General features: G+C 54.5%; 2 protein-coding genes and 1 pseudogene across 5 annotated transcripts in view; 2 read left to right on the top strand and 1 right to left on the bottom strand.

The window, feature by feature from the left end:
- The first annotated feature begins 9,650 nt into the window (after window positions 1-9,650).
- On the top strand, window positions 9,651-9,770 carry LOC115642940 (annotated as a pseudogene).
- A 209-nt stretch (window positions 9,771-9,979) lies between these two features.
- LOC115642921 (gastrula zinc finger protein XlCGF57.1-like) lies at window positions 9,980-30,256 on the top strand. 3 transcript variants are annotated; one of them, XM_030546596.1, is made up of 5 exons: window positions 9,980-10,062; window positions 11,679-12,725; window positions 20,450-20,576; window positions 22,649-22,783; window positions 24,708-30,256. In XM_030546596.1, exons 2-5 carry the CDS (start codon window positions 12,714-12,716, stop codon window positions 26,504-26,506), a joined length of 2,073 nt encoding a protein of 690 aa, XP_030402456.1. In that variant the 5' UTR covers window positions 9,980-10,062; window positions 11,679-12,713; the 3' UTR covers window positions 26,507-30,256. The 3 variants fall into 3 exon arrangements, with proteins under 3 accessions (XP_030402456.1, XP_030402455.1, XP_030402457.1); XM_030546595.1 differs by lacking the exon at window positions 11,679-12,725 and having other exon boundaries at window positions 9,991-10,062; XM_030546597.1 differs by lacking the exons at window positions 11,679-12,725; window positions 22,649-22,783 and having other exon boundaries at window positions 9,991-10,062.
- Window positions 30,257-58,725: 28,469 nt separating this feature from the next.
- The window catches only part of LOC115642926 (gastrula zinc finger protein XlCGF57.1-like), a 15,242-nt gene continuing 4,083 nt past the window's right edge, over window positions 58,726-69,884 (bottom strand). The window contains exons 2-4 of one of the 2 annotated variants that reach the window (XM_030546612.1): window positions 67,109-67,235; window positions 60,390-60,500; window positions 58,726-60,271 (exon numbers count right to left, since the gene is read on the bottom strand). In XM_030546612.1, coding sequence (XP_030402472.1) covers window positions 58,887-60,271; window positions 60,390-60,500; window positions 67,109-67,235 — 1,623 coding nt within the window. In that variant the 3' untranslated portion in view covers window positions 58,726-58,886. The remainder of the gene's footprint in view (window positions 60,272-60,389; window positions 60,501-67,108; window positions 67,236-69,884) is intronic. The other variant, XM_030546613.1, reaches the window with a different exon arrangement.

Below are 69,884 nucleotides of genomic sequence, written 5' to 3'. Positions count from 1 at the left end.
TGCCTCAGGGAATCACACTTGACAGATAAGTGCCCCATTTGCAAGGCTTTTAAGCCGAGAACAAAAAGGTGCGGGACTTTCACTTGCCCCTCCACCTTGGGCGCGGAGCGATGTTCAAGCGGCGGGCAGAAGCGCCTCCTCGGCACCGGACCCCGCCGGTACCACCAAGGCCTTTCGGCACCGACCGTCGCCGGCACCGATGTCAACTCGGCACCGCTCCCTTCTTCCGAGGTCGAGAGAGTCTACGATTCCTGCTGGTGCCTGGCGGCTCCCCGGCACGCGCCGTGGTTGAGCCCCCTGCTCCCGCTACTTCCGTGCCACCTGCATCGCAGCCAGAGAGCTCGCCTCAGTTGCGTTATCCGGCACCGTCACCTGCAGAGGCACCGATGACTTCGGCTCCGTCGATTCCAGTCCCCCAGGACCAGGGAATCCGCTGCCTGGCAGCTCCCCGGCTCGCGCCGTGGTAGAGCTTACTGCTCCTGCTGCTTCTGTGCCAGCTGCACCACAGCTAGACAGCTCGTCTAAGATGGCTCGCCCGGCACCGACGACGTCGGCACCGTCGATCCCGGTCCCACGAGGGCCGTAGAATCCGGTGCCTGACGGCTCCCCGGCACGCGCCGTGGTTGAGCGTATTGCTCCTGCTGCTTCCGTGCCAGCGGCACCGCAGCCAGAGAGCTCGTCTACTCGGATCGCCCAGCGCTGACACCTGCTACGACACCGATGACGTCGTCACCGTCGATCCCGGTCCCATAAGGGCCGTAGAATCTGGTGCCTGACGGCTCCCCGGCACGCGCCGTGGTTGAGCGTATTGCTCCTGCTGCTTCCGTGCCAGCGGCACCGCAGCCAGAGAGCTCGTCTAGTCGGATCGCCCGGCGCTGACACCTGCTACGGCACCGATGACGTCGTCACCGTCGATCCCGGTCCCACAAGGGCCGTAGAATCCGGTGCCTGACGGCTCCCCGGCACGCGCCGTGGTTGAGCGTATTGCTCCTGCTGCTTCCGTGCCAGCGGCACCGCAGCCAGAGGGCTCGTCTACGTCGGATCGCCCGGCACCGACACCTGCTGCGGCACCGATGGCGTCGGCACCGTCGATCCCGGTCCCACACGGGCCGTAGAATCCGGTGCCTGACGGCTCCCCGGCACGCGCCGTGGTTGAGCGTATTGCTCCTGCTGCTTCCGTGCCAGCGGCACCGCAGCCAGAGGGCTCGTCTACGTCGGATCGCCCGGCACCGACACCTGCTGCGGCACCGATGGCGTCGGCACCGTCGATCCCGGTCCCACACGGGCCGTAGAATCCGGTGCCTGACGGCTCCCCGGCACGCGCCGTGGTTGAGCGTATTGCTCCTGCTGCTTCCGTGCCAACGGCACCGCAGCCAGAGAGCTCGTCTACGTCGGATCGCCCGGCACCGACACCTGCTGCGGCACCGATGACGTCGGCACCGTCGATCCCGGTCCCGCAAGGGCCGTAGTATCCGGTGCCTGACGGCTCCCCGGCACGCGCCGTGGTCGAGCTAATGCTCCTGCTGCTTCCGTGCCAACGGCACCGCGGTCAGAGAGCTAGTCTAAGTCGGATCGCCCGGCACCGACACCTGCTGCGGCACCGATGACGTCGGCACCGTCGATCCCGGTCCCGCAAAGGCCGTAGAATCCGGTGCCTGACGGCTCCCAGGCACGCGCCGTGGTTGAGCTCCTGTTCCGGCTGCTTCTATCGGCACCGTCGATTCCAGTCCCACAAGGGCTATTAAATCCGGTGCCCGACGGCTCCCCGGCACGCGCCGTGGTTGAGCGTATTACTCCCGCTGCTTCAGTGCTGACGGCACCGCAGCCAGACAGCTTATCTAACTCGGTTCGCCCGGCACCGGCACCTACCGAAGCTCTGATGACCTCGGTACCGTGGATCCCGGCCCCACGAGGGCCGTCGAATCCGGTGCCTGACAGCTCCCCAGTACGCACTGTGGTTGAGCCTGCTGTTCCCTGCACGCCGGAGATGTTACCAACGGCGAGGGCTCTCAGTGCCATGACAGAGTCAGTGCTGCCTGACCCGGGCACCGCCGGTACGGGTAATACAGTCTCTTCAAGGGACTGTCCCCTGTCAGTACAGCAGAGCGGCACCGTCCATGATCACGGTCCCGCAGACACTCCAAGTCCTGTCGGCACGCCGGACACCACTGGCAGTCCCGGTACTGTTTTCCTCGGTACTGGTCACACTTGCTGCACCGGTCGGTATCCCGTTCGCCGACCCGCTATCGGCACCGTTCCGACATCTGGCGCCGGGGCAGGTACCTTGACTCCTGTAGCTCTTCTCCGAGCCTCGAGATCTCGGTCGACCTCCCGACACCGTTCTGGTTGCGGGTCTGGATCTCGTTCCAGGTACCGATACGCCTCCCGATGCCGGTCCCCGGTGCCGAGTTGGGCAAGGTCCGAGTGAGTCAGAGACTCGGCCCGTGCCTTCTTTTCGTACCTCCATGGCCATCCGGACACGCATCCGTGTCATCCCATATGCGCAGATTTTATGCTCAGGACCACGATCCTGATATCATGGCCAGCGGGCGCCAGCCCCGAAGCAGAAAGAGCCTTGGCGAATGCAAGGTGTACTCTGCAGGGGCCCTGCGCCTCTGGGTAGCAAAGCAACAAGCCTTGCTTAGCTGCGATAATTATAGCACCTGGGTGGAGGAGTTTCTCCCTCGAACCTCCCACCTAGAGTTCGCTGCCGTCTTGGAGGACGGGGGAAAGAATTTACCCTTTGTTGGTAAAGGCATCTTCGCGGCAGAGACAGCCCCAGACTGCGAAGCCTGCTGGACAATAGGGTCCTAATGCGTCTCAGCGTGTATACGCTTGCGACCAAACGCAGGCCTTTATGGCCCCAGCCGCCATACTCTTTGCCTAGCCAGAGGCAGAACTCTGGAAAACGGCAAGGCCAAGGTGGTCGCAGACAAACGTCAGGCCCCCTAAAAAGCCAAAGTCGAGGTCCCTCGCAATTACCACTGGGACCAAAGACGGACCTTCCAAGGTTCGCCGGAGGGCGGTGTACCAGTCGCAGGACGGGATCCTGATCCCGCTTTCTCCTGGCATGGCCCCAGTTACTTTTAGATCGCTGGGTCCTGCGCACGATGGAGCATAGGTACCACCTTTAAATTGCTCCAGCCCTGTCCCCCTTCAGCGGACGAAAGGGGCGAGGGGTTTTACTCCCGTTATGCCCTAGTTCCCCACTCGAACACAGGTCTCAGACCTCCCTGGTCCTGCATGGACTCAACCGGTTTGGGATAAGGTTGAAGTTCTGCATGGTATCCCTGGGAACCATTATTCCATCCTTGCCTCCTGGGGGCTACTATGCCGCCCTGGATAGGAAGGACGCGTACTTTCGCAATGCCATCTTCCCTCCGCACGGGAGATGCCTCCGCTTTATAGCCAGCGGTGAATACTCCCGGTTTACGGCCATAGTCGCCGCCTACCGTAGCTATGTCGGATATGCGTTTTTCCGTATTGGGACGATTCGCTTATCCGAGGAGACTCTGACACACAACCCACTCAGCCGTGGGCATCGTCACGGTCTTATTCACAGATCAAGGCCTGATGATTACTATAGAGCAATCCACTCCGGTTCCCACGCAGAGGTTGGGCTTCCTAGGGGCTATCTTGGTCTCCTACCTAGCCGGAGCCTGCTTATCGCAACTGCGGTTTTAGGCGATGACATCAATCATCTGAGGTCTGAAGGCTTTCCCAACGACCTCAGCTCGTTCTTGTCTCAGTCTCCTGGGTCCATGGTTGCCCGCAAGTTTGTAACCAAACACGCCAAGCTCCGCCTCCGTCCTCTCCAAGTCCGGCCCACCTCGGCGTACCGCTTGGACAGGGAGCCAATGGTCATGGTAGTCACCGTTCCCTCGAACGCCTTAGGCTCCCTAGAGTGGTGGCTAACCCCCTCCTTGGTGTGGACAGGATGCGGTTTCATCCGCCCCAGCCCTCACTGCCCCTGACGGCGGACGCATCATCTCTCTGCTCGAGTGCTCATGGTCACCTCCGAGCTTAAGGCCTTCGGTCTTCTAGGGAGCTGGCATTCCTCATTAATGCCCCAAAAATCAGAGTAGTCCGCCTGGCACGCCAGGGGTTCCAGCGGCGGCTGCGAGGCCGTTGTATCTCGGTGTTTACAGCCAACACAATGGCCAGGTGCTTCATAAGCATTCAGGGGGGACATAGTCCTCCCCCCTTTTTTGTCAGGAGGCCATCCATTTCCGGGTCTTTTGCATGGCCCGCTCGATGGAGCTGGCGACGTCCTTTCTCCCAGGCGTTCGGAACGTCTTATCTCTTTGACTCAGCAGGTCTTTCCTGTCTTACGAGTCATCACTCTGCCCCATGTGAGGCGTCCCGCTTTCCGGAAGTGGAAATGGTTCCTCACACAGACCTGTTCGCTCACCGCGAGTGCAGGAAATGCCAGGTGTTCTGCTCCTTCCAAGGTCTCTCCTCGGAATCGATCTTGGACGCATTCCTGATACCGTGGAACGGCCAACTGCATTATGCCTGCCCGCTGTTCCCACTGGTTCGTTACGTCCTGCTCAAATTCCGCAGGGGCGGAGCGTGCGTCATCATGATCACTCCAGAGTGGTCCAGGCAGCACTGACATACCACGTTGCTCGGCCTGTCAGCCCAGACCTCATCACTCAGGGCAATGACAGGCTTCGTCACTCGGACCTGCAGCCTCTTCGCCTCACGGTGGCTCCTGCGTACCTGAGTTGGGGTGACAGGCAGCCTTCCACCTGGTCAACGTACCGAGCCAGGTGGAAGCGTTTCCTTTACAGCTGCAGTACACTCGATCTTGCTCCTGCTGAGGTCTCGATCCCCTCTATTTGGCCTGCCTCTGGCCTTCAGCGGCAGGATCTGGCGGTATCATCGCTGAGGATACTCTCAGCAGCCGTCCCTACCTTCCAGCAGGCTAAGATGGACGTTCAGTGTCCCACGCTCTATGGGTTCGAGGTCCCTCAAGGGCTTGGAGCGCTTGCACCCTCGGGTGCGCCGCCCAGCCCCGCCCTGGGGCCTCAACCTAGTCTTGGCCAGACGGGTCTCTGAGATCAGAGCTCTTACGAAGGTTCCACAAAGACAAGGTGCAGTTGTGACCGCACCCGGCTTTCCTCCCTAAGGTGTTTTGGCCTTTCATGTTACCCACAGCTCAACGCAATGGGCATAACCGTTGCACTCCTTGGACATCTGTGGAGTGCTCGCATTATGTTGTGCTAACAGAATCATTTCCTAAGGTGCCCCAGCTCTGCCCCGGTTGCGGGCCAAAGGGAGGGCTTGCTTGTTTTCCTCTCAGAGGATCTCATCTTAGGTGATGGCGGACATCCCCACTTGTTCTGATTTGGCTCATATTTCCCCAAGCCACATCACCGTGCATTCTACCAGGGCTCAGGCTTCATCTGCCGCCTTGCTGGCTCGTGTTTCTACCCACGAGACCTGTCGCGAAGCTCCATTGGTCCTCGGTCCTTACCTTTGCTTCGCAGTATGCCCTGGTTCAGCAGTCAAGAGAGGCTGTAGCCTCTGGCTCGGCAGTTTTATTCTGCCACATTTCACTCCGACCCCACCGCCTTTGTAAGGCTTGGGATTCACCTAACTGGAATGGATATGAGCAATCACTCGAAGAAGAAAAGACGGTTACTCACCTTTGTAACTGTTGTTCTTCGAGATGTGTTGCTCATATCCATTCCGCACCCGCCCTCCTTCCCCACTGTCGGAGTAGCCGGCAAGAAGGAACTGAGGAGCGGGTGGGCCGGCAGGAGTATATATGGAGCGCCATGGTGGCGCCACTCTAGGGGGCGACCTGCCGGCCCACTGAGTTGCTAGGGTAAAAGTTTTCTGACGAATGTGCACGCGCGGCGCGTACACCTAACTGGAATGGATATGAGCAACACATCTCGAAGAACAACAGTTACAAAGGTGAGTAACCGTCTTTTATTAAAGCGAGAAGAACAGATTTAAAATTGTTATTCTAAAATACAGGTTAATAAAAACATTTCTAGTCCTCTGCATAGAATGCTTAAATTATCCCAAAATAGCAAGTTTGGTTTAAAAAGTCATAAAAGGCACATCATGCACAACGTGATACTTGGTGAAATCTCAGTGTAGAACACACCACCAATTGGGGATTGTGCCCTGCTTCGTAACCGTCTGCCCTGAGGTTGGCACTCAGTCACAAGCTCCTCCGACGGCTCGAGCCCGCTCATGGGTCAGTAACCGGTTGGCAGATGGGATCGAAAGAGCAGGAATAACTAGTCAGTTTTTACACTGGAAAAGGGTAAAGAGCAGGCGTCCAAAGTATGAGACGAGACTACAGACGTTCGGGCTGGTCAGTTTAGACAAGAGATGACTAAGGAGGGATACGATACAGCACCGGTTCTCCACCAGGCATCTGCCAAAAGAACCCTGGGCTTGACCTACCTCCGCTCACCTCCGCAGGCCACCAAGCCACCAGCCTGGTTTGCGGGGGGGGAAGGGGAACTGTCATGGGGTGTGGGGGAGTCCAGCCCTGCACCCCTCTTCCTGGGACCCACAGTGACTCGCAGGCAGCCAGTAAAACAGAAGGTTTATTGGACAACAGGAATGCAGGTTACAGCAGAGCTTGTAGGCACAACCAGGACCCCTCAATCAAGTCCTTCTTGGGATTCAGGGTGCTAGGATCCCCATCACCCAGCCCAAAACCGAAACTGAACTAACTCCCTCCAGCCGGCCCCTTCCTTTGTCCAGCTTCCCGGGCCAAGGTGCTAACCCCCTACACCCTGCCTGGCTCAGGTTACAGGCTTAAAGATCCTGTCCCTCACCTAAAGTCCTCCCCGGCTCTCCCATCCCCCACACAGACAGCCCCTACTCCATCACATCGCTCCCCCCTTCGAGACTGACCTGAGCGGGGTCACTCTGCCCAGTGACCTGGGGAATTTCAGGGCCCCCTCTCCGGGACAACGTGTCCCCTATCAGGTTGGCACTTCCCTTCACATGGACCACGTCCATGTCATAGTCCTGCAGGAGCAGGCTCCACCTCAGGAGCTTGGCGTTGGCTCCTTTCATCTGGTGCAGCCAGGTCAGGGGAGAGTGGTCGGTGTACACGGTGAAGTGTCGCCCAAAGAGATATGGCTCTAGCTTCTTAAGGGCCCACACCATGGCCAGGCATTCCTTCTCGATGGCCGCGTAGCTTTGCTCCTGGGGTAGCAACTTCTTACTCAGGTACACGATGGGGTGTCTCTCCCCCTTTTCCTCCTCCTGCATTAACACCGTCCCCAGTCCCGTGTCAGAGGCATCGGTGAACACCATAAAGGGCCTGTCAAAATCTGGGTTTGCCAGAACTGGGGCACTAACCAGAGCCTCCTTCAGCACCCGGAGAGCCTGCTGGCACTGCTCAGTCCAGACCACCTTGTCTGGCTTCCCCTTCTTGCACAGTTCAGTGATGGGGCCGGCTATGGCGCTAAAGTGGGGCACGAACCTTCGATAGTACCCCGCCATCCCAATAAAGGCCTGGACCTGCTTTTTGGTTTGGGGAGCATGCCAGTCTCTGATCACCTCCACCTTGGCTGGTTCCGGCTTTAGGCAGCCGCTCCCCACCCGATGGGGAAAATTACAGCAACATGGAGTTTGCAGTCACATGGGCCAGTTCCTGCATACTTTGCTAAGTCACAAGGCGTATCTGCCTCCTCTCAATGGGTCAGTTGTGTAGCTGATGGTCCTTAATGGGCCATCAAGCAGGCTAGGAAGAGCTAACACCCACTTGTGTAGGGTGTTTCCCAGAATTGCAGCACCAATTTGAAATGCAGACAGTATAGAGCCAATAATTATAACTTCAACTACATAATGATACAGACATACAGACAGCATAATCATAACCAGCAACCCATAACCTGGTCTTAGAGACCTTATATGACCCCCTTTACATAAGATTTGGTGCCACTACAGGACCTTGGTTGCAACCATGTTCTATATGGTCCAAGTTTATATCAATAACGTCACACAGCCCCAAACCGAAACTGAACTAAATTCCTCCAGCCGGCATGAATAATACCGTTCCTTTTGTCCGGCTTCCCGGGGAAAGATGCTCACCCCTCCCCCGCACCTGGCTCAGGTTACAAGCTAGGTCCTGTCCCTCACCTAAATCCTCCCCGGCTCTCCCATCCCCCCCACAGACAGTCCCTACTGCATCACAGGGACACAACAAAAAATGGCAGTATCCCTGCAGAAGAGCGATCGCTCCCCAGCCACTGAGTCCATGAGCAGGCAGTAGCTTGCCAAGGAGACACACCCCTGCCCTGCCCTGCTACATTAGCGGGATGGGAGGGAGCAGGTGACCCCGGGTGCCCCCCTGCTTCACCTCTGGTTGGGGATCCACAGGGCTGGGTATTTAATTTTAGGGGCCCTGGTACAGAAAGGTGAGAAGCACTACGAGAGAGGTCTGTGAACCCATGAATGACGTGGCTAAAGAGAAGAGGGAAGTGTTATTTACCCTTTCCCACATGCAGTAAAGGTGTGTGTGTGGTGGAACGAATGTGCAGAACTCCCTGCCGTGGTATGGTGTGAGGTGACGGGATCACTGGCCTCCACAGAGAATGAGCGAAGTGAACAGAGACTAGGTTCCTCAAGAGATATTAGTGAAGCGGGTCAGTGATGCAAGTCCATGCTTGAGGCAGGCCCCAAACCTCTGACTACGCAGAGACCAGGAGTGGAAGACGAGGGTGGATCCCTCCAGATTGTCCTGTTCTGGGCACTCCACCGGGCTAGACGGACCATGGGTCTGACCCACTCTGGCCTTCTCACAGGAAATCATGGCGGTGAAAGAATCAGTCGCTAATGAGCTCTCCTGCCTAAGGTCACCCAGAATAACTGGCTAGGCCAGCGTGAGTAAAATCCTTCCTGTGCCATTAACTAGTAACACAGGAACCACGGGGCTGAGTTATTCTAATGCCTTCGTTTGGGAATGACTCAGCCATAAAAAGTGAAACTTGAAAATCTGTCGGAAATGTATTTTCTGCGTTACACAAGCCTGACCTTAGCCAGCCAACCACCAACACCAAAAGCAGATGAACGCAAACAGCGAGGGGAATACAGAACAGCCCCTTGCTGGGAAAAGGCGGCCCGAGCACCTCTCGCGCTGCGCCGATGGGAACCGTGCTCTTCAGAGCCCCGCTGCCCCTCTCGCCGCAGCAGCTCTGGATGCCAGGACATTCCAATAGCAAAGTGCAGCCCCGATTCTGCCCGTCTCACAGCCTCGCGGACGTGCAGCTCGGGAGGAACCGAACAGACTAACACAGCTACCACTCCAGCGTCTGCAGCGCCATTGGAACAGGCGCCAGCTTTGCCCGTCCGCCCGCCGGACCGGGCACCTGGTGGGGCTGGCAGAGCCTGGGCTGGCCAAGCAGGGGGAGGGGCTGGGCTGGAGGGGCGGAGCCACGTGAGCACGTATGCAGATATCTGTGCGAGCAGAGCATTGTGGGACAGGAGCAGGCTGCCCAGCAGGGTCCCAATTCGGCCCCCGGGGCTCGGCGTGGAGAAGGGCGAGGCCCCGGGAACACGCGGGGCAGCTCGCGGCAGTGGGGGCCGGTGTGGGCGGGGCGGGGCGGGCCCCACCGTGGGTTGGGAGTGGGGGGCGAGCAAGGCAGGCAGCGGCTGGGGCTGAACCATTCATGCTCGCCTGGCAGGGGTAATACCATGAGCATGAAGGTGGTTTTCCCAGGAAGAGGCTCATCCATTGTCCTGGGGGTGGGCACCTCACCTGCGGGGGGGGCTGCGTGCGCGCTCCCCCGGCTACTGGTCAAAGACAGAGGTGTCTGTGTTTCCCCCCCCTGAGGTGAGCTCTCCCGCAGCCCGCCCTGCGCGCTCCGGGGCTCTGGTAACGCGGCTCTCTCGGCCCAGCCCCTGGGGCGGGGGAAGGGCAGCGGCTTCAGGGAGGAGACTGCGCATGCTCGGTGCGGGCGCATGCTCAGTGCGCGCCCCCAGCAGCCCCGTTTCCTGGCCCGACCCAGCCGCTCGCCCCGCGGAGCCCCCCGAGCAGCCGGGCCGGCGGGGCCGAAGATGCCCGGCGGGGGCTCGGCTCAGGTAGGCGGCTCGCGGGCGGGGGCGAGCGGCACAAAGACCCCCCGCCCCGCCCCTCGAACCCCCTCTCAGCCCAGCCCCCCTCCCTCAGGTGTCCCCCCCCTCTCTGCCCGGCCCGCCCCCCCGGCCCAGGCCCCCCCCGGCCCCGGCCCCTCTCTGCCCAGCCCCCCTCCCCCGGGTGTCCCCCCCCTCTCTGCCCGGCCCCCCCTGGCCCCGCCCCCCGAGCCCCCTCTCTGCCCAGCCCCCCTCCCTCAGGTGTCCCCCCCTCTCTGCCCAGCCCCCCCCCGGCCCAGCCCCCCTCCCCCGGGTGTCCCCCCCCTCTGCCAAGCCCCCCGGCCCCGCCCCCTCTCTGCCCGGCCCCCCCTGGCCCCGCCCCCCCGAACCCCCTCTCTGCCCAGCCCCCCCCGGCCCAGCCCCCCTCCCCCGGGTGTCCCCCCCTCTCTGCCAAGCCCCCCCGGCCCCGCCCCCTCTCTGCTCGGCCCCCCCTGGCCCCGCCCCCCCGAACCCCCTCTCTGCCCATCTCCCCTCCCCCGGGTGTCCCCCCCCGCCCGGCCCGCCCCCCCGGCCCAGCTCCGCCTGGCCCCCCCGGCCCCGCCCCCCCGAACCCCCTCTCTGCCCAGCCCCCCTCCCTCAGGTGTCCCCCCCAGCCCAGCTCCGCCCGGGCTCCCCCAGCCCCCCAAACCCCCTCTCTGCCCATCCCCCCTCCCCCGGGTGTCCCCCCCCCCCCTCCGCCCAGCCCAGCTGGACCCAACTCCGAGTTGGCCCGTGCACCCCCCGGCCCCGCCCCCCCGAATCCCCTCTCTGCCCGGCCCACCTGGCCGCACACGGGGCTCCGTGCTCTGCTGTTCCCCCGCCCCACTCGCCCGCCGAGCAGCACCGCGGGCTGACCCAGGGCCCCCCGGTTCCAAGCACCTGCCCCGGTGCGGCCCCGGGCAGTGGGGGGTGGTTGCTGCCAGAGCCGAGCAGCTCCCCCTGGGGCCAGCCTGGGCTTCAGCTTCCCGGAAACCCGTGTAAACGGGCCCCAGCAGAGCTGCTCCGGCGCCGAAAGCCCCACTCCGAATCCACCGGAAAGTGGGGCCGGGCAGCGACCTTCTCCTGGCCTGGCCGGGGCCCGCTGTGGAGGAGGGGGCGGCTCTTCCCCAGGAAGCTGCTCCTCCTGCCTGGCCCGCGCCTCCGAAGGCTGGCACTGCCCTCTCATTGGCACGGCCTGCCCGGTCTGGGGCACCCCTGGAAATGCCCACGTGTCTGAAGCAAGGAACCAGCGTGCACAAGCTTTGGGGCCTGGGCCTGGCGGGAGCGGAGAGCCTTCCCCATGCGCGGAAGTGGCTAGCGCTGGTCCCCTGGCAGGATGGACTCAGCAGCCAGCCCTTTGCGTGTTACTAAAGCGCAGGAACCAGGGGGGTTCAGCTTCCTCTGCAGCACGGGGCACGGGTCACTTGCAGTTTAACTAGTGTACATGGAGGAGTCTCTGTCACCTGAAGTCTTTAAATCATGATTTGACAATGTCAGTAACTCAGCCAGAGGGGAGGGGCCTGTTACGGGAGTGGGTGGGGGAGGTTCTGTGGCTGTGACATGCAGGAGGGCAGAGAGATGATCACAATTGTCCCTTCTGGCCTTAGGGTCCTGGGGATGTTTTTCCATGGGAGAGAGATCGTGGGAAATCCTAGTGGATGATTCCTGCTCAGTGCTCCAGGGGAAAATGACTCCATCTCCGAGACCTTTCCCGTGCGTCCTGGGTCATGTCCTCTGCCTAAGCGCCTACGCCCTCTTTGATACCACTGCTTATTGGCATCCAGCTAACTATCCCTTCTTCTCTTGGACCGTGGCCTGGGGGGAGATTTGAATAAGATTTTCCCTCTTTGGAGAGGGAAAAAGAAGACTTTTTAACGTGTCACAAGTGTGACCACCAGAGTCACTCGTCACTCCTGAAAATCTGCATCATCGGGAATTGGGCCCATTTCTGCAGCATTGGGTGGCTGGAGGTTTGCGCTGTGAGCAGAAAGCTACGCTCTGGATTGACGCTAAGCTGCCCTGGTTAGAGCAGTGCCCAGCGGGCTCCCTGGTGCTGCTTTGGACTCTCTGACCGGTGGCTGATTGCATATGATATACTGGTCACCGGTTAAAAACACAGGCTTCATAACAGCCAGCACTGGCCTTGTGACAGCCGGAAGAGTTTTGGTTACCCAATGCATGGGTCTTAGAGCCACCCAGCAATAAGATTCCTCTGGGCAAAGATGTGACGTGGGGCGGACAATGCACCGGTGTGTGGAGGGCCAGCACTGTGGTGCACAGCCCCAGCTGTGAACTTGGCCTCTGCTGAGTTCATTTGATGTTATGCACTGATTTACCTGGACAGCAAAGCGAAATTCAGGTTAAAGACCAAAACAGTCAGGAAACGAATTCTATTTGTATTGCTAGGAGCCTGTTACCCAAGCCCCCAGGCACCAGTGGGTACATTTACAAGCATATCACTTCCTAGGAAGGCGCAAGCTGCTCTCCTCTTCCTTCTGAGGTGGTTATTTCTGAGAACAGCAGTGCTGGAAGCAGCTAACTAGTGTGTTGGGAGAAGGCTGGCAGAGGGAGACAAGGCTTGCAGCACGCCCTGAGGCTTGGAAGACTCGCTGAGCCCAATTTCTGTTGGCTGTGCAAGAGTTATGCAAGGCAAAGTAAGAATTCAGGTTCTCATAGCAACCTCCGCTCACCCACACGGCAGGGATATGTGCAGATTTGGATCGCTGGTTACGCTGCCGAGTGCTTCCTTCATCTATGCTGCATGTGCATTGTGGGTGAGCGCGCCCTTCCGTGCGGAACTGGCGTGTTCCTTCTGCAACATGCCGACCAGCTCCTCGGCTGGTGGGGATGGATATGAACGTCACTGATGTCCAAGGGGCTAGTGCTGGCTTGTGTCAGCTAAGGAGCTGGCCCTCAGTATGTTTTGGGGGAGCTCCAAACCATAGATCTTATCCACACCAGGCCCTTCTGCGCACGCCATCTCTCTGCCTCTGGTGCCTCTCCACCCGCGGGAGTGCAAGCCTAGAACGGCCATTGGTGTTTTCATTGCCTTGCTCTCTAGACCTCCAACTCTGCTCAGATCAGGACATGATGGTTAAAATGCCAGGGCCAGCTGTCAGCCTGTCCACACCAGCCCTCCCATCATTGCTGTGGGTGAAGCTGCATCTGGGATAGTGACGTTGAGAAACTTTTGGAAATAGGCTTCGGTTAGACACAGCCCTGGATGGTAGTGATGGGAGTTCGAGCCTCTGGCCCAGTGCAGGTTTATCGGGCTTCCAGCCTTGGGTACTCTAAAGCCACATTTTAACGTTATTTTGACCCAACGGTATTATAACGTGGTTACTTCTTAACTGTGTGGACAGAAAAAACAAACAGCTCTCCTCCCCCGTAAACCCCCCCACTTTAACCATATAAGGGAGCCGTAGTTTAACCTCATCCATGTTGAAGATAAAACATGGTTCCTCAGATGATTGTAACGTGTGTTTTCTTATCCCTCTCATGACAATCCAGCTGCTATTTCTGTAGCTTAGACAAAGCCCCACATTTGTGCCTGATTTCAACACTTCCAATCTTGCTCCCTATTCCTAGTTTAAAGACACTCCTGTAACCTCTGGGTAACCCACCCGAGCCCATTTGCCCAGAAACAAGCGCCAGGCTTCTTAGGAGTACCCTGCCCTCAGTGCCTGGGGGAGCCTGCCTGGCTCAGCTGAAGGCAATTGGGAGCTTGGGCACCTCAAGCTTCTTCTGTGTCCAGAGGTGCCCCAGTCCCTGCGGAGCATAAGCCCCTGGGGCTCTTTGCACTCCCTTGTGCTGGTGTGTTGAGCTTTCTGGAGGTTTTGCACCTCAGGAGCCTTTGGGTGAAGCACATTTTACTTCTCTGCCCTGCCCAGGCACCTGGCTTTAAAAACAAACACATTTCTGCTCGTTTTCGTTCACCGGCATGATGACTGGGTTAAACCAAAATGTCAGTGCTTTTACCGGTGCTGTGGAACCTCAGAGTTACCAGCACCAGAGTTACGAACTGACCTGTCAACCACACACCTCATTTGGCACTGCCAGTGTGCAATCAGGCAACAGCAGAGACCCCCCCTCCCCTCCTAAAAAAGAGAAGCAAATACAGTATAATACTATGTTAAACGTAAACTACTAGAATAAAATAAAGGGAAAGCCGCATTTTTTTTTCTGCCCCGTAAAATTTCAAAGCTGCATTAAGTCAATGTTCAGTAGTAAACTTTTGAAAGAACCACCCTAACGTTTTGGTCAGAGTTGCGAACATTTCAGAGTTATAAACAACCTGCATTCCCGAGGGGTCCGTAACTCTGAGGTTCTACTGTACTGATTGGCTCCTAGCATGAGCACCCAGCTGGGGAAACGAAGCTGAATTCTCTCCAATGTGTCAGCAAAATAATTTGTAAAGACCAACTGGTTTGTGTTGTTTATAGGGACTGGTTAAAGCCTCTGTCAGAAGTCCCTCACTGGAAACTGCTAAGGGCACTGCAGGAAGTCCTGGAGCAAGGGTGTGACACTGCGGTTCTGGCGGGACCCAACTGAGAGTGCCAATTCAGGACTAATTGCTCAAACAGGGCAGTTACAGCCATAGGCTGGGGTTTTTCCACCTCTAAGGCAAACCAAACCAGCCAGACAAAAAGGACTTCGGTTTCACCCCACTGGCTAATCACAAGCAGGGCCGGTGCTACCATTTAGGCAGCCTAGGCAATCGCCTAGGGCACCGGAATAATTGGTGGGCGCCATTTTGCCGGAGGGGGCAGCAGGCGGCTCCGATGGAACTGCCGCAGGGGTGCCTGCGGAGGGTCCGTTGGTCTGCGACTCCGGTGGAGCTGCCGCAGTCGTGCCTGCGGACGGTCAGTTCCTCGCTCGGCTCCGGTGGACCTCCTGCAGGCATGACTGCGGCAGCTCCACCGGAGCCGCGGGACCAGCATGCGGGGCGGTGAAATTGCTGTCTGCCTTGGGTGCTAAAACCCCTAGCGCCGGTCCTGATCACAAGTCACACAAGCAATTTCCTTAGACACTCCAGTCTCCCAGTATCACCACCAGTGCCACCCGTCCTGGGGATGAACGGTTGTGAAAACCAACACCCCAGTAAAAGATCCCAAAGGACCAAGCCCCAGACCCAGGTCAATATACACATCAGATCTTACCCACAAATCACGCTGTTGCCAATCCTTTAGAATCTAAAATCTAAAGGTTTATTCATAAAGGGAAAAAGATAGAGATGAGAGCTAGAATTGGTTAAATGGAATCAATTACATACAGTGATGGCAAAGTTCTTAGTTCAGGCTTATAGCAGTGATGGAGTAAACTGCAGGTTCAAATCAAGTCTCTGGAACATACCCAGCGGGGATGGATCATTCAGTCCTTTGTTCAGAGCTTCAGTTTGTAGCAAAGTCCCTCCAGAGGAAAGAAGCAGGATTGAAGACCAGATGGAGATGAGGCAATAGCCTTTTATAGACTTTTCCAGGTGTAAGAACCTCTTTGTCCTTACTGTGGAAAATTACAGCAAAATGGAGTCTGGAGTCACATGGGCAAGTCCCTGCATACTTTGCTGAGTTACAAGGTGCATCTGCCTTCTCTCCATGGGTTAATTCTGTAGCTGATGGTCCTTAATGGGCCATCAAGCAGGCTAGTCAGAACTAACACCAGCTTGTCTGGAACGTTTCCCAGAAGCGAGTTTAAAATTTAAAATACAGACAGTATAGAGCCATTACTCATAACTTCAATTACAAAGTGATACATACGTATACACACCATAATTTTAACCAGCCACCCATAATCTGGTCTTAGACACCTTATGTGACCCTCTTTGCACAAGATTTGGCGCCAGATTATATCAATAGCGTCACGAAGGGGTACGGTTCTGTTGTGGATCAGTGACTCGCTACGAGATGGGACTAGGCAGTCGATTTTCAGCATGGCCATGGGGGCACGGTGCATGCCGCAGTGTTCTAACCTAGGGCTGGCTTTTAGTGTGGTCATTCGTTAACTGGAAAATGGGTGAGCAGCCAGGTGGAAAAAACCACAGCGGACATACAGAATTGGTCAAGATTAGCGGAGACTGTGAGGAACTAGCAGGGGTGCCGTTTGGGCGGGCAGGGGATGGTTCTAGCCCCCCCACCCCCGATTTTTGTAGGGGAGGCCCACTTATCCTAGCCCCAGACAGTGCTCTTAACTGCAACAGCTTGGGTGTGATATGTGATGAGTTCGGAAGCTGGGAGCAGCACAGCCTTTGGGGCAGGGAGTTTATTTATAAGCAGAGGCAAGGTGATTAAGATAACAAAGGGCTTGTCATTACAGTAAATTAAGTATCGGGATGATCCTGAAAGCATTGCCAGGCACTTCAGTTGAAAGATAGGAAACAAAGGGTAGGAATAAATGGTCCATTTTCAGCATGGAGAGAAGTAAATAGTGGTGTCCCCTGAGGGGCTTGTACTGATCTTGGCCCAGGGCTGTTCAACACAGTCATAAATGATCTGGGAAAAGGGGTAAACAGTGAGGTGGCAAAATTTTCAGATGATACAAAACTACTCAAGATAGTTAAGTCCCAGGCAGACTGCGAAGAGCTGCCAAAGGATCTCACAAACTGGGTGACTGGGCAACAAAGTGGCAGAGGAAATTCAGTGTTGATAAATGCAAAGTAATGCACTTGGCAAAATATAATCTCAGCTATACATACAAAATGATGGGGTCTAAATTAGCTGAACCTGTCAATAAAGAGATCTTGGAGTCATTGTGGCTAGTTCTCTGCAAACATCCACTCAATGTGCAGCAGCAATTAAAAAAGCAAACAAAATATTGGGAATCTTTAGGAAGGGGCTAGATAATAAGAGAAAAATATCAGATTGTCTCTATATAAATCCACAGTACGCCCACACCTTGAATCCTGCGTGCAGATGTGGTCACGCCATCTCAAAAAAGACATATTGGAAAAGGTACAGAGAAGGGCAGCAGAAATGCTTAAGGGTATAGAACGCCTTCTGTATAAGGAGAGATTAAAAGACAGAGACTTTTCAGCTTGGAAAAGAGATGACTAATGGGGGATATGACAGAGGTCTATAAAATCATGACTGGTGTGGAGAAATTGCATAAGGAAATGTTATTTACTCCTCATAACACAAGAACTAGGGGTCCCCCAATGAAATTAAGAGGCAGCAGATTTAAAACAAACAAAAAAAGTGTTTCTTCACAGTCAGCTCTTTGCCAGGGGATGTTGTGAAGGCCAAAATTATAACAGGGTTCGAAAAAGAACTAGATAAATTCATGGAGGATAGGTCCATCAGTGGCTATTAGCCAGGATGGGCAGGGATGGTGTCCCTAGCCTCTGTTTGCCAGAAGCTGGGAATGAGCGACAGGGGATGGATCACGTGATGATTCCCTGTTCTGTTCATTCCCTCTGGGGCACCTGGCATTGGCCACTGTCAGAAGACAGGACACTGGGCTAGATGGACCTTTGGTCTGACCCAATCTGGCCGTTCTGATGTTCTTATATAGAATCCTGATGTATCTGCTCCCTGCTGTAACCCACAAACCCCGCTCTCCTCCCAGAGCTGGGATAGAACCCAGGAGTCCTGACAGGGTCTCTCTCTTTCCGGAGTTAGTAATAAAGTAAGAATAGACATTAAATTGTTAAACCTAACCAGCGTCCCTTAAGTGACTTGCCACAATATGTCAGAACATAGACTCATAGACTCTAGGACTGGAAGGGACCTCGAGAGGTCATCGAGTCCAGTCCCCTGCCCTCATGGCAGGACCAAATACTGTCTAGACCATCCCCGATAGACATTTATCTAACCTACTCTTAAATATCTCCAGCGATGGAGATTCCACAACTTCCCTAGGCAACAACATGTTGTTGGTAGAGTTGAGTGGGTCTAATATATATATATATTTTTAAAGGAATTAGATACAGGGCTCGTATCAGCTAATTGCTAAATTACCTGCCAAAAAGCTACAGTTTTCAAGTGCCTATGTAGCCCAGGAATCATGGTTAAAGTGCCCCCCCACCAAAATCTGAAATGGCGCCCTTGGGACCTAGAAAGACCTAGCCAAGATAGGTGAATGGGCAGCCCCATGGCAGATGAAATTCACTGCTAACAAATGCAGAGCAAGGCCCATTGGAAAGATCCATTTGAGCTATTTATTCACATGTCAGGATTCTGGGTCAATTGTCACCACTCAGCAAAGAGCTGGGTGTTATTGCAGCAGAGCAATGGCAATCTCTGCTCCACGGACGGCCCAGAAAAGTGTGCACAGAGTTCGTAATGATCCAGCAGATACCACACTGTGTAGCCTGAGTTAGGGTGTACTGATCATATTCATTGGGATAATATGTGAATGTAATTTATTAATTTAATTTTATTTGGTTTTAATAATAACAATAATAATTATTATCATCAATATTTATTAGTGTGGGTTTTTGGCTCGCCAGTCTGTTTGATCAGAAGATAAAAGCTCTTGTCCTGAATCAGGCTCCCCAGAATTTACAAAGGCCCCTCGGGGGTATGACAGGAAGCTCACACTGAGACAGATGTAGCCGTAAAGACTTTTATTAAAATCAGTAATTGTAAGTAAATGGTAAAATACCCAGAGTTACAAAGCTACAACTGCATTGCTGCTATTCAACAGAGACAGATGAGAATATAGTATTATATGCAACAAAGCTTTGGTTAATATACTCACCTCCTTCCTTGACAACCTGGTGGTTAGAGACACAGGACCAGCCTCGCAGTTCAGGTTTCTCAATTCCTGAGTGAGGGATGCAGTGCTTAGAAAGAGCTACGAGCTATTAAAGCTGACTGGGGTTTACTTGATAAACTTAAACTTAAATCAAAACCTAATAAACAAACTAAGAATAGAACTTTGGGAAACTGAGCTTAGCCTAGTCCCCTTGAAACTTCAAGTTTAAGAAGAACAAATATGGCCTCCTAATAGCAGCAGTCTTCTAGCTAGAGAAAGTGGAGGAAGTAAGTGAGAACAGAGTAAAGTGAGAACTGGAGATACTCTATTGAGGTGGGTCACCTCTTTTATAGGGAAAATGCCGTAAATCCTTCCTCTTATGCCCAAATGTCTTTCCTCACCCACAGAAATGTTAGGGTGCACTTACCCCATAGGCTAATATGCACATATGTATTGATGACAGGTATGTACACACATCAGTCTCTTGTGTACGTGTTAAGTCTGCAGGTACAACATTGACCCCCCCTCCCGCCATTCTCCATTGTCTATTGGTCTAGATAAAAGGTCATGGACATAGGGGTGGATACTAATCTATTTAGGTAACAAGATAAAGGTCAACTTTGCTTTCTGAGTAAAAGATCTCAATATCGATATGCTAACTTTGCCTTAGCTTAACATACCGGATATGGCCTGTAGGTCTCTTGCATTACAGCCAAACACACTTTAATGTAAATCTATAAACCTATTACAATAAACCAAATACTTAAACTATAAGAAAAGATATCTATCTATCTATCTATCTGTCTATCTCCATATACCCCCTTTATCTATCTATTTATTTCCATACACCCCCTTTATCTATCTATCTGTCTATCCACACAAGCAGGTTAGTCTTATAGGCTACAACGGACGTCATGTGTCGGGGTGTGCCCTGCCCGGAATAGTGTGTCAGTTCAGATCAGCCTGTCCCATCAGTTCAGAAGCACATACAGAGGGAGGTCAGGGACTGGTGGCAAATTAGAGGCCAGGAGGGATTTGTGAGTGAGGCGACATTGAGACTGTTTAATTTAGAGAGGAGATGAATGAGGACAGGATAGGGGTAGAAGAACTGACAGGCACAGGGAAGGTAAATTTACTGCTCCTGTTTATCCTCTTGGCCAGTGCAAGAGCAAGGGAACATGTAGTGACATTGAAAGGCAGCAGAAGTTGAAAATTGACCAAGGTGCCACAATGCAAAATTAGCATGCGGAACTCATTGCCACATGGCAATACTGAGTCCAGGAGCTTTACAGAATCCAGAAAAAGATTAAACACTTATTTTTAATGGGAACATCCAATGTTACATTAGACAGGATAATTAAATGTAATTGTGGAAACTATAAATTCTGCCTCAGGGCCTGAACCAATCAGTAGCTGATAGCAATCACAGACAGTTCCCCTAGAAGCAGCGTATTCATGATCTATGACATGGTTCCTTGTACTTCCGTTGAAGCAACTGGTACTGCAGCTGTTGGAGAGAGGGTGTCGGATGAGGGATCTAGTATGGCAACTCCTAAGTTCTTTCAGCAGTGAGTGGATTATCGCTGTAACTCGAAAACGCGCCGTCCCTGGGCCAGGGTCAGGGCTGTAAGGGGCAAGATGCTGCTGACACAGAAGATGCTAACGTGGTGACAATTTGTGATTTCAGGCCCCAGTGACGTTTGAGGATGTCGCAGTCTATTTCTCGCCAGAGGAGTGGAAGGAGCTAGTGGAATGGCAGAAAGAACTGTACTGGGACGTGATGAAGGAGAATTATGAGCTTATCACCTCACTAGGTAAAGAGACATGTTTGTCTACTGGGAACCATGCAGCGCATGAAAAGCCAGGTCCCCAGACAGTTACGTGGGATTCTCCCTGCATGGAGTGTGTGAGGAGTGTATCTCTGACAATTCTCAGCTCTGGGGGAATGAACAGGCAGGGAAGCGCCTGCTAGCAAGGCCCTGCAGTCATATTTTTCAGTGTTGTTCATTTCCTAGACAAAATACCCCAGGCTGCTGTTAAGCTGGTGCATGCCTGGATAACTTTAGGGGGATAAACCGCTACAGGGTGTTGTAAACCACACCCAGAGTCCTGAATCCAGGAAATTCAAAGCTAAGTTAATGCTCAAATCTAAAGCAGTTAAAGTAAGAAACATACAGTGAAGGCTCAGAACACCTTAACTCTGCCCTCCAGTGTGGTCATGCAGTGGCTGCAGTGTTATGAGTAAAGGCACTTCGGTACTTGTGGTTCTGGAAGAGAAACTGGTTTTAAAAGACACATTAGATGTCGTTCCCTCCTTCCCCCATGGTGTCATGCCACGTGACACAGTGATGGTCAGAACCCCAATCGCTCCATTTTCCTTTCCTTTGGAAGAAAAGGTTATCGGTATCAGAAAGCGGGTGGCAGAACTGGACGCTGAGGCCAGTTGATAGCAACGGTAATGATCAGGCTGTAACTGAGGGCGGGCAGAGAGCAGCCAGCCGGCACACTGACCAGAACGCTCCACTTCCCCGTGCGGATTCACCCTCAGCAAGTTTGCAGATGACACTAAACTGGGAGGAGTGGTAGATATGCTGGAGGGTAGGGATAGGATACAGAGGGACCTAGACAAATTAGAGGATTGGGCCAAAAGAAACCTGATGAGGTTCAACAAGGACAAGTGCAGAGTCCTGCACTTAGGACGGAAGAATCCCAGGCACTGCTACAGACTAGAGACCGAGTGGCTAGGCAGCAGTTCTGCAGAAAAGGACCTGAGGGTTACAGTGGACGAGAAGCTGGATATGAGTCGACAATGTGCCCTTGTTGCCAAGAAGGCTAATGGCATTTTGGGCTGTATAAGTAGGGGCATTGCCCGCAGATTGAGGGACGTGATCGTTTCCCTCTATTTGACATTGGTGAGGCCTCATCTGGAGTACTGTGTCCAGTTTTGGGCCCCACACTACAAGAAGGATGTGGAAAAATTGGAAAGAGTCCAGCGGAGCCAACAAAAATGATTAGGGGTCTGGAGCACATGACTTATGAGGCGAGGCTGAGGGAACTGAGATTGTTTAGTCTGCAGAGGAGAAGAATGAGGTGGGATTTGATAGCTGCGTTCAACTACCTGAAAGGGGGTTCCAAAGCAGATGGAGCTTGTCTGTTCTCAGTGGTAGCAGATGACAGAACAAGGAGTAATGGTCTCAAGTTGCAGTGGGGGAGGTCTAGGTTGGATATTAGGAAACACTATTTCACTAGGAGGGTGATGAAGCACTGGAATGGGTTCCCTAGGGAGGTGGTGGAATCTCCTTCCTTAGAGGTTTTTAAGGCCCGGCTTGACAGATCTTTGGCTGGGATGATTTAGCTGAGGTTGGTCCTGCTTTGAGCAGGGGGTTGGACTGGGTACCTGCTGAGGTCCCTTCCGACCCTCATATTCTCAGGGTCGCATCAGAGGGGTGTAGGAGTTTGGAGGGAGGGGTTCTGTGGCGTTCGGGTGCTCAGAGAGCGGGAGTTCCTACCTAGGATGCTGGGTAAAGGGAAGAGAATGGGAAATGGGGGGAGAGGGAGCTGGCAGACAGGTGATTAGGGAAGAGCTGGAGTTAGGGTGCCGAGGGGAAGAAGCAAATTCCCTGAGTAAGTGCTGCTCCTCTGAGTCTGTTGCTCCTGCTCACACGAAGACCGAGCTGAGCCACAGGCAGGGGCCGAGCTGGGCCGGACGTTGAATGCAAGGGAAGGCGGTCAGGAATTCCTGCTGGAAGGCAGAGCGGACAGCCGGAGCTGGGGAAGAGTACCAGGGTTCAAGATGCTAGAGCTGTTGGAGCAGATGATTTAAGCAACACTTGGGACCGCAGCCAGTTTGAGATCGGTCACCACATTCCCTGAACCCTGTTGGCAGGACCCATTTCCCCCCGAGCCCGTCTGAACCTCACGGCGCTACCCAGATGCCACGAGAGCGGTGCAGGCAGCTGTGTGTGTATAGGGACCATAACTTCTCCTGGCACAAGGACGGGGTGTGCCACGAAATCGAAAGGTACTTGCGAAGGGCTGCACTCAGCCCAAGTGCGCCTCCTTGAGGCTGGGGCTGGGAGTTAGCTTTTGCCCCATATGGGCCCCCCACGTCCGCCCCCACTTTCTCATTGCGACTCACAGTGCTCCCTCTTTGTGACTTGCCCCTGCAGCCTGGTCAGTGCACAGTCCCCCATCCCAGGTAGCAAAGTCTGACCGGATGAGCAGCCTCAGAACATCCCCCAACCCATCGCTAGGTCCTGGGCCACTCCATAGTGGCAGGTCAGGGAACCGCAGGTGGACTGCAGCCTAGGGACCCTCTGACAAACTATCCAGTATTGCTCAGTCTCAGTCTCTGTTCCCTACCCCCTGCCCCATCTCCTGGTCTGTCTCTGGGTTCACCAGGAGAGCATCCTCCGCTCCCCATGGCAGATTCACCTCTCTCGGCCCAAGCCCAGGGCTGGCTCCCCCCTGGACTTCCTCCTTAGCCTCCAGTAAATGGGCTTTACAGCCCTAGCCCAGCTCCTCCCCAGCTGGGTCTGCCAAGCCCTGACTCCCCTCCAGCTGCAGCAGGTACGATTCATTGGTTCTTTCTGGCCACATTAACCTGCTCAGGGCTTGGGTGGGTGAACGTTCCCTCCCAGTCCCTCAGGCAGTGAATAATGCCACAGGCTCTCCCAGAGGCCACAGAGCCGAGCCAGATTCGAAATGTGACTGGGCACCTGACAGATGGGCATAGCCCCAGGTATGTTAGGTAGGAGTGGAAACAGAAGGGATATAAAACCCTTTGCGGCACATAAGCCAACCCCTAGGGTGTTAGGAACAATCTTTCCCTATGGGCAGCATATTGTAATGGTCCTGGCCCCTTCCCCTGGAGCCTTGTGATTAGTCACGGGCCAAGAGGAGAGGGGCTGGATACATGACGGTCTGATGCAGCCTGGCAACTCCCGTGTGCTTTAACGTTTCCAGAGCCAGTTTCAGAGCTGGCGGAATTCAGCAGAAGCCGAAAGAGCTTTATCCCCAGCTTGTGACCTGGCGGCTGGGTGCAGGCGTGCCCAAGGGGAAGGGGAGGTAGCCGGGCAGTGAGGCAGGCAGGGAATGGGAGCTGAGTGACTAGCCGGGGACGGAGCCAGCAGGAGGATCAGTGATCAAGTTGCTCCCCCTTAAAGACTCTGGTCTCAGCAGAGGGGAGGTGAAGTTTCCCTAGGACAGTACCAGCAGCATGGAAGCCCCGGGGTTAATTTTAAGGTCATGGGGCTACCAATGAGTACATAGAGTGATTTCCCAGAAACTCGGGGGTGGGGGCGACCAGCAGCTTTTCCTCCTGTGCGTCCCCTGCTGAGGAAGCCCGGCTGCAGTGAGGCCCATCCAGCCATGCTCTGACAGTGGCTAGGCAGATGCTGAGCTAAGACTGCTGCTTATTGTGTGCCCACGTGCTCAATGTCTCACCCGCTCCCTCCCTTTAGCCCCATTTGTTTGTCTCACCCCCTCCCTCCCTTTAGCCCCATTTGTTTGTCTCCCCCAGCTGTTGTGTCCAGAGCTGTCTGGGGCAGGGACTGTCTGACGTCTCTTATTCAGTGCCTGGCAAAATGGGGCCCTGGTCCTTGACTGCATCCCTAAGTTCTGCTGCTACACAGACTGTAACACTCCCAGTGGTGACACAAGAGCACGAGTACCAACCTCAGTGCAGCCTGTTAAAAACCAGGGCACAAACCCAGCCAGACTCCAGCTTTGGCCCCAGCTGAGACGTGTGCCCAAGCAGGGACCCGGCCTGTCCACATCACACACATAAAATATAACGATAATTCCAAGATTCCAGCTCTGTTTCTCCCAGGGAGGTTTGACAGCCCCTGGGAGTTTGCAATTAATAGAAACTTTTGTTTACACGAGATTCGTGTCTTTTGCCACCATCACATGGAATAACATCTGATCTGTTGTTTTCTCTCTAGTAAATGATGAGATTGTGAATGAAAGTATGGAGGAGAAGAACCAGGAGGAAGATGCTGAAAACCTGCTTCCAGTCAAGACCTTTTCATTAAAACCTGAAGAGAAAGTTTCCCAAAGTTCAGTGAAGGTAAAAAACTGTCTGAGTCAGAGCAAACTCCAGACAATGCAGAGAAACTCTGCAGGGAACACGCAAGGGATAGCCACAAACAGCACGGCTCAGCAGAAAGCCCAAGTGACAGAGAGACCAGACGCCCTTCAGGAATGCAAGCGAAGCTGTGTGGAGAAGACAGATCTCCTGATACGACAGAGGAACCACAAGAGAGAGAGGCCATTTCCCTGCAGCGAGTGTGGGAAATGCTTCTCTCAGAAAGGGGACCTGAAAATCCACCTGAGAATCCACACGGGGGAGCGGCCGTATACGTGCAGTGAGTGTGGGAAAAGCTTCACCCAGAGGGGATACCTGAAGATCCACCTGAGGCTCCACACAGGAGAGAAGCCCTTTCCATGCACTGAATGTGGGAAACGGTTCCCATCGAAGGGGGATCTCAGAATGCACCAGAAGAAGCACACGGGGGAGCGGCCCTTTCTGTGCAGTGAATGTGGGAAGAGCTTCACTCGCAAGGTGGACCTCAAAGTCCACCAGAGGAAGCACACGGGGGAGAGGCCCTTTGCTTGCACTGAGTGTGGGAAGAGTTTTACTTCCAAGGGCTATCTCAAGATACACCTGGGACAGCACAAGGGGAAGAGGCCGTTCACATGTCTGGAGTGCGGGAAAAGCTTCATTTCCAAGGGCTCCCTCAAGGCACACCAGAGAATCCACACGGGCGAGACGCCCTTCACGTGCACCGAGTGTGCCAAGAGCTTCACCACCAAAGGCTATCTCAAGATACACCAGCGGCTACACACGGGGGAGACCCCGTATCCCTGCAGCGAGTGCGGGAAGCGCTTCACCACCAAGGGCTATCTGAAGATACACCAGAAAATCCACACGGACGGGACACCCTTCATCTGCAGTGACTGCGGGAAGAGCTTTGCCACCATGCGATATCTCAAGATGCACCAGAGGAGCCACACGGGGGAGACCACATTCTCCTGCATGGAGTGTGGAGAGAGCTTTGCCCAGAAGGGTTACCTCCGCATCCACCAGCGGATGCACACAGGGGAGGGCCTGTTCACCTGCTCTGACTGTGGGAAAAGCTTCACTGCCAAGTACCTGCGGATCCACCAGCGAATGCACACAGGGGAGCGGCCCTTCACTTGCACGGAGTGTGGGAAAAGCTTCACCGCAGAGGGGTCTCTGAAAATCCACCTCAAGATCCACAGCCGGGTGCTGCTGAGTATATGCACCGACTGCGGGAAAAGCTTCTCCTCCATGCGCTATCTCAAGGTGCACCAGAAAACCCATTCCCAACAGCCAGTGACGCTACCCAGCAAACCTGGGGATGATTTCCCACAGAAGGCGCTTGCCACTGTCCCTCAGAAAGCCCACAGAGAAATGATCTCATTTACCTGCAGGGACTGCGGGAAAAGCTTCTGCCAGAAGTCTAATTTAATAACGCACCAGAAAGCCCACGCGCAGGAGAGACAGGTTCTCTCACACAGGCCCAGCACCGGCCCTGCTGCCACTCCACCGACATCCGTGAAGTCGCACCCAGTGAATTTGGCTCAGGAAGTTTTAAGAGCAGGGAAAGATCATCTCGACCCAAATCCCTATTCCCTGGTCATGGATTTAAAGCCCAGCTTTCAGTTTGCTCTGCAGACCTGTCCACTTTCCCCAGGAGTAAATCTAGGTGTCTCCTGAGCTCACGTGGCATCCCGCTCCTGCTGACAATGTATCCCGTGTGGTTATTGTTACCTTTTGCATGATGTAGCTCTGCCCAGGTTCCTCCATTTACTCCCAATTCCTAACCCTCCCCTATTGCACCCTTCTAAGGTAGCTGGATGGTACCCGGTCCTGCAGTGCCCCAGGTGGGGACTCACAAGAGCCTTACATGCTACCACATCCTTTGGTTTTCCTCCTCTTCTATCCATGCAGCATAGCATCTGGTCTGGGTTTTTTGTTGCAGCTTCGCATTGAGGGGGTGATTTCAATGATTTTATCACAATAAATCCCACTCGCGTGCTGGGCATCTAGGGATACTGAGCATAGATCCCCTCGCTTGCTTGCTCACACACTAATTTCATTGCACTGCATTTCCGATCAGTCAGTACAGTCACCTACAAGATCCAAATCCTTTACCACCCAGTGCCCAGATCCATATCATCTCCTCTGACTCTTTAGCATCACGTACAAACCCTGAGCTCTGGGGCTGTGTTCATCCCATGTGTAACTTCCTCGGAGGTACACCGGGGTGAATTGGGACTTTTCCTTTTCAGAAGCCTCCATAGGATGGCAAAGGCCGCAGAATCGACCCCGAGCTGCGCCACTCATCATCCAGTCTGTTGCTCCCCGTTGATTCCTGTTCTGGGAGTGCCAAGTGTTAAAGTTCACTGAAAACCCACGTTAATGTAACAGATGAGCAAACCGCAGAGGCCAGGAACCATCGACTTGTGCTCAGTGGAGAAAGGGCAGAACTTGGCAGCAAGCCCAGGCCAGAAAGAACAAAGGTTGGTTCTGGTCGTGGTGGAAGAGCGGCGTGTGAGAAGATTCACCTTCAAGGCCAAGGGAGAAATTGCACACGCAGCCGTCAGATATATGGGGAGGGAGAAAAGCCAAAGTCACTGAAATGGCACTGGGGAGCCCGTGACATTCATCCAGTTAGGTCCCCCTTTATTCTACAGCAGGGAACTTGTAAGGGACCAAAGAGAGGTGGTAAACAGCAGAAGAGCTGCTGGCAAGGGGTCCAGGCTAAGTCCCTGGAGAAGGTGGAAGAGACTACAAGGATCATAATAATTACAGCTGGAAAAGAGATGTGAGCTCATCAAAGTGTACATGTGCCTGAGACCTGCCCCAGCCAGCTTCCTTCATTCCTGCATCTGTGTTTTAGGAGGCTCTGCTTCCCCGAACACTGGGCTGGACGCGTTCCTTGGGGACACTGGGCGACTGGCTGAGAAGGAGGCGTTCTGCCCCTTTCTCAGGTTTATTCCCACAGCAGCAGACGTTGTGCCAGGCTCCCCTGGAAATTTGCAGTTAACAACTCTGGGCCTTATCCCTATGGGACAGGTCAAGCGATAGCATCTTGTAGGGCCCTGTAGTGATACAGCGTCTGGGGATGGGGCTGGCTTTCACTCCTCCTCACAGCCAGGCCTCTCCTTTGTCAGCTCCGCATGGCATGTCCTGGGGCCTGAAGCTGGTGTTCAGAAGGTTGGGTGTTCTGGCTGGTGGTCAGTGTCTCTGTTCCCGATATGGAAATTCTCTTTGACACGAAGCTTGTGACTTCTCACACTTCCCGGCGAATACCTCCCAGGAGTTTTTAACCCCTGTCCCACAGGTTCCAGGGCTTGGAGAGTAGGTTCTCTCTACTTCACCGCTGCACAAGAATCGTTCGGAGTGTCCTTGATATCTCCCAGTTGTCCTGCACACACCTAGGGAGCTGCCTTTGCTTAGAGCGTCTATGGATGTTTATGGCTTAAGACAGCTCACGTGCTCAGGTGATCTTGGCAGGGCTGGGAGCGGGGAACTCCAGGGTTCTAACGGGCTCGGCTCCTGATTCCTTGCGTAGCCTTGAGTCACTCCCCTCCCTGTGCTCTGGTTTCCCTTTTGTAAAAGACAGGTGGGGCCAGCTCTCCGGCCACAACATGGAGCTAGTTTCTCGGGATCACAGCCCTGCATGCTGAGCGTCAGTCTGAGGGGATGCAGAGATGATCTCACTGGGGAAAATGGGTCACTCATGGTCCCCCGACCTCGAGGATTCAAGGCGTGACGTGTACTGGCTCCAAGGACTGGAAGCCAGCACTTTCACCTCTGACACTGGCTCAGTATGTGACCATGGAAATGTCACATTACCTACTCTGTGCCTCAGTTTCCCTGTCTGGAACTAGGGTTGTGAGGACTAATGTTGGTATTTTGCTTTGAGATGCACTGCTGAACGGCACTAGAGACAGGGTGAATATTATCCTTACTAAGTAATCTCTGCGGGAGAGGTTTGTTTCACTGCTCTCAGCTCCTATGGGAACTTTCTACATGTGTTTTCCTAATGTGCCAGTTACCAAGGGATCTGGGCACTAAACCCACAAATTAATAAAACATTAGGAGCCTCCTGCCTTCCCCTCAATTGAACTAGTAACACAACAGGTGGCAGAATGAGTTCCTTGGAGCGGCTGGGACTTGCTGGAAAGGAAATACGGCCAGTCTCTCTTCCTCCTCCTTGGTAGCTTGGGGAGTCGGACACCCCAGGACTGGGAACAGATTCACCTGACACCCTGCCTGGTTCCATAGATTTGCACTGAGCTGCTCTGCAATAAGAGATAAGGGGTAGGAATAGCAGGCAGGGGGAGAACGACACCATGAGTCAGATACTCAGCTGCAGTGAATCGGTGTAGGGCTCCTGAATACAATGGCGCTGTGCCAGTTCCCACCGAGAATCCAGCCCCACGCTTCTGAACTCAGGAGAGCCTCACATGGAGTCCTGTGACGGACACCCTGCCTCCCCTACCAGCCCTGGCTTGAGTGTACACTGCCACTAATGTATGGCGGAAGGGCCAAGGCAAATAAGACTCTGCTACCCCATTGACTGCAGTTAGGTTGGACAGATGTAACCGGCCAACATGTGGTTGGCTCTGTGCACATAAATACCATTGATCAGCTAGACAGGGCAAGCCTGGACTCCGAAAACCAGTCTAGGAACCTGCTGCATATTTCCATGCACGTTGGATGAGGCTGGGAGCAGGGAGGACGGCATAGGACAAAAAGGGGGGTTAATGGATTACAGATTGTTGTAATAAGCCCTAACTGAGTCATCCTTCTCAAAGGAAACCTGCACAACGCTCTCAAAAGATGAGCCTGGGAGTTTAAATCTCTAACTCTGCTATGAGCTGAACAGAGACACTGGAGCTGTGGCTTATTACAACCATCTGTAACCCACTAACCCCTGCTTTTTGTCCTGTGACCGTGCTTATGCTGAACAATCCGTCCCAGCTAGCATTTAGCTGTGACGCTCCCAGTACGGGGCCCAGAGCTGCAGAAGAGCTCTGGGCAGGTCTACACTTCAAACACTGCATCCGTGCTGCTGCGGAAGACCTCCCCAAGAGGCAGGAGAAACTCTCATGCTGACATAGTGCTGTCTACATGGGGGCGTTAGGTATGGAGTTTTCACACCCCAAGTGACATGATTATACTGATATAGGTCTGCAGTATAGACCAGACCTCTGTGCAGCTTGAAAGCTTGTCTCTCACCAGCAGAAGTTGGTCCAGTACCAGATATACTTCCCCACCTACACTAGAGGGTGAAATTCACCCTGTGCAGAGCACCAGCACAAGGCCTGTGTCCCACATCAGCTTCTATGCTGCTCTCTGCCCAGGAGGGGAATTTCACCTTTTTATGTATATATTTCTTATTATTGAAGACATACCTATCTCCTAGAACTGGAAGGGACCTCAAAAGGTCATCAAGTCCAGCCCCCTGCCTTCACACCCAGGACTACTGATTTTTGCCCCAGATCCCTAAGTGGTTCCCTCAAGGATTGAACTCACAACCCTAGGTTTAGCAGGCCAATGCTCAAACCTCTGAGCTCTCCCTCCCATCTCTGCTGAGTGTTAGACCCAAAGGACAGAGGATGCCAGGAGCTAGATCAATGAGGTTGAAAGGACCAGATGTAGGCATTAAAGAACAGCCTGTGAGTGCTGTGGGGAGCCTCAGACATGCTACACCAATTCATTGCCTGGCTGTTGGGAGTTAAGACACCAGCAGAGAACAGCTAGATGCTATGGGGGCAGGCAGGGCAGGGCAGACAAGACAGTTCCATCAGTGCAGAGCTGAGGAAGGAAGCTCAATTGGACTAACATAGAATCGAGTGCTGGGTTTGAGAAATCCTTTGGTTAGAGAGAGAAATTAGTTGAATATTGAATTTGCTCCATTTACAAAGAGCCATTACATCAAATATAGAAAGTGGATGTTAATATTTTCTAATATGGAAAAAGGCCGTAAATTCAGGCAACTGAATGATGGGTTTTGAAGGACACATGGTTTTAAAGCCTCATCGTAAATCTTAAAAAGACAAGCTCTAGGAAAGGCCCAGGATGTAAGAACTTAAGGTCGTATGTGGTTTCTCCTTTTAAATTGTTCTGTGGATCTTAAAGGTAAAGTTTTGGTATCTAAATCTTTCCAGAAAGGGTCTGGAGATGCCTCAAGAAATGAGAAATGGCTCCGAGGAAATAGCAGGACCAGAATCCAGAAGCCAATCTGGGTTACAGTAAATGGAACATGGGTTAAACAAGATGGTAAGAAGCAGCAGAACAGGGTGAACTGCCAAAAGTTGGAGCAGACTCTGAGCGTATGTGTGCGGAAAACAAGAACGTGGAGCTCGGTAGCTGTGTTTCCTGATGGTCCACTTTTTTTCTCGTTCTGGAGGAAACAGCATAAAGCCATTTGATGCCTTAACATAATGGGCTCGATCAGTCCTTGAAAATGGAACTAAAGTGGCCTCTTTGTGAGTTTGCTTGAGGGTGATGTCCAAGGTTCAGAAAGGGTCATGATGGTTTCCAGTGTCTTCAGCGTTGGATGAGTGATTTCGGATTTTTCTATTTGACCATTGCAGAGACTCCGTGATAAGGGACTAAACCCGTTCTCATTTTCAGCCATGTAAATTCAACAGGAAGGGTCAGGCCAATGTCCATTGAGGCCAATTTAAGGGCTCCCACTGACTTCCACAGCATTGGATCAGGCCTGAGCTCCACTGCAGTCAGGGAAGTTGCTCCGTAATTCAGTTGCTGCATGGAAGAGTGGAATCTGGCCCCGGGGTGTTAATTTTTCTTGCCAAAGGGGATAGGAGAAATGTGTTTCTTTAACCTACTGAGAAGGTGAGGCAAGGAGTGTAAACGGAAACATTTGAATGTAAATACGGAGAGGACACATCACATGGGTTTCTGATTGTAATTGTTTTCTTTTCATGCATTGTGTTGTCAGTCTCTCTACAAGATAAATAGGGAGAGGCTGGGTAAGGCCAGGCCCCAGGCGTGCCTCTGTTGGAATCAGTGGGCAGGGTTTCACTTTTCAGTCTGATCCTTGGGATTTGTTTTCCAGGCATGATCACAGTTTTTCCAGGTATGGGTCTAGTTATTTTGTCTGACCAAGTACAGTTTGGGCTACACAGTCGCAGTGTGAGAAGCAGAAAGGGGAAAGTCAGATTTAGGGTCGTATTATCTTCATTGCTCAGCTAGGAAGGGAATTAGAGGAACAAAGCCCCCAAACATGTCAATGTGATGCTGTCCACTTTCCACCCGAGCCAGAGGAACCCTTTCCTACATGGTAGCTTGCTGAAGGATTTAGAGCTGGATTGGGAGGAAAGGTCCTTTATTTCCACTATGGTTTTCTATAGTGCTAGAACTTTTTGCAAAGCGTATAAAAACTAGTTCCGTGCAGGCTATTAGAGTAGGAGAGCACAAACGTATGAAGGGACCTCGAGAGGTCATCGAGTCCAGTCCCCTGCCCTCATGGCAGGACCAAATACTGTCTAGACCATCCCTGATAGACATTTATCTAACCTACTCTTAAATATCTCCAGCGATGGAGATTCCACAACTTCCCTAGGCAATCTATTCCAGTGTTTAACTACCCTGACAGTTAGGAACTTTTTCCTAATGTCCAACCTAAATCTCCCTTGCTGCAGTTTAAGCCCATTGCTTCTTGTTCTACCATTGGAGGCCAAGGTGAACAAGTTTTCTCCCTCCTCCTGATGACACCCTTTTAGATACCTGAAAACTGCTATCAGGTCCCCTCTCAGTCTTCTCTTTTCCAAACTAAACAAACCCAATTCCTTCAGCCTTCCTTCATAGGTCATGTTCTCAGACCTTTAATCATTCTTGTTGCTCTTCTCTGGACCCTCTCCAATTTCTCCACATCTTTCTTGAAATGCGGTGCCCAGAACTGGACACAATACTCCAGTTGAGGCCTAACCAGCACAGAGTAAAGCGGAAGAATGACTTCTCGTGTCTTGTTTACAACACACCTGTTAATGCATCCCAGAATCATGTTTGCTTTTTTTGCAACAGTATCACACTGTTCGCTCATATTAAGCTTGTGGTCCACTATGACCCCTAGATCTCTTTCTGCCATACTCCTTCCTAGACAGTCTCTTCCCATTCTGTATGTGTGAAACTGATTGTCCTTCCTAAGTGGAGCACTTTGCATTTATCTTTATTGAACTTCATCCTGTTTATCTCAGACCATTTCTCCAATTTGTCCAGATCATTTTGAATTTTGACCCTGTCCTCCAGAGCAGTTGCAATCCCTCCCAGTTTGGTATCGTCCGCAAACTTAATAAGCGTACTTTCTATGCCAACATCTAAATCGTTGATGAAGATATTGAACAGAACCGGTCCCAAAACAGACCCCTGCGGAACCCCACTTGTTATACCTTTCCAGCAGGATTGGGAGCCATTAACAACTACTCTCTGAGTACGGTTATCCAGCCAGTTATGCACCCACCTTATAGTAGCCCCATCTAAATTGTACTTTCCTAGCTTATCTCTAAGAATATCATGCGAAACTGTATCAAATGCCTTACTAAAGTCTAGGTATATCACATCCACCGCTTCTCCCTTATCCACAAGGCTCGTTATCCTATCAAAGAACGCTATCAGATTAGTTTGACACGATTTGTTCTTTACAAATCCATGCTGGCTATTCCCTATCACCTTACCACCTTCCAAGTGTTTGCAGATGATTTCTTTGATTACCTGCTCCATTATCTTCCCTGGCACAGAAGTTAAACTAACTGGTCTGTAGTTTCCTGGGTTGTTTTTATTTCCCTTTTTATAGATGGGCACTAGATTTGCCCCCTTCCAGTCTTCTAGAATCTCCCCCATCTCCCATGATTTCCCAAAGATAATAGCTAGAGGCTCAGATACCTCCTCTATTAACTCCTTGAGTATTCTAGGATGCATTTCATCAGGCCCTGGTGACTTGCAGGCATCTAACTTTTCTAAGTGATTTTTTACTTGCTCTTTCCTTATTTTCTCTTCTAAACCTACCCTCTTCCCGTAAGCATTCACTATACTAGACATTCCTTCAGACTTCTCAGTGAAGACCGAAACAAAGAAGTCATTAAGCATCTCTGCCATTTCCAGTCTCCCGTTACTGTTACCCCCTCCTCATTGAGCAGTGGGCCTACCCTGTCCTTAGTCTTCCTCTTGCTTCTAATGTATTGATAAAAAGTCTTCTTGTTTCCCTTTATTCCCATAGCTAGTTTGAGTTCATTTTGTGCCTTTGCTTTTCTAATCTTGCCTCTGCATTCCTGTGTTATTTGCCTATATTCATCCTTCATGATCTGACCTAGTTTCCATTTTTTATATGACACCTTTTTATTTTGTAGGTCACGCAAGATCTCAAGGGTAAGCCAAGGTGGTCTTTTGCCACATTTTCTATCTTTCCTAACCATCGGAATAACTTGCTTTTGGGCCCTTAATAGCGTCCCTTTGAAAAAACTGCCAACTTTCCTCAGTTGTTTTTCCCCTCAGTCTTAATTCCCATGGGACCTTGCCTATCAGCTCTCTGAGCTTACCAAAATCCGCCTTCCTGAAATCCATTGTCTCTATTCTGCTGTACTCCTTTCTACCCTTCCTTAGAATTGCAAATTCTATGATTCATGATCACTTTCACCCAAGCTTCCTTCTACTTTTAAATTCTCAACAAGTTCCTCCCTATTGGTTAAAATCAAGTCTAGAACAGCTTCCCCCCTAGTAGCTTTTTCAACTTTCTGAAATAAAAAGTTGTCTGCAATGCAGTCCAGGAACTTATTGGATAGTCTGTGCCCCGCGGTGTTATTTTCCCAACATATATCTGGATAGTTGAAGTCCCCCATCACCACCAAATCTTGGGCTTTGGATGATTTTGTTAGTTGTTTGAAAAAAGCCTCTTCCGCCTGATTAGGTGGCCTGTAGTAGACTCCCAGCACGACATCACCTGTGTGTATGCTTCTGCTGTGCTGTTTATTCTATTACGGTACTGTTCCCAATGTTACACAGAGCATGAAATAGAATGTAACAACATTTCAGTTTCTGGGGTAAAGTAGGTCTGAAATATTGGCACTTAATTATCTTCCTAAACAAAATAATTCTTTTAAGGAATGAACATATTCCTTACAAGAGAATTTGTATATTTAATATATTCCTTTTGTTGATTGCTTTGAAGATAGATCTCAGAAGAAAAGGTCTGCAAATCTTAGACTGCTACAATCTGTATAATTTAGATGAACATTTTGATTTTTTTCATTTTGTCAATGTCACCAATAAAGGCTTGTTTCTTTTAGAGACTATGTAGGTACAGGCTTTAACTTTGTATAGGGTGCAAAACACTCAAACATTAAGAGAGATTATCTTAACAAAATGTAAACTGGACAAAGTATTATGGGATGTGAAATGGCATGATCTCCAGCTGGATAACAGCGCAGGGTGGCCATGGGAATATGACAACCACAGCCTGAGTCTGTACTGCAGTCACATGGCAAACTCAAAGACAGACCTCAAGAAGATATAGCCACACTTGATGCTTGGAAATTCAAGATCTGGGACTGGGGCTGCAGCAGCTGTCGGCTCTGTCTCATATACAGAGTAATATTTCTGAGCCTGCTATGGTGCAGGTACTTTTGGTGTTTTAGGCTCCATTAATCAATGTGTACTAATAATGAAACACAGGAAAGGTGAATTCCTTATGGTAAACATGCAAAAGAAAATAACGTTTGTCTCTACATACAAGGTAATCATGGCATCCATGCCTCACGTATATTTGGCTATTCTGTAAGCATAATTTATGCCTGTTGATGACTTTATTTAATCTTTGGTTCTTTTTTGCTTCTTTGCTTGTTTGTTCTTCTCTATATTTCTAAATAAAGAGGAAAGAAAAAATGAAGGAGGAAAAGTCAAAATCTCTGTCGGGTGCGAGTGAAACAGATAAAACAGCCATTAGTGCAGCATTTCACGTAGTCCCACATATGCCCATTACAAACGAGCACTGTACAGTATCAAGGAAGTGCACGTTACACGGAGTAAGAGGTGACCGGGAACAAATCTCAAAAAGTTCTTGTCCATGAGAAATCATTGACTGGGAATGTTTCTTATGCTGTTCTGGAGGAATTAGTACTAGGGTTGATGCTATTTAATATTTTCAGCAATGATCAGGAGTCAGTATAAAATCACCACTGGTAACATTCGCAGGTGACACCATTTCGCGGCAGTTGACGATGAGAGCCCAGCAATATAGAATCACTGGGCAAGCTGGGCCCATTCAAACGAAACACATTTTAAGATGGGCAAATATAAAGTGCTACAGATGGGGGGGGGCGGGTCTGGATACTGGGAAGCAGTGACTCTGGAAAGGGTCTAGAGCTGAGAGTGGACAAGTGATTGGCCATGAGCTCCCACTGTGACACTGAGGCAAAAGGGGCTAATGGGTGGGATCTGAGTTACTACAGAGAATTCTTTCCTGGGTGCTGGCTGGTGAGTCTTGCCCACATGCTCAGGGTTTAGCTGATCCCCATATTTGGGGTCAGGAAGGAATTTTCCTCCTGGGCAGATAGTCAAAGGCCCTGGGTTCTTTTTTTTCTGTCTTCCTCTGCAGTGTGGGGCATGGGTCACTTGCTGGAGGATTTTCTGCACCTTGAAGTCTTTAAACCACGATTTGAGGACTTCAGTAGCTCAGACTTAAGTCAGGGGTTTGTTACAGGAGTGGGTGGGTGAGATTCTGTGGCGTGCATTGTGCAGGAGGTCAGACTAGATGATCATAATGGTCCCTTCCAACCTTAAAGTCTATGAGTCTACGATCCTTGGATGTATAAATGGGAGCCATGAGGAGATGATTTGACCTCTGCACACAGCCCTGGTGAGACAAACTGGACAGTTCTGGTGTCCGTATTTTTTAAAAGAGGTAGAACAACTGGAGAGGGCGTAGAAGTAATCCACAAAACTGATCTGAGTTCTGGAGAAAATGCCTTGCAGGGAGAGACTCCATGAGCTCCATTGGTTTAGCTTACCAAAAAGCTTGAGAGGTGACTTCATCTCAGTGTCTAAGGACCTTCACAAGGAAAAAATACCAGGGACTAACGGGCTCTTTAATCCAGCAGAGAAGGGCAGAGCAAGAACAAATGCCTGGAAGCTGAAGCCAGACAAATTCAAATTGGAAACAAGGCCTAGTGTTTTAAATAAGGGTGATTAACCATTGGAACCAACTCCCAAGGACAGTGGTGGATTCTCCAGCTCTTCATGTTTTCTAATCAAGACCAGAGTCATTTCTGGATGTTTGCTTTAGTCAAACACAAGTTACAGGGCTCAGTATAGGGATAACAGTGAAATTTATGGACCTGGAATATACAGGTGGTTGGTGTCAATGATTTTATAGTCCTGCCTGGCCTTAAACTCAATCTGTAATTACAGCATCAGTTGTTAAAGATTCTAGAGTTTAAAACAAAAGCCAAGCTCTGGGAGGAGGCAACGCTGCACCTGAATGAAGCTTCCCTGAGTCCTTCAAATGTTGCATAAGCTGAGCCAGGCTGAGCCTCCCAAAGCTGGTATCTGATGTTTGAAAAGCACAAAACATGAAGGGGCAGTTCAGGGTGAAAATGGGAAAAAATCCCTCCTTTCTCCTGCACTTTGTCTGACTTGGCTATTTGGATTATGAAATCTTTGGGGAACAGACTGGGTTTTACTGAGGCCAGGGCTACACTACAAACTGATTTGTCCATGTTATGTCGGCCTACAGCCACTACTGTCTGCATATGCAGCTGCATACGCATTGGCACCACATGGAGTCCCCAGGAGTGCTTGGGTCAGTGTCAAGTGCACGGCACCACAGGTAGGTATCCCAGCATGCCACAAGCCACCTTCTGGCATAAAGCCTGTGAAGGAATGGCCACAGTGTTGGGGGATAGTAATGACTTGCCCAGAGAGCTCTGGTGCTACAGATCAGGTTTCCAGCATGCAGCTTCTCCATCCCATAATGACATCCATAGCCCCTAATTTCTGGACTATTTAAAAAAATCCCACAAGTCTGCATGGCACTTTTCAGTCTCTGCCATCTCTTACCGAAGCATGGAGCACGCAAAACTCTACTATCTTATGAACGTTGCAAATACAGGATGCTCCTGTATTTGCAGACCCCCGGGAAGGCCCACAACCCGCGGGGACATGATGCTGTGATGCTGTCTTTAAGGACAGTTTGCTGAGGTACACCACAAAAACAATTCAAGGTTGCTGGTGGCATGCATGAAGCTGCTGCCAGTGGTGGTGTGATGCTTCTGAGCCTGACTGGTGGGATTGCATCGTAATGCAGGTTTGGGATGAGCAGTGGCTGCAGAATGTTTGGATGCAAAAGGACACATTCCTGGCTGTGTGTTCCAAGTTTCCCCCAGCCCTCCAGCGCAATGACACCAGCATGAGAACTGCACTGACAATGCAAAAGTGAATGATGATCACACGTGGGCAGCTTGCAATGCCAGATTGCTACTGGTCAGTGGGCCAAATTTTGGAGTTGGCAAATCCACAGTGGGAGCTGTTGTCATGCAAGTGTGCAGGGCCATTAATCATCTGCTATGCAGGACTGTGACTCTCAGCCATGTGCAGGAAATAGTGGATGGATCTGCAGTAACTGGGTTCCCGAAACACAGTGGGGTGATAGATGACACACACGTCCCTATGTTGACACCATCCCACCTTGCCACAGGGTTCAGCAAGAGAAAGGGCTTGTTTTCTATGGTTATGCAAATATTGGTGGATCATCTGGAGACTTCACTGACATCACTGTGGGCTGGCCAGGGGCAGTGCATGATGCTCGCATGATTAAGAACACAGGGCTGTTCTGAAAGCCTCAGACAAGGACGTTCTCTCCTAGCTGGCGGATCACCATTAGCAATAGTGAAATGCCAATAATGATATCTGGGGACCCAGCCTGCCCTGGCTCAAACACCAGTCACCTTGACAGCACCACGGGAAGATTCAGCTACTGGCTCAGGAGATGCGGAATGACTGTTGAATGTCTCCTTGGTAGATTGAAGGGACGCTGCTGGTTTTTACTCACTACATTAGATCTTAGCAAGAAAAACATCCCAACGGTTATAGCTGCCTGTTGTGTCCTGCATAAGATCTGTGAGGCAAAGGGGGAAAAGCTTCTGCCAGGATCAGGTTGGAGTGGCTGGCTGCTGACGTTGAACAGCCAGAGACAAGGCCCATTACATGAGCCCAAGAGGAAGTTATGCAGTTGACGGAGGTTTTGAAAGAGCACTTGACTGGTCAGCCCTGGGAGTGTTTGTTTGTTGGTCCTAAAGCTTTGGGTGTTATTAGGAATTGTGCCAGGCTTGCTGTACATTTATAAATCTGTCTGGGTGTTTTCCTGAAGTATGAATTTTGTGGTGCTTGGTGTGTGTTTACAAGCACGCTTGCGTTGGCTACCGCAAGGCATTCTGCAATATTTGCTGGGAACTAGAAGATCATTTTGATTTGCCAAAAAGAGAACTTTTAACAAGTGGGGAGGAAATAGTGCACTGTGCAGAAAATCAGTGTGCACAAAAACCCCACAGACAATGTTATACAAATTTAACATAGCTTAATGGGGTGGAAATTTAGTTGGAAAGAAGAAAAATGTTACATCCATTTGAGTACACAAAGGCAGCCTGTTGTGACTACTCATACACTAGCCATGGTTCTCTCAGGTCAGTGTATGTCACTGTAGTTTTCTTGCTGTCCCCAGTGTGGAGTGGTTGGAGTAACGATGAGTCCCATGATGCCATGTGGTATGTTGGCAGGTGTAGGGAGCAGCAACCATGGAGTCCTCCAAGGAATGCAAAATGCGGAGAATCTGGGATTTTTGGACTTGTAGGTCAGCCAGGGTCTGCAGCATTTGAGTTTGCTGCCTGAGATGATGCGTTGTCCTGGTGCATTTCCCACTCCTTGTCCTGCTGGGCCTTTCTCTTGGCCGCTCTGTCCTTTTCCAGGCTGTTGGTCATATCAGCCCATCAGTGCAGCTCTAGCTTGCAGGATCTCACAGAACATGTTCTCCCTGGTTCTCTTCTTTCTCCTCAGGAGGGTCAGATGTTCTGTGGGTGTGGAGGGGGCATCTGCTCCACCAGAAGCGGCTGATAGAAACAGCCAGATGGACCCTGGATTTTCAGTCGAAAGGGAAAGAGAAGTTTCAGAACTCCCTTCCCTTATTCCCAGAAACATCCTTAATAAGCAATGCTCCACTTCAGCTCCAGAGCATGTTGGCCCAGCATGACTCTCCGGCCCCAGACCTCGCTCGGGATGAGGGGGGAAAGATTTTCTCTTGCATGAAGCTATAAAATGTTGATCCCTACTTCATGGGGACAAGCCCAGGGCAGTGTCGCTGAGCACTGGTCCTATTTCCCACAGGCGAGGGTGATTTTAGCTGCTAACTCACCCCGAGGGTCAGAGGCACAGAGCATAGCTAGCTGCATGGGACCCTATGCTGCTCGTCTGGGTACTGCATTCACGTCCCCGCCAGCTGGACTCATCGCATAGTGGCATGGGAAAGGATTCAGCGTGGAGGAAGAAATACAGCAGCAGCCCTAGAAACCTTCAGGCCAGGGCTGCAGAGTAACTCCATGGACGTGTCATCAGTCTCCCTCAGGAGGATAAACGGGGCAGACCTGGGCACATACACAAAGTGTTCCACGTGGCCACCCCCCACCTGACCCAACTCTCCCTCTGTTCGTGGTCGCTGTGCCTCTCCTCCTACAAGGAAAACAGCGAAACGTTGAAACCTTTGTCTTGTGAACTTGGGGCTGGGCCGGGCGTAAGGAAAAATGCATGCACACGCTACCTCCATCAGGCTGGTCCGCCATTGCATGGTGGGACAGGCTAAACCAGAGGTCCCCAAAGTGTGGCCAGCCCCACAGGGGCGGGGAGGGAGCAGCACCCAGACTCTCCCCACTCCCAGCTCTGTTCCAGTCTGCTCCCCAACTGTGTCCTTGGCCCCCAGCCCTGTGCCTGGCTCAGCCTTGGCACAGCTCTGCTCTCAGCCCCGCACCAGCTCCAAACCTCAACCACTGGCCGCAGCTCCATTCCTGTCCTGGGGCTGAGGCTGGGGGCAAGGCCAGGAGCAGAGCCACTGCGGCTCTGGTCCCACTCCTGTCCTCAGCCTCAACCCCTGGCCACGGCCCCACTCCCTGCCCCAGATTCACCCCCAGCTGCGGCCCCATCCTCAGCCCCCTTATCTCTGTCCACAATCCTCACCTCCAGAGTTGTGGCCCTACTCCCAGCTCCAGCTTGGGGGAGAGGTCAAGGGGCATGGACAAGAGTAAGGGGGGCATGACCCTCAAAAATTTGGGGACCACTGGGCTAAACCATGGCGGAGTCTCGAACAGATCCAGGCTGGTGGCATGGCTGCAGTCCCCTGCAGGGCCGGCTTTAGGAAGTACGGGGCCCAATTCAAACATTTTCGGCGGGGCCCTGGCAGGGATGACTTAAAAAAAAAAAGTGGAAAAAAAAGCCTTTCATTTCTTTCATGTATTATTTACTTTCCATAACTATATATTATGTACTTTGCATCATATATGCTGTTGATTGGTTATTAATGACTGCCGTTTCACATGTGTGGGTCCCCGCCACTCCCTGGGGGTGTGCACATGTGTGGGTCCCAGCTGCTTCCTGCCCCTCTCATTGAAGCAGGTGTGCAGGGTTACTGCCCTGGAACTGCAGGGCAGCAGTGGACATGGGGCTGGCTGGAGGCAGGGCAGGGGCTGACTGGAGGTAGGGTCTGGCTGCAGGCAGGGCAAGGGGTGCAGGGCTGGTTGGAGATAGGGGGTGTATGGGGCAGGCTGGCTTCAGGCAGGGTCGCGGGGGGATGCAGCAGGGGTTGGCAGGGCTGGAGACAGGAGTGTGAGACTGGCTGGCTTCAGGCAGGGGGGTGCAGCAGGGGTTGGCTGGAGACAGGGCAGGGTGTGCAGGGCTGGTGCGGGCAGGGCTGTGGGGGGACTGGCTGGCTTTGGGCAGGGCCATAGGGGTGTGTGGCAGGGGTTGACTGGAGACACGGCAGGGAGTTTGACAGGGACTGGCTGTGGGCACAGGGTGCAGAGCTGGCTGCAGGCAGGGGGAGTGGGGCTGGTGTGGGCAGGGCAAGGGGTGCAGCAGAGGCAGCTGGAGCCCCAGCCCTTTAAATAGCCCCCAAGCTCCCTGCTATCCTAGGGCTTTGGGGGCTATTTAAAGGGCCTGGGACTCTCCAGCTTCTACCCCGCCCTGGACCTTTTAAATAGCCGTGGGAGCCCTGGGGAATGCATGGGGGCGGCGGAACTCCGGCAGCTATTTAAAGGACCAGGGTGGCAGAGGCAGCTGGAGCCCTGGCCCTTTAAATAGCTCCCAGAGCCCCTCACTACCCCAGGCAATTTAAAGGGCCTGGAGCTACAGCCGGGAGAGCTGCGCTGTGGCCGGAGCTCCAGCCGGGGCTGCGGGGCTTGCCGCGCTCCGGCCAGGGCTCCAGCTGGGAGAGCCGGGCCGCGAGGCTTGCTGCGCTCCCACCTGCGCTTCGCTCAAAGGAGCAGGACCACTGAAGACCCCGGAGCAGATCGCAGCCAGGGACCCAGGGAAGTGAAAAAAAATTTAAAAAAAATTAAAAAGGTTCCTAAGGCACTGGGCCCTCTTAGGCATGGGGCCCGATTCCTGGGAATCAGGCGAATCGGCCTAAAGCCGGCCCTGGTCCCCTGCCATGTCTCCCCGTCCTCTTCCCTGCTGTTCATGGCATGGGGCCTCTGTTGCAGGCTCCTCCAAGCCCCCAACAGTTCATTGTGCTCCCTGGCCGTGTGGTATCCCTGGTGCAGTTCCTGGGTGTGCCAGCTACACTGCCGCTGAGCCTGGCTGTCTCCTTTGCCTGCAGCCCTGGTGCAACCTGCTCCCCAGTGGTCATGTTTCTACAGCTGGTGCATTGCTGCATTTGCACAACTTCTCCCCACAGGCCCAGGAGTTCCCATGCTTTCTGTCTCCTCCAGGCAGGCGCACAGCGAAGGAGCGCTGCCAGGTGTGTTTGCCACAGTGGGCAATCAGGAAAAGGCATTTCAAAAACCTGGGGAGTGGGGCCATTCCTGGTCTCTGTGCCCCCTGGGCAGTGGTGTTTAAAGTAGTGACTGGAGCGTGGGAACGGTCTTGCAGGGAATGGGGCACTGTGGGGCAGCTGCTGGGGGAGCGTTAGGGTCAACCCATGTCGCGCATTGTCTGCATTCGCACTGTGTCAGCCTCCGGAGGTCGACCGTGGCTCTGCGCCATTGGGGGGGGGGGGGGGGTTGTTTACTGTGCCTCTGGAACAGGACACTTCCCTTGGCTGGAGACGCACAGAGGGATTGCCACAAGGTGACTTACGTCACTTTAACTTTGTAGTGTCGACCAGGGGGCCTAGGCCTCTGGGGCGCAGCTGGCTACGCTAAGCACCCCAGATAGGGCAGGAGCAGATCAGCGAGGGGCCGGGGATAAATAGACAAACCGCTTGTGTGATTGTGGAGCAAAGAAAGGCCTCGCAGGGCTTGGATATTTCTAACGGCTCCCTGACGGTGAGGCAGCGAAATCGAAAGGAAAGCTGTTACTTCATCCAGCAGCCCCATAGCTGGTTCTAAGCCTCCTCTCAGGGCCATCTGATGCCTGGCACAGTGGCCCCAAGGGCTGCATTCAGACCGGGAGTATTTTCACTACTGTCGTGCGCTGGAGCCCTTGTCACAGACTAGGCGCCTCACCCTACACAGGCCTGGGCCCTGCCCTTGGCAGCCCATCCAGCGGGTGCGTAGGGAGGCGTTGTGGGGGGCAGCAGGCTGGATCGTTGCTCTGGGAGCTGCACGGACAGTTCAGCCTGGGCCCAGCTTGTCTGAGAGCTGCCTGTTCCTGTGATGTTATTGCACGTCTCATGATTTTCGGTGTGTTCTTGATTTTTAAAGGAGCATCTCGGGGGCTCGGGATGGCTGGCAGAAATGTATTTTCCCCTCCCCCAAAGCATCCATCTCCCAATACCATCAGTGGGGCTGAAGCCAGCCAGGTCATTAGTTATACTCAGGGTGTCCCAGGCAGGCAGTACAGAGAGGGGACAGAGAAAGCCAGTGGGGGTATATACGAATATGGGGCCAGGGGCGGCTCTAGGCATTTTGCCACCCCAAGCACGGCAGGCAGGCTGCCTTCGGCGGCTTGCCTGCAGGAGGCCCGCCGAAGCCATGGGACCACCGGACCCTCCACAGGAATGCTGCCGAAGGCAGCCTGCCTGCCGCCCTCCTGGCGACCGGCAGAGCGCCCCCCGTGGCGTGCCACCCCAAGCACGCGCTTGGCATGCTGGAGCCTGGAGCCGCCCCGTATGGGGCACAGAAGGGGCAGGAGACAGATGAGAAAATAGCAGGTGATGGTAGGCGGCAGGATACAGGAGACAGTCCGGGAGCAGGAAGAGGGGCAGGTGGGCAGCTCTATATTTTTGCGTGTGGGTAGGTTGAGTTTTGATGGTGCAGGAGCACACATGCTCTGCAGGCGAAGGGGCCTCCAGCAGAATGCGCCCGCCCAATGCCGTTTTTCAGTCTGGTCCCTGCAGGCCAAGTCTGCGCTAGGAAAGGTTTGCCCGGCTGGAGCTGGGCCATGTCACAGGCTGTGAGCACAAGGAAGTGTCATTGTCAAGTGTCATTCAGTGCAGTAACTTACTGTCACGGACCGCTCGGGTCCTGTGTCCGCCTGATCCCTAATCCCACGCAAGCAGGGACCCACAGCCCATAGTCAGTGCTGGGAGCTACGTGCCCCCTGCCCCCCACAGGCACGCACGGGTGGTGCCCCAACCACTGGAGCCATGTGAGCAGCGTCCTGGGGCAGGTGCCCTCCAGAATGGCTCCCGGAAACAAGGGCGTCTTTGTTCCCAGGCCCCCTGGGATCACATGAGAGCGGGTCCTGGTGGGAGTGCGGGTAACAAGGTCACTTGCTCACAGTCACAGCGTTCGATAAGTCAGCGGTACCCACCCGTACCGGCGCTGGCGAGTCCCCACTATCAACAATGGGCTCGTCCCCCCAGCACTCCAAATCCCGCAGCCCCCATGCCTGGCCCCCCAGCTCACCCCGGAACGAAGCCTTCCTCATGCAGTGGGTCTTCCGGCCAGACTAGGCCTCAGCTGGGCTGCATTCCCTGTGAGCAGAGGTGTCCGTCAGGCCTCATCCTGCACGAACTGCCCCCAACTCTGCCTGGGGGCAGCTCACACAGGCCTGGATCAGCCCCTCCCGTACACCCAGGGGATTGCAGAGGCTTCACCTCCCCCTTCCCTCAGCCCTAGAGTGACACCCCGCCGCCCCCCACAGCAACATTCCCCTTCCCTCAGCCCCAGAGCAACACCCCCCCTTCCCTCAGCCCTAGAGTGACACCCCACCGCCCCCCACAGCCCCACAGCAACATTCCCCTTCCCTCAGCCAAGTGCCCCCTGCTGCCTCCCTCAGCCCCAGGGCAACATTCCCCTTCCCTCAGCCCCAGAGCAACACCCCCCCTTCCCTCAGCCCTAGAGTGACACCCCACCGCCCCCCACAGCCCCACAGCAACATTCCCCTTCCCTCAGCCCCAGAGCAACACCCCCCTTCCCTCAGCCCTAGAGTGACACCCCGCCGCCCCCCACAGCAACATTCCCCTTCCCTCAGCCCCAGAGCAACACCCCCCCTTCCCTCAGCCCTAGAGTGACACCCCACCACCCCCCTCAGCCCCACAGCAACATTCCCCTTCCCTCAGCCCAAGTGCCCCCCGCTACCCTCCTCAGCCCAACACCCCCCTTCCCTCAGCCCCAGAGTACCCACCGCTGCCCCCCCATAGCCCCAGAATGACACCCCCCTTCCCTCAGCCCGAGTGCCCACCCCCCCCATAGCCCCAGTGACACCCCCCTTCCCTCAGCCCGAGTGCCCACCGCTGCCCCCCCATAGCCCGAGTGACACCCCCCCTTCCCTCAGCCCAAGTGCCCCCCGCTGCCTCCCTCAGCCCGACACCCCCCTTCCCTCAGCCCGAGTGCCCCCCGCTGCCTCCCTCAGCCCCAGAGTAACATTCCCCTTCTTCTTCGAGTGATTGCTCATATCCATTCCAGTAGGTGTGTGCGCCGCACGTGCATGTTCGTCGGAAAACTTTTTACCCTACCAACTCCAGTGGGCCGGCAGGTCACCCCCTAGAGTGGCGCCGCCATGGCGCTCTATATATACCCCTGCCGGCCCGCCCGCTCCTCAGTTCCTTCTTACCGCCCGTGTCGGTCGTTGGAACAGTGGAGCGCGGCTTAGCTGTCCTCCACGTCCCTAGCTCTCCTTCGTTGTACAGTTCATAGTTGTAGTTAGTAGTAGATAGTTGTTAAGTATAGTTAGTTAAGTAGTATATTGTAAATAGTTGTAAATATTTGTTAGCCGGTTTGGCCCGTAGCCCTTCCCGGCACTCGGCACCGGGCCCATGCCTGGTTCACCGGGCTTCAAACAATGCACGGCCTGTAAGAAGCCGATGCCGACCAGCGATCCCCACGACGCGTGCCTAAAGTGCCTGGGGGAATCGCACATCTCGGACAAGTGCCGCATTTGTAAGGCTTTTAAGCCTAGAACAAAGAAAGAGAGAGACCAGAGATTGACGACTCTCCTTATGGAAGCGGCACTCAACCCGGCAGCTTCACAGACCGTCGCCTCTGCACCGGCACCGGACCGCGCCGGCACCGGAAAGACTCCCCGGCACCGTCCTTCCCCGGCACCGGGTCCCGAAGCAAGACCCTCGAAGTCTGCAACTCCATCCAGGCAGACTCGAGTGGAGCGCCCGGCACCTATCTCGGCCGCGGCACCACCGACAGGGATCCCGTCGACTCCGGGCCCGGAGGGTCTGTCGAGTCCGGTCCCTCCTAGCTCCCCCATAAGATCTGAGGTTGAGCTATTGGTCCCATCGACACCGGAGACCTTTGCCTCGGCATGGGACCTAATCGCTCTAACAGAGCCATCTCAGCCTCCACCCCCGGTACCTCCGGTGCGGGTTGTGTCCAGAGACAAGCCGACGATGAGAGCGCCGTCGCGGGACTCACGCTCGCTGTCGAGGCCCCGTTACCGTGGATGCTCCCGATCCCGGCGCCGCTCGCAGTCCCGGCACCGCTCCCCTCGGCGGTACCGGTCGCACTCGCGGCAGCGATCATCCTCCAAACAGTCCCGGTCTGGTTCCAGTCACCGATACCGGCACCAGGACTCTAGGAGCCATTCCCGCCGTCGATCAACTCCCTGGTCGACCTCCCGGCACCAAGCTGGTGGCAGGTCCCAGTCCCGGTCGACCTCCCGGCACCGCGTTGGTGGCAGGTCCCGGTCCCGATCCCGGCACCGAGTCGGCGCCTGGTACTGGTCCCGATCCCGGCACCGGTATGACTCCCGGCACCAGTCCCTGGCACCGAGAACATCTTCAGCGCCAGGTCGAGGGGATTCCTACCAGCCGCGTTCGGCCCTTCCATGGCCTTCCAGACAGCCGTCTGTGTCGTCACAGGCTGACAGCGTTTATGCACTGGGCACAGAAAGGCATACGGCCCTTTTTCATGACACTCCTCAACAGGACCAGGGACCGCAGCAGTGGGGGTTCTGGACTCCCTGGGTGTACCACCAAGCCCAGGGCCCCCAACAGCTTCCTCCTAGGCCTGCGACGACTGAGCACAGGGCGCCGGAGGCATCGATGTCTCGTCCCCCCCCCTCCGGACAGGGAGGACAGGTCAGATCACCAGGACCCTGAGCTCCCTCCGGAGCCAGAGGCGCGGGCTCAGACAGACCCCCCGCTGGACACTCTCTTGCCAGGGGTCTCCTCATCGTCTTCTCCCGATGAGGCTGTGGCAGGCACTTCTTCCACCAGCCCTCCCCCACTCGACCTCAGGGCACACCAGGACCTCCTCAGGCGCGTAGCGCAGAACTTGAGCCTGCAAGCTGAGGAGGTCTCCGAGATCGAGGATCCCGTGGTGAGCATCCTCTCCTCAGATGCTCCCACCAGGGTCGCCATGCCCTTTATTCGGACTATCCAGGCCAACGCCAATACGATCTGGCAATCACCGGCCTCCATCCCCCCTACTGCACGTGGCGTGGAGCGGAAGTACATGGCTCCCTCCAAGGGCTATGAGTACCTCCATGTTCACCCGACACCGTGCTCCCTCGTAGTGCAGTCGGTGAATGAGAGGGAGCGTCATGGACAAGAGGCCCCAGCTCCCAAATCCAAGGAGGCCAGGCGTATGGACCTCCTCGGCTGCAAGGTCTACTCGGCGGGGGCCCTTCAGCTCAGGGTTTCCAACCAGCAAACCCTCCTTAGCTGCTACGCCTTTAACTCTTGGGTGGCAGCGGATAAGTTTAAAGAGCTGTTGCCACAGGAGGCGCGTCAAGAATTTGCAGCAATTCTTGACGAGGGCAAGAAGGTCGCAAGAACCTCATTGCAGGCCTCCTTGGACGCAGCGGACTCCGCCGCTCGTACCCTTGCCTCAGGGGTTACAATGCGCCGCATCTCCTGGCTTCAGGTTTCTGGCCTTCCACCGGAGCTCCAATACACCATCCAGGACCTCCCGTTCGAAGGCCAGGTCCTGTTCTCGGAGAAGACAGACCCCAGACTAAAAAGTCTGAAGGACAATTGGGTCATTATATGCTCCCTTGGGATGCACACGCCCAGGACACAACGCAGACCCTTCCGGCCGCAACAACAGCAGCAGCGCCGGCCGTACCCCCAGTTCCGCCAGCGGCAGGACCTCAATAGGCGCTGCGGCAGAAATGGCAGGCGCAGGCAGTCGGGGAACCAGGGGGGGCAGAACCAAAGCTCCTCCAAAGCCCCACCTGGACCCAAACCTTTGTTTTGAAGGTGCGCCCGAGGGCGTAGTACCAGTTTCCCCCACGGATCCTTCCCCCCCGTTTTCCAACTGCCTTTCGTTTTTCCACCAGGCGTGGACCCAAATAACATCCGACCGCTGGGTCTTACGCACCGTGCAGACAGGATACCATCTGCAGTTTTGGTCTTTCCCTCCCTCCTGCCCCCCACCCTCGTCCCTCTTCAGAGACCCCTCTCACGAGCAATTCCTCCGCCAGGAGGTGCAGACGCTCCTCGACAAAGGAGCCATAGAGGCGGTTCCAGAGAACGAGAAGGGCAAGGGGTTTTATTCCCGCTACTTCCTCATCCCCAAGGCCAAGGGAGGCCTCAGACCTATCCTCGACCTGCGGGAACTCAACAAACATCTGGTGAAGTTGAAGTTCCGCATGGTATCCCTAGGGACCATTATCCCATCCCTGGATCCTGGAGACTGGTATGCCGCCCTCGATATGCAGGATGCTTACTTTCATATCGCCATATTGCCACACCACAGACGTTTCCTTCGGTTCGTGGTCGACCGCCATCATTACCAATTCGCGGTCCTCCCATTTGGCCTCTCTACGGCCCCGAGGGTATTCACCAAATGCATGGCTATCGTTGTCGCATTCACGTGTTCCCTTACCTCGACGATTGGCTGATTCGGGGCACTTCAGAGCTGCAGGTCCGCAGTCACGTCCGCAGGATCACCGGCCTTTTTACTACCTTGGGCCTCATTATCAATGTGGACAAGTCCACTCTGCTCCCCACGCAGAGGATAGAGTTCATTGGGGCCGTTCTGGACTCCACCTTGGCCAGGGCCCTTCTGCCGTTGCCCAGGTTCCAGTCGCTGTCGGCCATCATTCAGCGCTTGCAGGCGGCCCCCCTGACCTCTATAAGGACATGCCTAACCCTCTTAGGCCACATGGCGGCCTGCACATTTGTGACAGGTTATGCACAGCTCCGCATGAGGCCCCTCCAGTCTTGGCTCATCGCGCAATACCGGCCGGCCAGACAGTCGCTAGACACGCTTGTCACAATCCCCCAGGGGGTATTGAATTCTCTCCGCTGGTGGCTAGACCAGTCCGTCGTGTGTGCGGGGCTCCCGTTTCACCCACCCAACCCTCGATGTCCCTAACAACGGATGCCTCAGATCTCGGCTGGGGGGCCCACCTGGGAACCCTGAGGACACAGGGCCTGTGGTCCCCACAGGAGGTGGATTTACACATCAACATGCGGGAGTTGAGAGCGGTCCACCTTGCTTGTCAAACGTTCTGTCATCAGCTTCGAGGTCGTTGTGTCGCGGTATTCACCGACAACACGACAACCATGTACTATATCAACAAGCAGGGTGGCACCAGATCCTCTCCCCTATGTCACGAGGCGATGCGACTCTGGGACTTTTGTATAGCCCACTCCATTCACATCATGGCTTCCTTCCTCCCCGGAGTACGGAACACGCTGGCGGACCGCCTGAGCAGATCCTTCCTCTCGCACGAGTGGTCCCTTCGCCCGGACGTCGCCCTCTCGATCTTCCAGAGGTGGGGTTGTCCCCGCGTGGACCTCTTCCCGTCCAGGGGGAACAGGAAATGCCAGGCATTCTGCTCCTTTCAGGGCCGGGAACCCGGGACGGTAGCGGACGCCTTCCTTATCCCGTGGACGACCCACTTGTTCTACGCGTTCCCTCCGTTCCCACTGGTCCACAAGGTCCTTCTGAAGGTGCGCAGGGACAGGGCTCGCGTGATCATGGTAGCCCCGGCGTGGCTCAGGCAACATTGGTACCCCATGTTGCTGGATCTGGCCATAGCCAACCCAGTCTCCCTGCCCTTTCACCCGGACCTGATCACCCAGGACCACGGCAGTCTCTGTCACCCGGACCTCCAGTCGCTGCACCTCGCAGCGTGGCTCCTGCGTGGCTGACCAGATCCGAATTACGCTGCTCTACCCCGGTACGTGAGGTACTCCTGGGCAGCAGGAAGCCTTCCACCAGAGCGAAGTACTCGGCAAAGTGGAAGCGTTTCTCCTGTTGGTGCACGGAGAGGGGTTTCCTCCCTATGGAAGTTTTGGTCGCCAATATTTTGGACTACATTTGGTCCCTCAAGCAACAGGGCCTGGCGATATCGTCCCTTCGGGTTCACCTGGCGGCTATCTCCACCTTTCATCCGGGTGGGGATGGCCGCTCGGTTTTCTCTCACCTGATGGTGACTAGATTTCTAAAGGGACTAGAACGTCTCTACCCCCAGGTTCGACCCCCTGCCCCTACCTGGGATCTCAACCTGGTTCTGGCTCGGCTCATGGGGCCCCCCTTTGAGCCGTTAGCGACTTGTTCCCTGCTCTCTCTTTCTTGGAAGACTGCCTTTCTAGTAGCCATCACCTCAGCTAGACGGGTGTCGGAACTCCGGGCCCTCACGGTAGATCCCCCGTATACGGTCTTCCATAAAGACAAGGTGCAGCTGAGACCGCACCCTGCCTTTCTCCCCAAGGTGGTCTCAGCCTTTCACGTCAACCAGGAGATCTTCCTCCCCATTTTTTTCCCGAAACCTCACTCTTCAGGCAGGGAGCAACAACTCCACTCGCTTGATGTCCGTCGGGCTCTCGCGTTTCATGTGGACAGAACCAAACCGTTCCGCAAATCCCCCCAGCTTTTCGTGGCAGTAGCGGACCGCATGAAGGGGCTTCCCATTCCCTCGCAGAGGTTATCCTCGTGGGTAACGTCCTGTATCAGGACCTGCTATGACTTGGCCCACGTCCCTACGGGCCATGTGACTGCGCATTCTACCAGGGCGCAGGCGTCGTCCCTGGCTTTCCTCGCCCACGTGCCCATCCAGGAGATCTGTTGGGCAGCGACCTGGTCATCGGTCCACACCTTTGCTTCCCACTACGCCCTGGTCCAGCAGTCCAGAGAGGACGCGGCCTTCGGCTCTGCAGTGCTCCATGCCGCGACTTCTCACTCCGACCCCACCGCCTAGGTAAGGCTTGGGAATCACCTAACTGGAATGGATATGAGCAATCACTCGAAGAAGAAAAGACGGTTACTCACCTTTGTAACTGTTGTTCTTCGAGATGTGTTGCTCACATCCATTCCACACCCGCCCTCCTTCCCCACTGTCGGAGTAGCCGGCAAGAAGGAACTGAGGAGCGGGCGGGCCGGCAGGAGTATATATCAAGCGCCATGGCGGCACCACTCTAGGGGGCGACCTGCCGGCCCACTGGAGTTGCTAGGGTAAAAAGTTTCTGATGAACGTGCACGCACGGCGCGCACACCTAACTGGAATGGATGTGAGCAACACATCTCGAACAACAGTTACAAAGGTGAGTAACCGTCTTTTCCCTCAGCCTCAGAGTGCCCCCCCGCTTCCCCCCACAGCCCCAGAGTGCCACCCCCCTTCCCTCATCCCCAGAGTGCCCACCGCTGCCCCCCATAGCCCCAGAGTGACCGCCCCCTTCCCTCATCCCGAGTGCCCCCCCGCATGTCCCCAACCAGCAATGCTCGCAGCACGCCCCTCCCCCCTTGCAGCCCCCCCCCACGAAATCAGTGCTGAGCACCTCACAATCCCTCTCCCTGCCCCCCCCGGCACTGCTCACGGCATGACCCCTTGCTGCCCTCCCATTGTTCCCCCAACCGGCAATGCTTCCACACGACTCCCACACCTGCCCCTCATCCCCCCAGCAGCCGCACTCACTGCACGTCCTGTGTGGTCCCCGTGCCCACCCCACACCAGCGCTCACTGTGCACTCGATGTTCGCCACATTGCGCGTGTAAACCCAGCATGACTCTCACTCCCCAGAGCACGGCCTGCTCCCCGAGCCGGATAGGTCCCGGGCCATGCATCAGGCACACCAGTGCCTGCCTCTGAGCTGCTCCTGCGAGCGCACTGGGAGGGCGCAAAGGTGGGGTCCCCCTTCCTCCGGCCGAGCTCTCCGGCTAGCGCTGCATCGCTGCCAGGGGCTGCTGCAGGGCGAGCTGGCATTAATGGTGGGTCTCTTCCCCTTCCAGCCCATCAACGGCCAATTGTTCTTGCTTACTGGCGCTGACCTGGGCTAGCTGAGAGGCGACTAAGGGGTTTGCTGTTAGTCAGCAAATAGAGAGAGCCCTCAACTCTGCCTTCACAGCACTAGGTGACGGACCAAGGCCTTATGGGGAACCCCGGGCACAAGCCCACCCACTTCTAAAGGCCCCTCCCCCAGCCTAGCAGGAGGGACCACTGGACCAGGAACCAAATGACTATGGGGCGCAACTAGTGGAAAACCAGCAGCAGCTTCCTCCTCCTCACGGGAACATGACCAGGACCAGCCTTGGTTTCCCTCTTATCAGGCCCTCCAGCTAAACTGAGTCCTTTGGTAGGAATGACAGCCCACCCCAGCCACTCCGGCTCACCCCCTGCCATCATGGTCATGCCCCGTCCCCTCCATTCGTCGCGTACTGCCCCTCTCAGGGTCTTCTAGCTCAAACACCCCAGCGTCTTGCCCCCTTTCCAGGCTCTCCGCAGACGCCCCTAGGGCTGCCCATGCTACAACCCAACCCCCGAGGCGTGTTCTCCCCTACTAGATCACCGAACTGGCACCAGGGCATGCCTATATAGACAGCTCCCCTTCCCAGCATCCCTTGCTGCAAGGCCTCCAGCTCCCATCAGCCCCGGGAACTGCAAGTCCCAGAGTGACATTGGCATGGGCCCAGGAAGCCGGCCAAGTTGGGCCCATAGGCTGCCATAAAGGGCCAGCGTGTCCTGTTATACCTCCCACCAGGCATCCTCAGCGCAGGGCCAGCCCGTACACCGCAGGGCCATCGGACCTGAGCGAACACGCACAGCCCCCGAGAGCTTTGTACACAGGACATCTTTATTCACCAGTTGCTGCTGCAGCAGGGAGGGACATGGGCTCTGCGCTGGGATTTCATCCCAGGAAAGGGACATAGGCTTTCTGCACTAGCCCTCTGTTACCCAGCCATTACCCAGCATCCCCTGGACACTGGGACCATACAGCATGGCAGAGTGGCCACATTTGGGATTGGCAAACAGAGATTTCCATTTTCTAATCCCGGAGCTGCCGCTGGCCCCTGGACAGCCGTAAGCGTGTCACATGCCCCGCCACCCACCCCCCGCTGTGCCACATGCCTGGCCTGGCACTTTTACCCCCCTCCCCACGTGAAGGAGACACGCTGTGATGTCTGTGCAGCAGCGTGAAGGTGCCACATACAAGCTCCACGTGTCATGCACCGTTGCTTCACCTCCGTCCAGACGCATTCGGCATCAAGCCTCTCACGTAGTCACTTGTTCCATCACTACCGTGTCTAGCCAGTGAGCTGCCCGGGTTATGTGCCGCAGTTCACGGCCATTACTGGTGAGTGTGACCCAGGGGTGAAAGTAATTTAAAGGATTTACTGGTATGCCGGAGTCCTGAAGAGGGTGGGGCCTCGACTGGAAGGGGTGGGGTCTTTAGAGTCCCGGACCCTTTAAATCGAGATGTAAAGAGCCCCAGGGTCTGGCTGCAGTAGTGGCGGCTGGGAGCCCTGGGGCTTGGGGGTCATTTAAAGGGTCAGGGGCTCCCAGCTGCCGCCACCCAGCAGGGGCCTGGGCCCTTTAAATTGCCGCCGGCATGCTGGGGATCCCGGCAGCGGGGCTCTGGCAGTGATTTCAAGGGCCCCGGGGCCCCAGTCGCTGCTGGAGCCCCAGGCCCTTTAAACTGCAGCCTGGGGAAGCTGGTCCGGTACGGCGCACCGGGGCATACCCGGCTTACTTTCACCTCTGGTGTGACCTATACAGTCTAACCCCACGCAAACAGACAACCCCAGGCACAAAACACGTGTGGGCCCCCAGGGATGAGGGGCTGGCCAGGGACAGTGGGGCATGGCATGGGGAGGGGGTCGGTTCCCAGAGCCATAGGCCAGCCGGGGTCAATGAGGCACTGGGCATGGGGAGTCATAGGGGGGTCTGTATGGGGGGGAATTCAGGGGGGGTCTCTTGTGTGGGGCTGGGGGCAGGGAGTCTGTGTGGCACTGTCCTGGTGAGCTATGTGTGGTGGGGGGTGTCTCTCTCTGTGGGGCTGGGGGGTCCTGAGGAACTGTGTGTGTGTGTGGGGGGGTGACATTGGGAGCTGGCGAGACAGGCTACGGGTCCCAGGAAGCCAGCCTCTCTCTGTCTCTATGGGGCTGGGAACAGTGGGTCTCAATGGGGCTGGGTTGTGGGGGTCCCAGGAGCTGTGTGTGTGTGTGAGTCCCGGCGGGGCGGGGGGGGCAGTCTCTCTCTCTCTCTCTCACTCTGTGTGGGGCTGGGGGCAGTGGGTCTCTGTGGGTCTCTGTGTTGTGGAAGTCCCATATGGGGTTGGGCTGGGGGGTCCCAGGAGCTGTGTGGGGGAGTCCGGGTGGGGGAGGCAATTTCTCGCTCTCTCGCTCTGTGTGAGGCTGGGGACAGTGGGTCTCTGTGTGCCTGGGTTGTGGGAGGTCCCATAGGGGGCTGGGCTGGGGTGTCCCAGGAGCTGTGTGTGTGGGACGGTGTGTGTGTGGGGGGGCAGTCTCTCTCTCTCTCTCTCTCTTTCTCTCTCTGCGGGGCCGGCTGAGGCCCTGTCTGCAATGGAAGCAGCCGGACTCGGCCCTGCCTCCCACCCAGCCAGGGGGAGGGACCCAACATCGAGACACCAGGGCTGTTGTTATGGGCCCCTTCTGAGTGTGTGTGTGGAGGGGGGCGGCGCTGCAGCCCCATGGTAAACGTGGTACTGCCTGATCCTTCACACGCTGGGGAGGGCTCGTGCGTCTCTCAGGGCCGAGCCGAACGTCTGTCAGAGTCGCTGGTACTTTTGTCTGGTGCCTTTTGGAGCCTCGAGAAACTCTGGAGACCAGCCTGGCACGTGTATTAGCCTCAGCAGTCAGCACGTCCCTGCCGGGAGCTGCAGCCGGGGCCCTTTTCTCGCCAGCCCGCCAAGAGCCTTGTAGTTGTTGGGCCAGAATCTGACGGAGACGCTTCTCTATCGTGCTGTTAGCAGGGGCTGCCGCTGCTCCCATCGACGGGAATTCGTCTGCTCTGTGACCCGGTGGGTCACGCTCTGTGGATCCATCTCTGCTCCTGGGCTTCCAGATGGCTCCAAACACCTTCCCTGTCCTCACTGGCTAGGAGGCTGCACCGTTCTGCTCTGGCGCAGACCTCACCCCAGTGACAGATAATAAATCACTTCCAGGCAGAGCTAGCATGGGGGATCATCCGACACTGCAGCTAGCGCAGAATGCAGCAGCGTTCTGGGCCACGGACTGGCTACCAGCTGGCTTCTGGGTGTAATTCAATTCCTGCTCTCTCTTGCCTGGTGTTACGTGGGGCTCGTCCGAGCACCATTAACCAGACCTGAACGGCCTGGGATCCTGCTCTCCCATAGGTCCCTCCTGCCCGCTGGCCTTGTAGCTGCACTTGCAATTGGTTGGCATGCGTTCTTCCTCCGTCCCCAGGACTGGAGAGACATTCCCAGTGGCTGGTCTCTCTGCCTCGGGCATGGTTTCACCTCAGCATCCAGGGGGACGCGGAGCCTCCCAGAGCTGGTGCAACCCCACTGCAAAGGGCAGGCCAGCAAGAGCATGAAGATGGACCTCGAGGGGCAGGGCCCAGACACCTGTCAAGGTTCCAGGGATCCCCATGGTGCCCAAGGGAGCAGGTTGGGGGGCAGCTTAGCCTCCAGTGAACCTCTCTCCCACAGGAATTTCTCCAGCACACTGACTTCTAAGCTCTAGCTTTAATACGGGGCTCTCAAACTATTACAAAAATCAATTGTGATTAATTGAGAGATTTAAAAAAAAATTGTGATTAATCGCAGTTTTAATTGCACTATTGAACAATACTAGAATACCATTTATTTAAATAATTTTGGAGGTTTTCTATATTTTCAAATACGTTGATTTCAGTTATAACACAGAATGCAAAGTGCACAGTGCTCACTTTATATTATTATTTTTATCACAAATATTTGCACTACAAAATACAAAGAAATAGAATTTTTCAGTTCACATCATACAAGTACCACAGTGCAATCTTTTAATCGTAGAATTGTTTTTTTTTACATAACTGCACTCAAAAATAAAACAATGTAAAACTTTAGAGCCTACAAGTCCACTCAGTCCTACTTCTTGTTCAGCCAATCGCTAAGACAAACAAGTTTGTTTACATTTGCTGGCGATAATGCTGCCCGCTTCTTATTTACAATGTCACCTGAAAGTGAGAACAGGCATTCGTATGGCACTGTTATAGCCGGCATTGCAAGGTATTTACATGCCAGACATGCTAAAAATTCATATGCTCCTTCGTGCTTCAGCCACCATTCCAGAGGACATACGTCGACAATAAAGAGATTGCACTACAGTACTTGTATGAGGTGAATTGGAAAATACTATTTCTTTTATCATTTTTACAGTGCAAATATTTGTAATAAAAATAATATAAAGTGAGCACTGTACACTTTGCATTCTGTGCTGTAATTGAAATCAATGTTTGAAAATGTAGAAAAATATCCAAAAATAGTTACAATAAATGTAAACTGGCATTCTATTATTAACAGTGTGATTAAAACTGCGATTAATCATGATTAATTTTTTTAATCGAGTTAATTTCTTTTGAGTTAATTGCGTGAGTTAACTGTGATTGAGTGACAGCCCTGCTTTAACACAGTATCTTATCATAGACTATCAGGGTTGGAGGGGACCTCAGGAGGTATCTAGTCCAACCCCCTGCTCAAAGCAGGACCAACCCCAACTAACCCTTATGACAGTCTATGGGTACGTAGCGCTTGCAAACCAAGGAGGGATGATTATTCAGACTGGCACCTGGGCATGACCGGAAGAGCAGGATGTCACAGAGAAAGGCGAGCCATGGACTGAATATCAGAAGTAACTTCCTGGCAGCGAGATGCATGGGTGGGAATGTCAGCCAAGGGACAGGGTGGGAGCCCCACCGCTTGGAACAGGACTGGACAAGGGGCTGGAGATGTGCTGAAGGGAAACAATCCAGCGCTAGCCCCTGGGAGAGAGACCGAATGATCTAACAGGGCTTGTCCATCTCTAGTTCTACAATGCTGTGACTCCTCTGTCCACACGTGTTCTACAACAGAGACTCCCACTTTCCACAGCCCTCCGTGTGTCTCTCACTGGGCAGCGGGCTGCGAATCTGCTGCATAAGTGCTAAATATTTTCCTTCTCGCTCTTCTGGGTCTCAGGCAGGGCAGGTGGACGCTTCTTGGCTGCCTGATGCAGGTACATGCAGTGCTAAACAAGTGACAGGGTGGGACGGAGCAGCTGCTGGGATCCGCCCTCCAGCCCAGAAAAAGGGATCTCTAGGATCTCCAGCACGGCTTCCCTGCACCCCCCTGCTAGCAGGCCGCGGGTCTGTGTACACAGCACAAGCTGGGCCTGGCCAGCGAGCCTGGGTAACGATGGTGCTGAGTGCAGGGATGCAGGGGCGTGCGTGCATGCAGGCAGGACAAGCCCAGCCCAGCCCAGCCCCTGGGGACGTTCTCAGCCTGCTCCAACGCATGTGTGGTGCTGTCTGCACTACTGTTGTTACATGTGCGACCTGGAGACAGCCCGGGCGCAGCCTCTGCGGTGCAGCCATCCCCAGCGTGTGGCGGGGAGGTGGGGAGCAGGTGGCGCTGGGCCAGCCCTCGGGACTCTGAAATGGTGTGGCCAATGCAGCAGCAGGACACACACAGGGCAGCGCAGGGTCAGGCTGTCACAGCAGGGTTATTTCCCGTCTCCGCAGCGTCTCTCCTGCCGACGAGCACGGACTGTTTTACAGGAGAACTGACCTGGGCTACTCAGGGACAGCCGGGCTGTCTTTGGTTTCTGTCTCACGCCAGCACTGTCAGGGCCGGCTCTACAGTTTTCACCGCCCCAAGCAGCGCACCGAATTGCTGCTGCGGGCGGCGGGGGCAGTCCCTGTGCCTTTAGGACGGCAGGCGCGTTTCCATGGCGCTGGCAATTCAGCGGAAGCTTCTATGTTTAGCTGAAGCCGTCCAGGACAGCTAAACATAGAAGCTGCTGCCGAATTGCCGCCACCGCGGAAACACGCCTGCTGCCCTAAGGGCACAGGGACACCCCAGCCGTCCGGCGGCAATTCGGCACGCTGCTTGGGGTCAAAACAACAGGGACTGCCGCCCCTTGCAGATTGCCGCCCCAAGGACCAGCTTGGAATGCTGGTGCCTGGAGCCGGCCCTGGGCACTGTGCTGCTGAGGGTGCTGCTGGATTAACGACTCCCATCGCACAGGACCGGGCGGGTTCAGACTGTGCTTGTGAGGGACGCTTTCCCTGCTCCCAGCAGTCAGATGGTTTCTTCTGGGTGATCCCGCGGGGCCGGCTCTGTGTGTAATTGTGCAGAAGGTGTTTTGTCAGGCCCAGGACTTACTCTGCCTGTTGCATAGGGGGAGCCACCGGGTGCTGGCGGCTGGAAGGTCGCTGCGTGCGCCAAGCAGTCAGCGGGCTGGCCCTGCTGGGGCAATAGGAGCTGTGGTCTCCCCAAGCTGCTCTCCCCGCGCTGAGCTCTCCGGAACGGCCCTTGCCGGGCGTGGTGGCTCGTTTGGTGCATGGCCATGCGCTGCATATGATTGAAGGTCTTGCCGCACTCGGTGCAGATCAGCGGGGCCTGCCCCGTGTGCACCCGCTGGTGGGTGAGCAGCACCTTCCTCAGGCGGAAGCTCTCCCCACACTCGGCGCAGGCGAAGGGCCGTTCCCCGGTGTGCAGCCTGACGTGCAGCTTCAGGGTGATCTTGTCCTTGAAGCTCCTCCCGCAGTGGGCGCAGGCGAAGGGACGCTCCCCGGTGTGGATGCGCTGGTGGCTGACGAGATGGTGCTTCTGCGTGAAGCGCTTGCCGCACTCGGCGCAAGTGAAGGGCTTCTCGCCGGTGTGGGTGCGGCGGTGGATCACCAGGTGGTGCTTGTGGCTGAAGATCTTCCCGCAAGCCTCGCAGGAGAACGGCTTCTCCCCGGTGTGCACGAGCTGGTGGATGCTCAGCGGTGTCTTGTCCTTGAAGCTCTTCCCACACTGGGCGCAGGAGAAGGGCCGCTTGCCCGTGTGGCTGCGCTGGTGGCTCAGCAGATGGTGCTTCTGGGTGAAGCGCTTGTCGCACTGGACGCAGGGGAAGGGGCGCTCGCCCGTGTGGGTGCGGCGGTGCGTGATCAGGTGGTGCTTGTGGTTGAAGATCTTCCCGCACTCGGTGCAGGTGAAGGGCAGCTCCCCTGCGTGGACCCGCTGGTGGGTCAGGAAGACTTTCCTCAGCCGGAAGCTGCTGCCACACTGGGCGCAGAAGAAGGGGTGCTCCCCGGTGTGGGTGCGCTGGTGAGTGGTGAGGTGCTGCTTCTGCGTGAAGCGCTTCCCGCACTCGGTGCAGGCAAAGGGCTTCTCGCCCGCATGGATCCGCTGGTGGATTATCAAAGCCGTCCTGTCCTTGAAGCTCTTCTCACAGTCTGGGCATGCATGAGGCCTCTCTGCCACCCTCTCGGTTCGTCTCCCCTGAGGGTCTCCGGCCTGGGTTCGCGGCTTCTGCTGGGACCCGCTTTCGCTCTTGCAGCTCTTTAGTTCCAGGAGCTGGAGACCTTTCTCCCCCACTTTTCCGGACACGGTCCTCCACGGTGCCAGGGCTTCGGGATCTTCCTGACCAACACATCCCTCTTCTGGCTCCTCCTTTTTAATGGTGACGCCAACACCTGCTGGAGAGAGGAGAGAGCCAAGACACCATGTCGTCTGCTGGAACAAAGGCAAACTCCTCATACTAAACAAGGGTCACAGGATGGGCTGTGTTCTTAGGGTGTTTCCTTCATGACTCACCTGAGATGGGGCTCTGGGGTCTCCTCTCTCTCCAGCCCTGGGGCTCCCGCACACACGGCTCCTCCCCACGCTCCATCTGACAAATGATCTCTGGTTTGGCACCCGGACACCCTGTGCAGGAGGCAAAAATCACAGGTCAATGAGACAGGTTCAGAAGAACATCAGAACGGCCAGACTAGGTCAGACCAAAGGTCCGTCTCGCCCAGTATCCTGTCTGCTGACAGTGGCCAATGCCAGGTGCCCCAGAGGGAGTGGACAGAACAGGGCAATTATTGAGTGATCCATCCCATCGCCTATTCCCAGCTTCTGGCATTCAGAGGCTAGGGACACCTAGAGCATGGGGTTGCGTCGCTCACTGTCTTGGCTAATAGCCACTGATGGATCTACCCTCCAGGAACTGATCTAGTTCTTTTTTAAACCCACCTATACTTTCGGCCTTCACAACATCCCCTGGCAGTGAGTTCCACAGGTTGACTGTGTGCTGCGTGAAGAAACACTTCCTCGTGTTTGTATTAAACCTGCTGCCTGTTTACTTCAGTTGGGGACCCTTGTTCTTGTGTTAACTCCACCAGAGAGGTCCTTTGGGGCCATCTGCCTGTCCCAAGTCAGGATAAAGGAGGAGGGTTGGGCCTGGGGCTAGCAACTCCACCCCGTAAAAATCAACCTGCGACAGAAACACCAACAATAGAGACAACAGAGACTTTTACCCTGGAAAAAGAAGGGTCTTCAATTCGAAGATGCATGACGCTGGGTGGTAAAAGCCGTGAGGAAGCCACTAAGCCGATTATCCTTCCTGCAACCAGGAGGATTACCATAGGCACATGGAACGTGAGGACCAGGTACGAGTCAGGAAAGACGGCGCAGGCTGCAGGAGAGATGAGGAGCAACAACCTGACCCTATTAGGCATTAGCGAGACAAGATGGGCGCAAGCGGGGCAGAGACGACTGTTGACGGGAGAGCTGTTGCTGTATTCAGGACATGAAGAGAGCGATGCCCCCCGCACGCAGGGAGTAGGCTTCATGTTGTCCAAGCAGACACAGAGAGCACTGATTGGTTGGGAGGCACATGGTCCCAGGATCATTACAGCATCCTTCAGAACTAAAATGAAGAGGACTAAGATGAATGTTGTTCAGTGCTATGCTCTAACTAATGACCATGAAGAGGAGGACAAAGATTATTTTTACAACAGACTCCAGAAAATATTAGAGATTCTCCCAGACAAAGACATCATCATCCTTATGGGAGACTTTAATGCCAAAATTGGACCTGACAACACAGGATACGAACAAGTCATGGGGATCCACGCTCTGGGAGAGATGAATGAGAATGGAGAGAGATTTGTGGATTTGTGTGCACTTAACAACCTGGTCATAGGAGGTAGCATCTTTCCTCACAAGCGGATCCATAAGTGTACCTGGGTACAGCAGGCATGACAGAAAATCAGATCGATCATGTCTGCATTAGCAAGAAGTTTAGAAGATCCTTGCAGGACATTAGAGTTAGAAGAGGAGCAGATGCAGCATCCGACCATCACTTAGTGGTGGCCAGATTGAAGCTGAAGCTGAAAAAGAACTGGATAGACGCGTCAGATGGAAGAGTGAAGTACAACGTCAGCCTTCTGAAGAACCATAAGACCAAGGAAGATTTTGGACTGAGGCTGAAGAATACGTTTTCAGTATTACAGGATCGGTCTGAGGAAGAGGAAGACAGTGTACTAAACAGATGGCAGAAGGTGAGAGAGACACTTAGGTCAGTATTCCAGGAAGTGCTTGGAATTAAGAAACACCAGCAGAAAGAGTGGATCACAGGAGAGACCTTGATCAAGACAGAAGACAGAAAGAAGAAGAAGGCAGCAGTCAACAACAGCAGGACTAGAGCAGCAAAGGCCAAAGCTCAAAGAGAGTATGCTGAAGCCCATAGAGCAGTGAAGAGGAATATCAGGAAGGACAAGAGAGAGTATGTGGATGAACTGGCAGCAGAAGCGGAGCAGGCAGCATACAGCGGTAATATGAAATGACTGTATGATACTACCAAGCGACTGTCTGGAAAGTTCAGCAAGCCAGAACCTCCCGTTAAAGACAAGCAGGGAAAGTCTATAACAGGAATAGAACAACAGATGAACAGATGGGCGGAGCACTTTGAGGAACTCCTGAACAGACCAGTACCACCAAATCCACCAGATATCAACTCAGCTAACGAGAACCTCCCAATTAATTGCGATAAACCAACCAGAGACAAGATCAGAAAAGCCATCACCATGATGAAGAATAGGAAGGCGTCCCAGCAGAGGCCCTGAAAGCAGACCTGGATGCTTCAGTCGAAATGCTGTACCCCCTCTTTGAGAAGATATGGGAAGAAGAAGTGATTCCAGTAGACTGGAAAGAGGGATATCTCATCAAAATCCCCAGGAAAGAAGACCTTAGCAACTGTGCCAATTATAGAGGAATCACACTCCTGTTGGTGCCAGGGAAGGTCTTTAACCGAGTCTTCTTAGAGAGAATGAAGGATGCCGTCAATCCACAGCTACGAGATGAACAGGCAGGTTTCCGGCAGAACAGATCATGCACGGACCAGATAGCAATGCTTCGCATCATAGTCGAGCAGTCTATAGAGTGGAACTCCTCGTTGTACATCAATTTTGTTGACTATGAGAAAGCGTTTGATAGCATGGATCGAGAGACCCTTTGGAAGCTCCTTCGGCACTACGGCATCCCAGCAAAAGTGGTCAACCTGATCAAGAACTCATATGACGGTATACACTGTAGAATGATCCATGGAGGGCAGCTTACTAACAGCTTCCAGGTGCAAACTGGAGTCAGGCAAGGATGCTTGTTGTCACCACTTCACTTCTCTTTCTCCTCGTCATCGATTGGATTATGAAGACATCCACCTACGAGCGTAGGAACGGAATCCAGCGGACGTTGTGGACCCAGCTTTTTGACCTGGACTTTGCTGATGACCTTGCACTCCTTTCACACAGCAAACAGCAGATGCAAGAGAAGACCAACGTAGTGGCAGCCACATCATCACAGGTTGGCCTCAACATTCACAAGGACAAGACCAAGATCCTTAGGATTAATTCCATCAGCAATGACCCAGTCACACTGAATGGAAGCCCCCTGGAAGAAGTGCAGTCCTTCACCTACCTAGGTAGCATCATCGACCAGCAGGGTGGCACAGACGCAGACATCAAAGTAAGGATTGGTAAGGCAAGAGCAGCCTTCTTACAGCTCAAGAACATCTGGAGCTCCAGAGAGCTGTCTTTGGCAATAAAAATTCAACTGGTCAACTCCAATGTGAAATCAGTCCTACTGTATGGAGCTGAAACCTGGAGGACAACCAAAACAACCATCAGGAAGATCCAGACCTTCATTAATAGCTGCCTCAGAAGGATTCTCCAGATCCGCTGGCCAGACACCATCAGTAACATCCACCTCTTGGAGAGGACCTGTTAACTCCCAGCAGAGGAAGAAATCAGAAGGAGAAGGTGGGGTTGGATAGGACATACACTACGCAAGCAGCCAACTAACACCACCAGACAGGCACTGCGGTGGAATCCCCAAGGCAAGCGGAAAAGAAGCCGTCCAAGAAACACCTGGCGACGTGACCTTCAAGCTGATAGCAAAAAAATGGGCTATACCTGGAACCAGCTAGAGTGAATGTCCCAGGATAGAGGACTCTGGAGATCTGTTGTTGGCGGCCCATACCCCAATTGGGGTGACGGGCATGAGTGAGTGAGTGAGTGAGTGAGTGAGTTCTTGTGTTATGAGAAGGAGTAAATAGCACTTCCTTGGTCACTGTCTCCACACCATTCCTGATGTTACAGACCTGGATCATATCCCCCCTCAGTCCTCTCTTTTTCCAAGCTGAAAAGTCCCAGTCTCATTAATGTCTCCTCATATAGAAGCTGTTCCATACCCCTGATCATTCTTGTTGCACAAGGTGAGTGGGTTTCCCCAGCTGCCTCTTAATTCCTGAAACCCTCCCTGGGTCCTCAAAGGCAGCGAGTCCGACAGTGACCTGGATGGGAAATGACACGGGAGGGCCGTGCAGTGTTGTGGTAGCTGTCTCGGTCCCGGGATAGTAGAGACAAGGTAGGTGAGAATATCAATTCAGAGCCCAGCTTTCGAACTCCACAGAGCCCTTGCTCGGGGCTGGCAAACGTAGGATGAGTACAATTGTCCAATCAAATATTACCTCACCCACCGTGTCTCCCTGGAGGGTGACACATTCCTGCAAAGCTCAGCATGTCAGCCCCCAGCAGGAGGGTTTGCATTGGTTCTGGCTAAGCTGTCTGGGTTCCTTTCGGTGACTCCCCAATGCCTGGCCCAGGTGACTATACAGATGACCGACACCAGCCAGCGACAGCCGCACACTGATTTTAACCCAAGCTGGTTAGCTGGATTCACTAGGGGGATGTTTCAGAGTGGGGAGGGGGCAGGGAATGGGCCAGCATTCGAATTCACATCACTGAGGTTTGGTCTACGCTAGAGAGCTGGGCTGACACAAGGCAGCTTACGCCCCCTCATTATGGCAGGGGCTACACCAGGGCTTCCATTCACAGAGATTATTTCTCGGCTGCCCCCCTCCCCCTATTAGGGGCTTCAGCTGCGTAGCCGGGGGTCTCAGGACCGTAGCCCTGCGGGGGAGCCGCTGCGGCCCGGGACTTTAGCCCCATGGGAGGAGGTGCCGGGGATCAGGGTTTCAGCCCCACGAGGCCTGCAGGGACTTGGGGCTTTAGCCCCATGGAGGACAGGGGGTGCAGGGATTTTAGCCCTGTGGGAGAAGATGAGGGGGCACTGGGGCTCAGGGCTTTAGCCCTGCAGGGGGCACTGGGGCTCGGGGCTTTAGCCCATGAGGGGGCACTGGGGCTCGGGGCTTTAGCCCATGAGGGGGCATTAGGGCTCGGGGCTTTAGCCCTGTAGGGGGCATTGGGGCTCGAGGCTTTAGCCCTGCAGGGGGCACTGGGGCTCGGGGCTTTAGCCCATGAGGGGGCATTGGGACTTGGGGCTTTAGCCTTGCAGGGGACACTGGGGCTTGGGGCTTTAGCCCATGAGAGGGCATTGGGGCTTGGGGCTTTAGCCCATGAGGGGGCATTGGGGCTTGGGGCTTTAGCTCTGTAGGGGGCACTGGGGCTCGCGGCTTTAGCCCTGCAGGGGGCACTGGGGCTCGGGGCTTTAGCCCGTGAGGGGGCACTGGGGCTCAGGGCTTTAGCCCTGCAGGGGGCATTGGGGCTCGGGGCTTTAGCCCTTCAGGGGGCACTGGGGCTCGGGGCTTTAGCCCGTGAGGGGGCACTGGGGCTCAGGGCTTTAGCCCTGCAGGGGGCACTGGGGCTCGGGGCTTTAGCCCGTGAGGGGGCATTGGGGCTCGGGGCTTTAGCCCGTGAGGGGGCATTGGGGCTCGGGGCTTTAGCCCTGCAGGGGGAATTGGGGCTCGGGGCTTTAGCCCTGGAGGGGGCACTGGGGCTCGGGGCTTTAGCCCTGCAGGGGGCATTGGGGCTCGGGGCTTTAGCCCCGTGAGGAGGCATTGGGGCTCAGGGCTTTAGCCCCGTGAGGGGGCACTGGGGCTCCAGGCTTTAGCCCCGCAGCAGGCACTAGGCTCAGGGCTTCAGCCCCACGGGAGGTGCTGGGGCTTCCATGGGTTTGAAAGTGTTGCTGGGCCTCTGCTCTGGCTGAGTTTAAGCCCCTGGTCGACACTAAAATTTCACTCTGCGATGTAACTGCCCCACTTCGCCGACTTAATAACGCCACCTCCACGAGCGGCGTAGAGTCCAGGTCGAGCCAGTGCCAGTGCAGACACTGCATTGTCACTGGTTTTCAGGAGCCTTCCCATAATGTCCCATAATGCCCCACAGTGACAGCACAACTGACACAAGTGCAGACATGTACACGTGAAGTGATTAGTCCGGCGGCTGTATATCAGTGCATGTTAGATTGACTTAACTTTGTAGTGTAGACATGGCCTGAGAAATATAAGAACCTCTCCTTATATTCAGTGTGAGAAACATCTCTCGGATGATGCCCATTTGGGATGCCAAGACACACGGAATATGACAATACCGTATCCCTCTCGCCAACGAAACCTGCCCCACTCCAGTGCAGGCCTCCTCTGCAGGCTGTCCAGTGGATTCTCCACATGGGGGGCAGCACCTCAGGACAGCTGCCTGATGGAGATCACAGTGGGCACACTGAACTCCCTCTCCTTTCCTGCTGCACAGTCACAATTTAAAGGGGCTAACGATGCAATGGGGATTTCCTCTAATTATTTTCTTGTACTTTACCCAGGTCTCTCAGAGGAAAAATATTCCCCACCCCTAAAACAATCTGCTGGTCCCCCTCGGGGGGCAGAGTTAAGGCTGCATGGGAAGTGTCCCCTGAACTCTGGTTTTGTGACATTTGTGGTTGAATTCTGACACTGATGCTCTTGGAGGGATAGGTAGAGGGACCTCAGCTCCACAGGTCTGAGTTTGGGGGGAGAATATCTGAGTTTTTGGGGACTGAAGCTCTCCTGTTGGGGCGGGGGGAGGAGCTCCCGACCCTCCTGGGCACCTGCAAATTAATTCCATAAGAACAATGCTCTTTGCATTTTTATTTTGCAAAGGGTCTGCGAACTTTCAGGATAACGACCCTTAACCACTCTTGGGAGACAGACTTCTCAAAAGTGCCAGGAACCATCTTTACACAGACTCTCGGTAACATGAGGAAAAGTGTCTCTTTACCCAAGGAGGCGATGAGCTCGTAATTCTCCTTCATCACATCCCGGTACAGCTCCCTCTGCCATTCCGCTAACTCCGTCCACTCCTCCGGGGAGAAATAGACTGCGACATCCTCAAACGACACTGGCACCTGGAAAACAAGCAGCCTCATTCAGTACCTCCCACCACCTGGAGTCCTGACTGCCATCCAGGCTGGGGATATTCCATGTGTCTGTGTCACAGCCCAGCTGAGGCCTTTTTCATGTGCCTGATCAGAAACAAAGCTGGCTACACATGGATCAAGCAGGTTAGAAAACACAGCAGGTCAGAAGAGGGCTCACTAGTGTTCGAACGCCATGAGTTACAGAGAAGGACGTTCATAGAATCATAGAATATCAGGGTTGGAAGGGACCTCAGGAGGTATCTAGTCCAACCCCCTGCTCAAAGCAGGACCAACACCAACTAAATCACCCCAGCCAGGGCTTTGTCAAGCCTGACCTTAAAAACCTCTAAGGAAGGAGATTCCACCACCTCCCTAGGGAACCCATTCCAGTGCTTCACCACCCTCCTAGTGAAATAGTGTTTCCTAATATCCAACCTAAACCTTCCTGTAGCAGGGTGGACAACTGCTCCTGCCCTGAAGGGGTTAAAAACAGCCCTGGGAAGGGGCTGTGGCTGGAGAAAGCAGCCTTTAGGCTGGGCTGATTGGGGAAGTAGCTGCAGCTGGGGCCACGCCTCAAACTGAGCAATGGGTCCTCATGAGAAGGCCAGAGGAGCTAGAAGCAGTCAGTCTCTCTCCAGCTGTAGAGGGAGATGGGCCTGGCTGCTGGGAGCTAGAGACAAAGTACCTGAGGGGAGCAGGGCTGAGGACAGGCTGAGGAGCGGGGGAGCTCTAACCTGGAAAGCCCCAGGCTGTGGCCTAGCATTAGGCTAAAAGGTACTGGAGGTTGAAGAGGGCAGCCCAGGGGTAGGCTAGGGCAGCAGGTTCAAACCCCGTTGCCTGTGATGAGTGGCTAATACTGCAGTCTGCCCCAGTGAACTGGGGCGAGATGGAGACTGGGCAGTAGCCATATCCTGAGGCAAAGTGGGGATAGAGGGTGGGGGTCCCCCAGGAAGGGGAAACCCTCAGAGAAAGGGGTGACTGCTTGGGGGCAGCACTCCATATAAAAGGGCACCGGGTCCAGGGAGGGACACGGGGCCAGAGGACAGGTGGATCACCAGCCTGCAGAGGGCGCTCCGGAGCTGGAACTGAGCTAATTCCCAGAAGTAACCAGCAGGAGGCGCCGCAGGGGTGAGTCCACACGTCTACACGTGGTGGAGAACGCAGGAATAGCGGTCCACCCCTGATACAAGGGGCCTGGGCAAGGACTGTGGACTATTGCCTGGACTGGAGTGATCCAGGAGACGATGGATCCGGAGTACACGGGGGTCCTCTATGCAGAGGCCCCAGATGTGGTCCCTGGTTGAGCCCTGGTGTCCGTGCCCTGGAGAAAGGGGGCTGACCACCTGCAGGGGATCCGCGAGGCCCAATAGGACATGTGGGAGGTGCAGGAGGCCCTCCGGGGACAGGTGGGCCAGCTGGTACAGGAACAGCGGGCCCTGGTAAACATCCTCAGGACGGAGTTCTGGAAGTGAGGTGGAGATAGATGGGAGAGGCGGAGAGCTGGGACCGGGAGGCCTGCGGCTGAGCGCTGGACATGCTATGCCTGTTTAAGGCAGAGAGATATAAAGGGGGACTGTCCCTACTGGGTTGGGAGCAGGCTGCCTCACCCAGAGAAGGGGCAGTGGCAGGTTCCTCGGGCAGTTTGCTGGGTGTGGGAGCCCAGGCAGCTGCCAGCGTGTTGGACTTGTAGGCAGATGGGCCACTTCTGGAGGGACTGTCCCAGCCCAGGGAACACGATGCAGGGCAACCCAGGGGGGGCTAGGCCCACAAAGAGACGGAGAAGGCCTACGGCAGCGAGGTGGCAGGGAGCCTGCTGGGGCTGCCAGAGGCCAGGCCACATTAGGAGGCACTGCCCCCTCAGGAAGGTTGGCCGATGGAGGTGCCTGGAGGCCCAGAAGGGGCCATGCTGGATCTGGAGAAGGTGACACAGGCTGAGGTGGAGATTGTGGGGACCCCGCAGGAAGCTGGGACCCAGACCATCACCCTGCCTGTCAGGGAGAGAGGGACCCAGACGGGATGGGCCCAGCAAGCGACGGGGGCCCAGGGGGACATATCCAAGAAACAAAATGGACCCAGGTGGTTGTGGGACAGACCACCAAGGGGACCCACACCCTGAGGGAAGAGGGCCTGGGGGACTCAAATCTACGGGCCCAGCTTGAGGAAGCAGAGCGGGCCCTCCGTGAGCCGAGGCGAGTGCGGTGGACCTCGCTAAGGAGTATGCGGCTGTCGTAGATGAGGAGGTCCGCTTGCAGAAGCAATTGGAGAAATCACAAAAGAAGCGAGTGGCACTGGAGGCACATGGGCGGCTGGTCCAGCCAAAGAAGCCCCCCTATCCCCATGGGTGGGGGTTTTGAGGGAGGAGGTGTGTAGCAGGGTGGACCCCTGCTCCTGCCCTGAAGGGGTTAAAAACAGCCCTGGGAAGGGGCTGTGGCTGGAGAAAGCAGCCTTTAGGCTGGGCTGATTGGGGAAGTGGCTGCAGCTGGGGCCATGCCCCAAACTGAGCAATGGGTCCTCATAAGAAGGCCAGAGGAGCTAGAAGCAGTCAGTCTCTCTCCAGCTGTAGAGGGAGATGGGCCTGGCTGCTGGGAGCTAGAGACAAAGTACCTGAGGGGAGCAGGGCTGAGGACAGGCTGAGGA

Source organism: Gopherus evgoodei, unplaced genomic scaffold, assembly GCF_007399415.2.
Source record: "Gopherus evgoodei ecotype Sinaloan lineage unplaced genomic scaffold, rGopEvg1_v1.p scaffold_47_arrow_ctg1, whole genome shotgun sequence".
Classification (NCBI taxonomy): Eukaryota; Metazoa; Chordata; order Testudines; family Testudinidae; genus Gopherus; species Gopherus evgoodei.
Note: the sequence above shows the minus strand (reverse complement) of the source record. Positions and strands in the feature narration are given on the sequence as shown.

What these genes read in the sequence shown, in the direction of transcription:
- LOC115642921 (XM_030546595.1), top strand. Translation starts at nt 10,039, where the DNA reads ATGCCCGGCGGGGGCTCGGCTCAG. An exon ending in CCGGCGGGGGCTCGGCTCAG is followed by an intron (nt 10,063 to 20,449) that starts GTAGGCGGCTCG and finishes TTGTGATTTCAG; the next exon opens with GCCCCAGTGACGTTTGAGGA. An exon ending in GTGTGCCACGAAATCGAAAG is followed by an intron (nt 22,784 to 24,707) that starts GTACTTGCGAAG and finishes TTTTCTCTCTAG; the next exon opens with TAAATGATGAGATTGTGAAT.